The sequence below is a fragment of the Andrographis paniculata genome, unplaced genomic scaffold (assembly GCF_009805555.1).
Source record: "Andrographis paniculata isolate CXL003 unplaced genomic scaffold, ASM980555v1 Contig54END, whole genome shotgun sequence".
Taxonomy (NCBI): Eukaryota; Viridiplantae; Streptophyta; class Magnoliopsida; order Lamiales; family Acanthaceae; genus Andrographis; species Andrographis paniculata.
This window is the reverse complement of record NW_026137589.1, coordinates 2,422,507-2,482,325: the sequence shown is the minus strand read 5'-3', so window position 1 is coordinate 2,482,325 and position 59,819 is coordinate 2,422,507. Positions and strand designations below refer to the sequence as shown.

The following is a 59,819-nucleotide window of genomic DNA, read 5'->3' as shown; positions in this document are numbered from 1 at the left end:
AACAGAGGTGACGTGACAGCTAACTTAGAAACTACATGGTTATGTACAATTATACACGGCCATGTTATTACACGGTCATGTATATTTCAATGTATAATTATACATTGTCATGTTGTTACACGGTCGTGCACATTTCTGTTTTAGTTTAAAATATTATTTTTTTGTTATATATTTTTTAAAAAAAATATTTTGAATTTAAAATAGTTGATATAGTTAAAATGGACAAAATCAATATATAAAAATTTATAAGATATATTTTTTTGAAAAGTTATGTCTAAAATTCTATTATTCTTTTTTAATTTTGCATATATTAATCTATTATTTCAATACAATAATTGGATGTTTGTAAGAGAATTTTTTTTGGTAAATAATAAAATTTTAGAAAAAATCTTTCAAAAGAACATACTCGATAAATATTTATATTTGAACTAAAATTAATGTACATTTTAATTATATTATGATTATTATATTTTTTTTTCATTTTAACTATATCAACGGAGTATTATAAATTCAAAAGATTTATTTTTTTTAAATAAAAAAAATAAAAAAATAAAATTTTAGACCAAAACAGAAAAGGTACACAGCCTTATAGAATTATACATGGTCATGTAATAACATGATCATATATTATACATTGAAATATACATGGTCATGTAACAACATGGTAGTGTATAGTTGTACATGACCGTGTAGTTTCCAGGTCACTGCTACATCACTTCTGTTATGTCCACGTAGCAATCTTCGTTAGTTTTTTAATGGTGGGACCAAAATTGATTGAAAATGTTTATTATGAGACTAAAATTGATTGAAATTGTTTATAATAGAACTATAATTGATGAATTTTTTATATTATGATCAAAATTGATAAATTTTAGTTATATTGAGACCAAAAATTAATTTTTTTCTAATATTAATTATTATATTAAAAACAAAAATACAATACAGGAGTACGGAGAATGTTTTTATATTTTCTCTTTTTGCCATCTCATACCGGTAGTTAAGAATCTATCTTGTTTTTTTCCCTTAGATTGTAGAACTATGCTTAAAATTTCTCTCTGACGATCAATTAATTTATTATTTTAATTATAAAATTATATAATATATATTTTTTAAAAATATATTTTCTATATATTATACTACTTTGTATTTAATAAAAAAATTATATAAATTATTTAATATTTAAGTAAACAATTTATTAAATAAAAATTATATATGAATTTATGCACGTATTTTTATTAAATTCATTTTTCAATAAAAAAATATTAAATTTATTTTAAAAAATTTATATTTTATTTTTTATTACATTCTTAACTTTAAAAAATAAAAAATAAAACTATAATTATAATACTAGATTATACTATTCAATATAATATATACATTAAAAAATGATATAAATAAAAATATTTATTTATTAAAAAGAGCTATACAAATAAAAAAAAAAAAATTGAGTGGATCTCATGTGTAAGATATTAAAATTTTAATTAAATTAATTCATATTTATTAAATATGTTTAAAATAAATAAATTTATTAAAATGGTAAAAATGAATCATCTTTCAAGAGAAAAAAATAAAATAAAATGTTATCTGGACAGGACGGAGAGAGTACTGAAAATAATTACTACTATTTTTTTTTTTTACTATATTTTTTCAAAAATAATTTCTAATTTTGTTTTAGGCATAACTTTTTAGGTAATATTCCATCTGTTTCATTATATATGATCATTTTTTTTTTTTTTGTCTATCCAATAAAAGATGACTTGTTTTTATTTTTAATAAATTTATTCATGTTAAATATACTTATCAATTTGATTAAATTTCTTGTGAGTATAACACATTCAAAATCCTTTTATTTCTATCTTCTTCTTCAATTAAATAAATATTAAAATTATTTATATTTAAAACTTCACATTTTTTATAAAATTAGTTTATGTTAATTATAAATAATTACATGTATTTTTTTAATCTACTTGTATTATAAAAAAATTTATTCACTATAAAATAATATTCATGTTGCATATACTTTGTTGGAATATAATACTTGAAATATTTAAAATACCAACAATAATAAAATAATATAATAATGTATTCTTATTAATAACTAATAATATACATTAACTAAATAACCTTGTACCTAACTAAAAGGTCATCGTATATGGAACATAAGGAGTATAATTTTGGTTTTATTTTTTATTTGTGATGATTTTAATTGTAACTTGTAGAAATAATAATAATAATAAAATGAGTGTAAAGTAAGTTAAATTGCAAAAATTCGGAAACATCTCAAAATAAATAGTAGTTCTTCCGTTATTTAAATTTATATTTATTTAACGGGCACAAGTTATTTTAAAAAATGGTTAAAAATAGAAATTTTTTATAGCAAAGAAAAAATATAAAAATATGATATTTTTCTTGCTAAAAAGAAAACATAATTATTTTTTATGATAAGAAATAGAAATATATTTGAATGACAGAAATAAAGAGTAACAAAGAAATATAGACAATTACAATATGAAAGTAAAAAATATAATAATATTTGGATAAATTTTGAAATATAATAATACATTGCTCAGTTATTTAAGCATAAATGACAAAAAGAAAAGTAACTTATCTACTACAAATATTGAGTTCATAGTTACTGCTGACGTATTGTTGTGATATAAATAGGGTTGATGCAATGTTTTGAATATAAAATTAATTTTAGTATAATATAAAAAATAAGAAATAGGTGTTTAATTTGATATTTTTGAAAAAAAAAATAGAATAAATAATGTATTTAAAATCCAATCCTCAAACATACGCACCCTATAAGAGTAAATAGCTTTATATTATGTCTTTATTTGTAGAATTGGTTTTTGGAGAGGATATTTGGAAGTACAATATCAATTCATATATCCTAGATGATCAAAAGTAAGAAATGATTTATTTAACTTGATTTTGATCAACAATTTTCATTATCTTTGATATTTTTTGGTATTGTGGAATTTTTACTAACTTATTTATTTGAGTTCTTGAATCTTATTCATTGGTGTTTTGAAATAATTGTTTGTTGTTAGATCTTTTGCACTTAGAATTTGATTTTTGTAATTAGTGTGAAGTTTTTTTATAGTTCATTATTGAAGTTATATTTAATTGTATAAATTTGATTGATATAATAAATTTTTCTTTGGGCCAAATGATAGAACTCATTATTTTCAGGCAAAATAGTAAAAATATATGTTTGTGGTTTTTCGAATTCACTGAAAATCCCCTGTCATTCTAAAATTCCAAAAAATCTGATTATAAAATGTTGCACACTCGCTCATCCCCTCTAAATTCTAATAACAAACATTAAATTTTATCATATTTAAAGTTATGTCATTATTTATATTTTTTCTAATTTACTTTACCTCTCATATTTTTTCTTTTCAAACATCCACTCTCATTTTCTTGTTTATTCTCCTTCCAGACATTCACTCTCATTATTATTATTTTTTTTCCTTCTTTTTTCTCAATTCTTCTTCAAGTGAAGAGATTATTTTTTATTTTTTTTTTTCAATTTTTTTCTTCAACGAATCAGATTCTTTCTTTGTTTTTTTTTCCAATTTTTTTTTCTTCATTTTGCTTCCCCAATTCTTCTTCAGGTGAATAGGTTAATTTTTTTTCTTTTTTTCCCCTATTTTCTTCATTCAACTCCTTCTCCAATTCTTCTTCAGACGAACCAGGTTCTTTTTTTTCTTTTTTTCCAATCTCTTTTTTCTTTATTCTTCTTCAATTTTCTTTAGGTGCACCAGTTCTTTTTCTTTTTCTTCTCCTTCCCCTATTCTTCTTCAAGCCCACCATTTCTTTTTTTCTGTTTTTTTTTCTCAATTTTTTTTCTTCCTTATTCTTCCCCAATTCCTCTTCAAACACACCAAGTTCAAGAACCAGCGGTGTGAACCAGATATTTATCACTTTATGTGTTCGAATCAACGAATAAAAGAAGGGGAAGGAGAGAGGAGAGTAGAGAGAATGGGAAGAAGAGAAAGTGCTCGGAGGGTTATTTTAGTAACTTCATAGAGATGTTGATTACTTTCCGGATAAAAATCGCATTTGAAGCGCGTTACATACACTCTCAGTTAAGTCCTAATAGAATGGAGGTTTTACGGATCGTTTCATGGAGTTTTAAAACCAAATGGATTTTTCAGCAAATTCAACAAACTACAAGGGGATTTTATGCTATTTTACCTTATTTTTATCATTTACGTTGAAGGAGTTTACAATATAAAACATTCTCAGTATTCAACTTCATTATTTCCATGGTTCTGTTATTCTTTTTATGAATCTTTTGTTCAATTTGTACAAATAAAGAACTTTTGGTAAAGAAAATTTTCAGGGGACAATCCAATTTTGTGATTTACATATAATCGCACTAGTACATGTTTTGTTTTCTTGGTGTAACCATATGCAAGAGTTCTCATGTAATCTGAAAATTTTCATTTTTATTGTATTAATTTACCTATTTTCATCCTTTGTTATTATTTGGAAAAACAAACAATGTAATTAAAAACTATTTACGTAAATATAACTTTTTGGATAATTGGCTGACAAAAGTATAAATACAATATTCCATCCGTTTCGTAAAATAACACATTTAGGGTCCGACATAGAAATTTAAAAAATAAATATTTTATTAATAAAGTGAGAAAAGTAATAAAAAATATTGAAGATATTTTTAGAAATTTAGTTAAAAAATAAAGAGAGACGGTAATAAAGGACATTTGTTATGAATAAATTTTAAATAAATGGTGTCAGTTATGGTGCTTGTAGGCATTACAAATTAAATGCCTAAATTGAATTAAATATCATATATATTGGAAGAACATAAAATTATGATATAATAAATGTGTGATATTTAATTATGCATATGTGTTAAATTTTGTAGAATAAATATCAGCCATTAACGCAAAAATCTGTTTAAAGAATATATCATACAAATATCACGTTTATAAATAGAGTCATAATAAATTTGACAACAAAATAAATTAATCTCGTCAATAAAGGAAGTATTTAAATTAATATCTTCCAAAAAAGGAAATGATATAAAGATCTCGGCGAGAGAGGAAGACGCATAATCAAATCTTTCAAGAATGAAAAACGACATCCGATGAAAAATGAAAGATTATAAAATCTTCATATTGGCCAATCAGAATGCACCACATGACATCATTAAAAAAGGAAGCCGAGACCACCCATTCCCTATAAATAGAGGTCATAACCAATTCATTTGACACACCTAAGTTACATGTAGGATTTAAGCAAATGGGTAAATCTTTAGACTCTCTCTATATTGTTTTTCATGTTTTCCGTGCCATTTGAAACGTTTTTCGTCGAAAGTCATTTATTTGGACAAATGATCCAATATTGGTTAACGAATTGATGGAGTTAACGTTCTTCGTCGTATGCCCAAGCCGAAGGATCAAAGCTCCAAAAGCCGTTGAAGAATTCGTCAAAGCCAAGAAAGAGCCTCCAAAGTTCATCCCAAAGTTTTAAGACGTTCGTCGCGTTCTTCGTCAAAACCATCAACCTGGCCCTCTTCGATCCAAAAGTCAAATGGACACGCCGCCAAATTGTTACAGAGCACCAAATCCACCTCCTCACAGATCAAAGTCTCGGATCGTCCAAAGAAGATATCAAATTCAAAGCTAATGATCAAATTCGTCTACATGGAGACCAAAGCCCTTCAAAAGTCGACAAAGTCAAATCAAAGCTCAAATCCGCCAACAAACTACATTAAAGATCAAAGCCCTCCAAAATCCGGCAAAGCCAAACCAAAGATCAAAGCCTTGGATCATCCAAAGAAGACATCAAATCCAAAGCCGACGATCAAATCGCCCACACGGAGACCAAAGCTCTCCAAAAGCCAACAAAGACAAACCAAAGATGAAAGTCTCGGATTATCTAAAGAAAACATTAATCTAAAGTCGACGATCAAATCGCCCGCACATAGACCAAAGCCCTCCAAAATCCGGCAAAGCCAAATCGAAGGCCAAATCTCTTCGAATTAAAGAAGCCATTCAAATCCAAGTTGAAAAACAAATCGACCCGTAAAGAGAATCAAATGACCAAACTAGAGAATATGACCCGCTTTAAATCCAAATTAAATATAATTTGTACAAAGTTTATATTTATTAAAAATAACACAATTTTTTGTCTACAATGCTGATTTAAAAAAATCAAGCTCACCTTATTGTGATCTTACAACATCGTTCAAGTTCTTAGAAAATATCGTTCAATTGTTTTGATAGCATCAATCAAAAGTTCAAATAGCACAAGATATATACTTTATAGAGCACAATATATACTTTATAGAATACTTCTTTATAGCATGAGACGTATTTATATAGAACATTAACATATTTTTGTAGAACACTAAACATATTTATGTACAACAACGTATATACTTTTCTAGAACATCGGTTTGAAAAACAAACAGATAGCACATAACTCTTATTTTAAGAGAACGATGCTATCTGCACTAAAGATTGAAGCTTTATGGTATTCATTATGTGTTTTTGGAGAAAATTAGCACAAGGCTGACATTTAAGGCATAATTGCTATACCGAAGCGTATATAAATAGTTGAGTAATAGTTACATGTTCATTTTTTTATTTTGCTAAAATTAGTAATGTAATAAATTTCATGAACATATTTAAAAGAGAAATAGGAATAAATTTAGTAGAGGAAAAATTATTTAGGGCAGTTGCCAAATCAGTACAAAAGATTAAAACAAACAACCTATTTTTCATGTGGCAAAACACATAGCTGTATTATATAAAAATATGAGTTGTAGTTATATATTATATTGTCTTGTATATATATATTTAGTGGGTTGAAATCAATAGTGTATTGTATTGTATACTGTATTATATAGAAGTATGAGTTGTATAGTTATATATTATGTTGTATTGTATATACTTTATTGTATTGTATATACTTCATTTGTCTCTCAAGTAAGTATCTGTTTATTTTTTTCACATAGTTTAAAGTATATTAGTATTATATTGACATGCAATAAGAATAAAGTAAAAGTGATTAAAATAATTTTGTATTGTATGATGTAAAGGTAATGACATTCGTGTAATATATTGTAAGTCGTAAAGGTATTTGTAATGTTAGGTATATAGTACAGTTACTTAAAAAAAATGAATACTTAGTTATCTAGCGGAGCAAAATAGAAAAATAAATAGTTTGTTAAGGGACGAAGTAAATATATATTTAATGGGTTGAAATCAATAATATATTGTGTTGTATATTGTATTATTATGTACCGGGTCAACATGAAACTGAAGCATTATTTAGAAAAGCCTCAGATCATCTGTTGAGCTTAATCCTGACCCTAAATCTTGTATCAATAATTTTAAGATTAAAAATTATAATTAAAATGAATGATTTTGATTGGATTTAACCATAGTTAATTCAAAAGCCTCAGATCATCTGTTGAGCTTAATCCTGACCCTAAATCTTGTATCAATAATTTTAAGATTAAAAATTATAATTAAAATGAATGATTTTGATTGGATTTAACCATAGTTAATTCAGATCAATCTGAATCATTGTTTAGAAAGGTCCCAGATCATATGTTGAGGTGTAATCCTACCCTAAATCTTGTATCAATAATTTTAAAATAAAAAAGTATAATTAAAATGAATAGTTTTGATTGGTTCAGTCAGAGTTAATTCAACATGAGATCAATCTGAATTTAATAACTATCTATTTTATCTATTGCACATACTTTTTTAACTACATATATTTGCACAAATATCATTCAATTACAGTTAAATTCAGAAAGATGAATTTATCATTTAACTCAAAATACATTAATTATTATTAAAATCAGTTATTTTTAAACACGTCAAAAACAAATATAACTGTCGTTTTGAAAGAATGTAAAATTTATAAATAAGAAATTATGAAATACACATAAAAGAAAACAAAAATAAAATTGAGAACTAGACAATATATTTGTCGAGATAATTGACCCAACAAAATTAGACATAATATATATTACGTAATAATCAATTGTAAAATAGGTAACAAGAATATAAAGAAATGCAGATAAAAAAATAAAAAACAATAAAGAAATGATAAAATCAAGAAAGAGGAGATGAGAATTGAGAAGAGAAGGAGAGGAGAAGAGGCGAAGGTAGACGAATACACCCCAAAGCAAAGCAAAACCTAACTGCAGGCAGGCAGGGCAGGCAGCAAACACACACACAGATACATACACACATACAGAGAGAGAGAGAGAGAGCCCATTCCATTTTCTTGCCATATCCCTCCCGTATCGTCCGTCATCTGTCTGTTTCCTTCCCATCGGGGGCGATGAAACACCATCAACAATCCCAGAACGACGTCGCCGTCTCCTCCTCCGACGCCGCCTTCACCTCCCTGGCAGTGCCGCTCGCCTCCCATCGTGCATCGGACAAGCCCCCCTCCATGCCCGTCGAGGATCCGCTGCGCGATGCCTCCCCCTCCCTCGCCTCCACCGCCTCCTCCGACTCCGTCGTCGTCGACCGGAGGACCGATTATTCCGCCGTCTGCAAATGGACTATCGCCAATTTCCCAAGAATCAAATCGCGGGCACTCTGGAGTAAATACTTCGAAGTCGGGGGTTTCGATTGCCGCCTGCTGATTTACCCTAAAGGGGATTCCCAGGCGCTCCCGGGCTATCTCTCTATTTATCTACAGATTATCGACCCGCGAAACACAGCTTCCTCTAAGTGGGATTGCTTCGCAAGTTATCGTCTTGCCATTGATAATCTTTCGGACCCGTCCAAGTGCGTGCACAGGGACAGCTGGCATCGATTCTCCTCCAAGAAGAAGTCCCATGGATGGTGCGATTTCGCCTCTCTCAATTCTCTTCTAGACCCCAGGATTGGCTTCCTCCACTCATCCAATGACTGCATTCTCATCACCGCCGATATATTGATTCTTCACGAGTCCTTTTCCTTCTCGCGCGACAATCACGATTTGCAGTCGAATAATGCGTCTGTGACGGGCGGAGGAGGCGTTATTGGCCCTGTGGTTGGGGACGTCTTGAGTGGGAAGTTCACTTGGAAAGTGCATAATTTCACCTTGTTTAAGGAGATGATAAAAACTCAGAAAATAATGAGCCCTGTTTTCCCAGCTGGGGAGTGTAACTTGCGCATTAGTGTGTACCAGAGTGTCGTCAATGGTGTGGAGTATCTGTCTATGTGTTTGGAGAGCAAGGACACTGAGAAGAACTCACTGACAACGGATAGGAGTTGCTGGTGTTTGTTTAGGATGTCAGTGTTGAATCAGAAGCAGAAACCGGGTAATGGGAACCCCGTGCACCGGGATAGCTATGGCCGCTTTGCGGCAGACAATAAGAGCGGAGACAACACAAGTTTGGGCTGGAATGACTATATGAAAATGTCGGATTTCTTGGGGCCTGAGGCGGGATTCTTGGTGGACGACACTGCTGTTTTCAGCACATCTTTCCATGTTATTAAGGAGCTGAGCAGTTTCTCCAAGAGTGGCACACTTGTAGGTGGAAGAAATGGGGGGAATCAGAGGAAGTCTGATAGTTATATGGGAAAGTTTACATGGAGAATTGAGAATTTTACCAGGTTGAAGGATCTTTTGAAAAAGAGGAAAATTACTGGGCTTTGCATTAAGAGTAGGAGGTTTCAGATTGGAAATCGGGATTGTCGCCTCATTGTTTACCCTAGAGGTACGTCGTAACACTTGTAGGCACAATTGAAGAGGCTTAGATAAGGAAATATGTTAAGGATTTATACTGGCATTTCTTATAGTCCTCTTTGTGAATCATATGTTTCATTAGCCCGATTTCACTATTTTGTTTTCATGTGCTATGCATTCTCTGCTTTTCTGTTAGTGTATTTAAGTGGGTTTCTGTGTTCATTACGTCACGAAAAGCTTTATACTATTTATGTCAAAAGAATAGAGTTGTTGACCCTTTTTAGGAAATGAAATATTAAATGGGATGATACTGTGTCAGTGAAATGTGAAGTTCTGTTGCCAGTTACTTGGAAAATTTTCACTGTATAGAAGATATCTTATTCTCTGATCTCAAGATGAAAAGATTTAGACTTGCATAAAACGTGTGAAATCTACTAAATGTAGTTACAGTTGAATCCCTTATGAAATGTTGAGATAAATATAAGACTTATTGCAATCAAAGTATGTAATTATACATCGTAACCTTACTGATCAATGCGGACTGTAGTTAAGTTGCTTATGCTTATTGTTGTGAGGTTGATCAATTACACCTTTCTATCTTGAGACGGAAAGATTTAGATTTGTATCAAATGTGTGAAAGCTACTAAATCTAACTACAGTTTAACCCTTTATGTAATGTTGAGGTAAGTATAAGGCTTATTTCAATCAAATGATGTAATTACAATGCGGGCAATAGTAAAGCTTCTCATGCTTCTTGTTGTGAGGTTGATCAATTGCACTATCGATTTTTGCTGTTGGCCTAATTATGATTAAATGTTTTAGGAAGAAGCAGTTGGGCATTGTCATTGTTAGACTGTAGTCTGCTATATATGTTGAGGTGCACTTGTCGATTGAGTTGATGTATTTATTATATAAATTAAGGATTTAAATTGTTAAAAGAAGAAATGTATGTTTGTGGATATGATGTGTCTCAGTATAACATATTGCATCATATATTGGAAATGTACATAGGAAATGAACAGGATGAAGAAATGGATGTAGGGATTTTGAATATTAGCTTTAGAATCAATTTCTGGTGAAGGTGCTTTTAAATTAATATGAGATTTGCTCGCGTCCAATTTATGCTTCTGACCTTACAATCACTTATTCATGCTTGCTGGTATCAGGGCAGTCTCAGCCTCCGTGCCACCTATCAGTGTTTCTTGAGGTGACAGACTCTCGAGCAAATGGCAATGATTGGAGTTGTTTTGTGAGCCATCGCTTGGCAGTTTTGAACCAAAGAATGGAAGAAAAATCTGTTACAAAGGAATCTCAAAACCGTTACTCCAAGGCGGCAAAGGATTGGGGTTGGAGAGAGTTTGTGACACTTACTAGCCTTTTTGACCAGGATTCGGGATTTCTTGTTCAGGATACTGTTGTCTTCACTGCTGAGGTTCTTATATTGAAAGAAACATCCATAATTCAGGATTTTAATGACCAAGCATCTAGTTCAGGTGATACATCTTCTCAGTCGGAGGGAGATGAGAAGAAGATTTCATTCACATGGAAAGTGGAGAATTTTTTGTCCTTCAAGGAAATAATGGAGACTAGAAAAATATTTAGCAAGTTCTTTCAAGCTAGTGGATGTGAGCTTCGGATTGGTGGGTGACTCATTAACCGCTTCTATTTTTACATTCTAACTGTTGCAGCAGCTATTTATAACATTGGATGTTTCATTCTAATTTTTTGCTGCTCCCTTTGGTTGTGCAGGAGTATACGAGTCTTTTGATACTATATGTATATATTTGGAGAGTGACCAATCAGTTGGAAGTGACTCCGAGAAAAACTTCTGGGTCAGATACAGGATGGCTATAGTGAATCAAAAAACTCCATCTAAAACAGTTTGGAAGGAGTCTTCCATTTGTACAAAGACATGGAACAATTCTGTTCTCCAATTTATGAAGGTATCTGACATGTTAGAAGCCGATTCAGGATTTATTATGCGTGACACAGTTGTGTTTGCTTGTGAGATCCTGGACTGCTGCCCATGGTTTGAGTTTTCGGACTTGGAGGTTAGTCAGCCAAACTATTTCTCTGGATCTGCTAGTCTTCATAATTGCCTAAGTGTTACCTGTATTGCATATTTGCATTGGACCAGTGGAATTCATTCTTTTTCTAAACAAAGATGTGGTCTTGTTTATTCTGGCTTTACATATGAAGAAAATTTATGTTGCTCAGGTCTCTTTTTGTCTTTGATAGGTTTTGCGTTCTGGCCAACGGAACTTCTGTTGCACCTTTACTCTTATGCCCTTATGTATTATGATAACAATTTAACATGTATTGTTTCTGACCTCAACCAAAATGCTAGTTTCAACGACGAAGTGAAGAACATGGCCGTGCTAATCTCTTTTGTTCCATTCAGAAATGGATATGCCTTCAAATTTCAAAATTCTTGATTCTTGCGGTTGTCAATAGCGTGCTCCAGTCTGCCGCATCCTCTGCTCTGCGATGTTGTATTTATGCAGTAGCGGAAAAAGTTCTATGTTTGTTTTTATATGTAAGACTGTATATTTATACAAGAGTACGGAAAAATGAATGAAGACGAAGAGGAGAAGCAGAGAAGTATCTATACAAGAGTAGTAGGGGGAAGATGAAAACAAGGAAGAAAAGTATTTATCATACTTGGAATCTAATTTAATTTTGATTATCTATTTATCAAAATAATAGTGATTTAATTATTTTTGCTTATGTAACTATCTAGTAACTATGACTATCTATTTTTCTGATATTTTATGGTTTGAATGATAGTTATGAGATTAATTTATAAATTTTTCTTATGCAATTTTATTGTACTTTTACATATATAATAACTTCTATAGTTATATTTTTAATTTTTGAGATGACCATTCTGCTGTAGCATTTTAGAGGTTGACTTTTATTTAATGCTATTCGAGATTGACTACTATGTTCTTGCCCCCTATAACCTGAGTATCTGATTTCTTGATAATGAGTTGATGCATATTAGATTCAGGACTTTTCCTTGCTTACAATCCGATATATATATATACACATATATATTGTGAAGGTTTCACTTATGATTCTGAAATAAGTCTGTACAAGATATTCATTTCAATGTATGACTTTCTATTTTCATTTGGTGTAGAACTATGATTTTGACAGTCACATAATCACCATTCTCTCATTTATGCCCTGATTTAATACGCTTTTATGCAATGTTCCTGTACTAACTTTCTCTTTATTGTTTTTTTGTGGTCAGGTTTTAGCTTCTGAAGATGATCAAGATGCTCTGACAACAGACCCTGATGAACTCATTGATTCCGATGATAGTGAAGGTCTAAGTGGTGATGATGAAGACATATTCAGGAACCTGTTATCCAGGGCAGGGTTTCACCTCACTTATGGAGATAATTCTTCCCAGCCCCAGGTTACATGTAGAGAGAAACTGCTCATGGATGCTGGAGCAATAGCTGGTTTCCTGACTGGACTGCGAGTATATCTTGATGACCCTGCGAAAGTAAAGAGATTGCTGCTTCCAACAAAAATATCTAGCTGCAGTGATGGCAAAAAGACTAATAAGAGTGATGGATCATCTCCTAGTTTGATAAATTTGCTGATGGGAGTCAAAGTTTTGCAAAAAGCAATAATTGATTTACTTTTAGATATAATGGTTGAGTGTTGCCAACCTTCTGAGGGGATTTCAGGTGATGATTCCTCTGATATTAGCTCCAAACCTTCCATAGATGGCAGTGGTGCAGTTAGTCCTCTGGAATCTGATGGAAATAATGGAGCGACCGAACCCGCAGCACTCACGATAGAGGAGAGATTAGACCTAGGAGTGGGAGAATCTGCAAATGTATCAGCTGTACAAAGCTCTGATCTGAATGAGACTTGCATAAATACCAAAGCAGTTCCAGGACAGCCTATTTGTCCACCTGAGACATCTGCTGTTTCACTGGAAAACCCCTCACTTCGGTGCAAGGTATATTTCCATATGATCTAAATTAGTGAAGACTCTTAATCTTGGTTTATGAACTGATTTAGGTAACATTTGATTTAGACTAATTGGCCAGAGCAGTCAGAGGAGCTTCTTGGATTGATTGTGGACTCTTTGAGAGCTCTTGATGGAGCTGTCCCCCAAGGTTGTCCTGAGCCACGAAGGCGACCTCAATCTGCTCAAAAAACTTCCCTCGTATTAGATAAAGCTCCAAAGCATCTTCAACCAGACATAGTTGCACTAGTGCCAAAATTAGTTGAGCTGTCAGAACATCCTATCATTGCTTGTTCCCTTTTAGATCGTCTCTTGAAGGCTGACGCAGAACCTACATTACGCTTGCCGGTAAGAAATAGAAAAATTTGCATCTTGTTGCTTTGTTTGCATACTTGAGTTTGTGCATGTTAGATGACATTTATGTAATATTCAATTGCCTTTTGTTTTCCTAGGTTTTTGGGGCTCTTAGTCAGTTGGAGTGCAGCAGTGAAGTATGGGAGCGTGTTCTTTTTCAGTCATTGGAACTTTTGGAATATTCTAATGATGAACCTCTTGCAGCCACAGTGGATTTCATATTTAAAGCTGCACTAAATTGTCAACATCTTCCAGATGCCGTAAGCTAGAATCAGAGATACTAGTGTGTTATTATTATCTTTCTGATTTCTTTCTCTGCTTGTTTTTCCAAGTCATTGAAGTTTGTTGGCCTCCTGCTGCAGGTACGGGCAGTGCGAACCAGATTAAAGAAATTGGGTACGGATGTCTCTCCATGTGTCTTAGATTATCTAAGTCGGACTGTAAATAATTGTGCTGATATTGCTGAATCTATTCTTCGGGATATTGATAGCGATTATATTGTTGATAATTTCTCGCCAAACCATTGCGGGCTTTTTGTATTTGGTGAAAGCGGATCGACAACTCAAAGATTACAATCCGGTGAAGATGAAACTTCTCATGATAGTTCTCAGTTTTCCGATATCTATATTTTAATCGAAATGTTAGCCATACCTTGTCTAATGGTTGAAGCTGCCCAAACTTTTGAGAGAGCTATAGCTCGTGGGGCTTTTTTTCCTCAGTCTGTAGCAGTGACCTTGGAAAGATGTCTTTCTGGACAATTGAATTTGACTTCACAGTATGTTGCTGAGAATCTTCATCAGCCCGATATAGTTGTCGAAGGAGAATCTGTTGAACAAGTGAGAGCACATCAAGATTATTTCACTTTGGTACTTAGTCTTGCTGAGACATTGGCTCTTTCAAGAGATTCTCGGGTCAAAGGATTTGTGAAGGCCCTTTATGGTATGTTGTTCAAACAGTTTGCGGATGAGTCTCATAGATTAAGAATGTTAAAGCGACTTGTTGATCATGCTTCAACTACTGATGCGAATCGCGACATAGACTTGGAAATTTTAGCTACCTTAGCGTGCCAGGATCAGGAAACAGTAAAACCAGTTCTTAGAATGATGAGGGAGGCTGCTGATATTGCAAATGTTGATCGAGCCGAACTTTGGCATCAGTTATGTGCCTATGAAGATGATATTGCTCGCATTCGTGAAGAGAAAAAGGCTGAAGTTTCCTGTATATCTAAAGAAAAAGCTGCTTTATCTCGGAGGCTTAGTGAATCTGAGGCAACTAATAGCCGTCTCAAGGTAATGGTTTTCCTCTATAAGTGATTTACAAAGATCACTATTATGAGAATTTGTTAGATTATTCCCTAGATTCATATCTTGATATAATTAGTATTACATTTTGTGAGAAATATCGTTTGTTTGTTTTGGGTTTGGATTTTGAATAGTAAAAATTTTGAATTAAAAATAGTTGTATAATGTTATACAAATAGGTGTTGATGTGATTTTTTAATGTAAAATTAATTTTTAGTATAATATAAAAAAAAAGTACTTGATTTGATATGATGTTTTTTTGAGGAAAAAAATATAGTGAATAGTAAAAATCTTCAAAAAAATCCTCCAAACAGTGTGTTTACATGTGAGATTTTGAGGTTGATTTTACTATTCCAAAAATATTTTCCTCCAAAAACATCAAATCAAGACATATATTTATCTTTTATTATATTACAGAAAAAAATTAATTTTACATTTAAAACATCACATCAATACATATTTATATCACATCAAACAATTATTTTATTTCAAAATTTTACTATTCAAAATTAAAACTCAAAACCAAAACTTTACGACTAAACACACCCTTAGGATAAATACAAATCCAAAACTTTACAATTAAACACGTACTAGGATAAACACAAATAATAACAACTAATTTAGTATGTATGGTTGAATAATAACCACCAAATCTAAATAATATTAATTAAAATATATATGAGGATTACCAGGGTTGGATAATTAGATTTTGTTTGTTAAATAGATTCTTTTTTTGTACCTATATATATGTGTATTATCTAGTTTGCTTTTGTGTGGAAAATGATATATATTTTTTCTAAACTTTTACATAATTTATGATGCTTTTGTTACATGGCTTGCCAGTCTGAAATGAAGGCAGAGATGGATCGGTTTGCTCGGGAAAGAAAAGAACTTACAGAGCAGATGCAAGAAATCGAGAATCAACTTGAGTGGGTGCGTTCTGAAAGGGATGATGAAATTACAAAGCTTATTGCTGAGAAGAAAACTCTTCAGGATCGTCTACATGACGCAGAAGCACAGCTCTCTCAGTTGAAATCTCGAAAACGTGATGAATTGAAGGTTCGATCATTTATCAACAGCCAGGGTGTTAATTATAATGACTATATGAAAAGATTGACTGATTTGTGAATAAGGAGATTTAAAAACAAATTGGCTGCAACATTGCATCTCCTTCCTTTAGTATCAGATCTGATTATTGCATTTGTGAATATTTCAGAGAGTATTGAAGGAGAAAAATGTTCTAACCGAGAGGCTAAAGAGTGCCGAAGCAGCACGCAAAAGGTTTGATGAAGAGTTGAAAAGATTTGCAACAGAAAATGTGAGCCGAGAGGAGTTAAGAAAATCACTAGAGGACGAAGTCCGGCGGCTGACGCAAACAGTAGGAGAAACAGAAGGAGAGAAACGCGAGAAGGAGGAACAGATTGCTCGATGTGAGGCATATATTGATGGAATGGAATCCAGACTGCAGACGTGCGAGGTACTACTTTATCCTTAATCCCACTTTTGATGAAAAATAGCAGATTTCTTCAGTTCCTGAATGTTGAATATGATTTAGCCGATGAAACAACTAATCTTTGACTAGATTTTGATCTATATCTTTGTAATTTCTGTTGCAGCAATACATATGTCATCTGGAGGGTCAACTCCAGGACGAAATGACGCGGCATGCTCCACTATATGGCGCTGGCTTGGAAGCTTTATCGATGAAGGAGCTGGAGACCATAGCCCGAATCCACGAGGAAGGGCTGAGGCAAGTGCACGCCATCCAACAACGTAAAGGAAGCCCGGTTGGGAGCCCTCTGGTAGGTTCCCACACTCATGGTGCGTATCCTTCTCCCAGCCCCCCTCCTCCCGTGGCTGTTGGATTACCTTCGTCTCTGGTTCCAAATGGTGTCGGGATCCATAGTAATGGGAATGTGAACGTGAATTTGAATAGCGGTGGTAGTGTTAGCCCTTGGTTTAATCACTAGAACTGATAATAGTAACAATAATCTTCTGTCGGGCGACTAGTGGTGGCTGTGCCGCGGCCGGGCTGGGCTAGGCTGAGATATATGCTGCTGCAGTGATATAGTGTTTTTTCTTGCCATTTTGTTGGAACTGTTGGAATGCCTCAAGGTTGATTCATAAGATGTTATTATGATTGGTAGCTTTTCTAATGGCATATTTGAAAGAGTTCATTTAGTTGCAAGGCTATTTTCACTTCAACTTTTAGGCATCAAGTGCAATGGACTATCGATTGATTGTCGAAATCTTTAGTCTTGGTTATACATTATAGTAATATTTACAATAACATATCAATTTGATAGAATGGAATTCATAAGGGTTAGGGGGCTCATGACCCTGTATAAGTGTGCTATATGAATATATTTTATGTGCTTACATAGATTATTAACGCGTGATGTTAGTTTATTTGTTGCATTTGTATTGTATTATTACGAACTATATATTGCTAACTTATAGTATATGTATATATATATATATATATATGTTGTTTGTATTTAGCACCGTAACAACAATCAATGTAAACAGATGTTGGATGGTACTCTAGCTTGGGAATAGAAGATATGATTTTTGCAATTTTCATTTATACTATTATGATAATTGTGCTATTTTCTTTACATACTTGAATTTCCATGTACATTCAACCCTTGTTGTTAATAGCTCCAAAACTCCAATTCACTTGTTAAGGGAACGGTTAGGGTGCTGAATTGAAAAAATTAGTTCAAATCAGCACCCGTAATATATACAAATATCACATCGTCTTATTATACACAACATATGTTGCGTATAATAAAAATAGTGTTATTGGTTCATAATTATAAGTGTAATGTATAACAATATGTAGTGTGATGAAATCAATTAGTATTTATGTTGTATAAGACTATAGCATGTGCTGATAGCTCATGTGTTGTTTTCATATTGCTGGTTCATAATTACAAGTGCGTTGTATAACAATACGTGGTGTGCTGGAAGTTCATGTGCTGTATTTGTATTATATAAATACATACGATGTGCTGTCGGCAGTAATACCTTGTATTGTCTAACAACACACGTGTGTTGTGGTGTGCTGTCAACACGGTGCTGAGCGTGGGTATTTTGATTTAGTGAAACTTAGGCAACAAAAAACAAGCTACCTTCGTATCGTAAATATAATTGAGTTGGCCAAGATCAATCACAAAATTAACATTAACTTAAAATGCAAATCTCAAAACTAACAAAGAATATAAAACTTGGAGCAAAAACAATGCCTGCATGCTTTATTAGATTGAACCGGAAAATTGGGTGCATATATCATTTAGCTATTGTAATTTTGCTCCTGGTAGCGGATCACAAGTACAGGACGAACCGGAGAATTGGTCATAGCCTATAAATTATCATTTTGAATATTCAATTTACTTTTAAATATGTTAAATAAAAGATTATTCACATATACCGCAAAGGTAATCTACTGCGGATTACCTAGCGAACCGACATGCACTACCGGATTGACCCGGATGCTAGCCCTTACCGACTTTGGGATGGCTAGCCTAATTTTCAATTTTGAGTTTTGGTTTGATTTCGAGACTTGTTACTTTTTCTTTTTTTTTCTTATTATAAGAAAACTTGTAACTGTTACTTTTCGAATACGTTCTGGGTAAATTTATTGTCGAACTTAATAATCTGCAAATTAAGTCCGACAATCACACTAGATGAATTATGTGTGAGAAAAAGACCTGGAGTCGTCGGAGATTTATACGTATTGTATAGCTTGGTATGCCCTAGTACATTGATCGTAGAGTTCTAACATCTTCACAGTCGAATGACAGGCATTGGTTAGAAATATATATATTTTTTGTTAAACGAGGTATATAGAATTATGTATGTAATATATAAAAAATTTTGTTATGAAATTATAGAATATAATATATTATATATATTGAAAAAATGATAGAGAAAAAACCTACATTTATATATATATATATATATAGTATTTGTTTTAAAAAAATCAAATTCAAAATCCAATAAACATTCAAATTACAATAATAAGGGCATCCACATCGGGGTTTCTCCTGGGGTTAGAAACCCCCACGTCATTTACCCTAAACCCTATTCAAATTGCTGCATTTAATATTGCCGCATGTCCCAATTAAATTGGGATACGTGGCAAAAAAAAATTTAATATATTTTTCTATTAATTTTTTATGTAGTTTATTTAAATTATATATTAATATTTTTTATATTACATAAATTTTTATTTTTTTATAAAATAATATTAATATTGAATATATATATTTTTATTTAAATATAATTAATTTATTATAATAAATATTGACATATTTTTATTTAATAAAATTTTTAATTAAATATAATCAATTAATAATAAATATTTTTAAAAATTAAAATATGAACATAATAATAATAATCATATTAATAAATATTTGTTATAACATATAAATTAAATTATTAAATAAATATTAAGAAATATGTATATTAGATAAATTTATTATTTTTTAAATTATTTTAAAAATTAATAATTTAATAATATAGAAAAAAAAATGAAAATTTGTGTAAATGGGTTTCTTTTATGTGGATATAAAATGATATGAATTTTTACGATAACGTGGCAAAGAGAATATGACGTGGAGGAGAAGAGAGTGATGGAATAAACTCACTGTGGTTTCATTGATGCGGATGGCCTAATAACACATACCGCAACATTGGCATGAAATAGCCATCAAATTACACGTGGCGTTAAACGATGAAGGACACGTCACCATTTGACCGGTAATACCGTTTGCAAGCTGCTGTTCTTCCATCACTGCTGCCATTTCTGGATCGCTTCTTCTTTTTCGATCTTTTCTGCTATTTCTGGAATTCGTTCAATTCCCAACCACCACCGCCGCCGCCACCACCACCACCACCGTCGATCGCCATGGGATTATTTCTCGGCTGCTTTCTTGGTTTTGCCATCGGATTCGGGCTGATGATCGGATTCGTACGTTATCAGAACACCAGATCCAAAACTCGAATCGATTTGGTATTTTCATCGAATTATTCTTCATCATTGCCTTAGATTCATGGTTTAAAGCCTCTGTTTTTTTTTTTTTTGTCTTTTTCGTCGAATCGATTGTGTCGTAGGCTGCCGCGATAGCGGCGCTCGCGAGGATGACGGTCCAAGATTCGCGCAAACTTCTGCCGGAAAAATATTACCCGTCGTGGGTCGTGTTTTCAGAGAGACAAAAGTTGAGCTGCATTTCCTCTGCATTATTATTTTCGGCCTTAAACTTGTGATGTATATCTCTAATACGAACTTTCGACATTTTTTTCAGTTGAATTGGCTTAATAACCACCTTCAAAAAATATGGCCTTATGTCGACCAGGTTCGTCGCCTTTTCTTTTCATAGCCGTTACATTCGTAAAGCTTTCGCGTAAAATCCACGCCTAGTTTCTTCGTTTTCTGATGTGTTGCGCGCCTTCATTCGTAGGCAGCGTCGGAGATTATAAGAAACTCGGTCGAGCCAATACTCGAGCAATACAGACCGGCTATCCTGGCTTCTCTCAAGTTCTCCGCTTTAACATTAGGAACCGTCGCGCCGCAATTCACAGGTGAGTATTCGACTGCGACTTCTTGAAAATGTATAGGTAATTAACATCATCGCGCGGCGCGATTTTTCGACGCAGGAGTTTGCATTGTCGAAGGAGACGGACAATCTAAAGAGATAGTAATGGAACTTGACTTGCAATGGGATGGAAATCCAAACATTGTTTTGGACATCAAGACTAGAGTTGGAGTGGCATTGCCAGTACAGGTACAAATCCGTCGAAAATTCGTTCGACTAGTCGAATCGAGCTATCGAATAATCGATCGATCGACTGAGGTTTGCGTCTGCGCGATCGTAGGTGAAAGACATCGGGTTCACCGGCGTATTCAGGCTGATGTTCAAGCCATTGGTCAGCGAGTTCCCGTGTTTTGGCGCGATCTGCTACTCGTTGCGCGAAAAAGTTAGTACACTAAATGTATGATCTTCTGTCTGTGTATATGTTGTATTACAATGTGTTATCGATGCAGAGAAAACTCGACTTCACCTTCAAAGTGATCGGCGGCGACATAAAAGCGATCCCGGGGATATCCGACGCCCTCGAGGTAGGTGATCGAAATCGAACGAAATGCAATGCCGTGCGTCGTTTAACCTCCGTCGGCGTGTATAGGATACGATACGGGACGCTATCGAGGACTCCATCACGTGGCCGGTTCGAAAAATCGTACCAATAATACCCGGGGATTATAGGTGAGCTAAAACCTCATCGTCGCGCTTTGTCGAAATGATCGATGTTCTTGGAGAATCATGTTTACGTTGTTGTCGACAGCTACCTCGAGGTAAAGACCGTCGGGATGCTCGATGTGAAGCTCATCGAAGCGAAGGAGCTCGAAAACAAGGACATAATCGGGAAATCCGATCCCTTCGCGAAGTTATACGTTCGACCGTTGCGCGATAGAACGAGGACGAGTAAAGTGATTGTAAGAACATAACTACTTCTCTAGATGTGTCGATTTATCGTGTCGTTATAATGTTTTGACAATGTTCACTCAGATCGTTTTGCTTATTGTTATAATGATTAGAACAACGAGAGCCACCCGATATGGAACGAGCACTTCGAGTTCGAAGTCGAGGACTGCACGACTCAGCACTTGACGGTTAAGGTTTACGACGACGAGGGGATTCAAGCAGCCGAGCTTATTGGGTGCTGCCAAGTGGCGCTGAGCTCGCTCGAGCCGGGGAAGGTGAAGGACATGTGGATGAACCTAGTGAAGGATCTCGACGTACAACGGGGCAAGAAAAACATCGGCCGGGTGACAAAAACTTATCGAACTAAACGCGAAAGCTCGGTGATTCGATAGAACTAAAAGTTTGTTACCTTTGCAATGTAGGTTCATTTGGAGCTTCTATATCGACCATTGAGCGCCGATACCGTGTTCACGAGCTCGTTCGACCCAGACTTCCGATTGACGTCGCTCGAGAAGGCCCTTAAACAAGGGGCATCGTCGTCGGAGAAGGCGCATAGGCGAGGATCATCGTCGACGGCGTTGGAAAAACAAGGAACATCGACAACAATGGCGTCTGACGATGGAGTTGAGGCGCACCGTCCACAAAAGTCCGGACCGAATAATCATACAAAGAAGGAAATTATTCATCGGGGTGTTCTTTCGGTGACGGTGGTCTCCGCGGAGGACCTTCCGGCGACGGATTTTATGGGGAAGTCGGATCCTTTCGTGGTACTCACCATGAGAAAGTCGCAAATCAAGTACAAGACGAGAGTAAGCCTATACAAGACATTCACGATTTTCCTGTAAAGAATGACCTAATAGTATAGAACTTAACTTAAAACTATAGGGTCATCGACTTAAACCCTGACGTTTTATAGAAAAAAAATGAAATAGACCAGGAAATAATAGATTTAGCGGATATCATTTATCTTTTGCATACTTGCAGGTTTTGACGGACACATTGAACCCGATATGGAACCAAACATTCGACTTTGTCGTGGAGGACGGGCTGCGGGAGCTCCTCCTCATGGAGGTGTACGATCACGACACATTTGGCAAGGTAACGGTAGCAAAATACTCTTTCTGTTCCATTTGATTTGTCCACTTTTTGTCATTTTAATCTTAAATCTATAATTATTTTTGTTAAATTAATGTACTTTTTAATTATTTATTTTTATACAGTACCTAAAATTTCGTTCTTAAGCTAAATGAAACAAATTAACTAGGACTGAGGGTATAGTAGATTGATTCGAGATTTTTTTTTTTTGGGGAATTCTTGACCAACTCGAATGATCGATTGAGCAGGACTATATGGGGAGATGCGTGTTGACGCTAACTCGGGCTATACTCGAAGGCGAATACTCCGATTGCATTCATATCGACGGAACGGAAGCCGGGAAGCTCAATATCCATGTCAAGTGGACTTCCCAAACTATTATCAAGGAGTAATGTGTTCTATTTGAACGAGCTAAGTCGTTTTTTTGTATACGATTATGTAGACTTTGTTTTGGAAAATTTTGGTAATAGTAGCTTGTGCGATGTTATGTAAGAAGGAATGTGTATTTAAGATGATGTTAGGGTGTGTTTGTTTCGGATTCCTCTCCAAATATACTATTTATTTTATTTTTTCCTCTAAAAAAATATTAAATCAAACACCTATTTTTCATTTTTTATATTATACTAAAAAATCAATTTTACATTCAAAATTTTACATCAACACCTATTTATATCACATCGTATAACTATTCAAATTTCAAATTTTTACTATTCAAATTCCAATTCAAAATTCAAACATCAGACAAACACACCCACTCAAGTGAAAATTATACGTTTGGCAACGTATTTATAAGTATAGAGATATACGAGATCTTATGGGCAGGCTAGTTTGTTTACGAAGGAGGTATGAATAGTGTTTATTTTAAAATATATATATATATATATGAAAATGTAATTTTTATTAATTAGCAAATTTATAAATTGTGTTTTTTTTTTTCAGTCAATTTTATGCTTACTTTTTTTTTTTTTGTAAATTTTATGTTTATTTTTTTATTTTTTGTAAATTACAGAGAAAAAAAAAGTGGGTAAAAATTGATGGACTAATGGAATAATAAATTTATTTTAAGATATTATAATAATTAATTTAATTAAAATTAAATTTACATTAAAGTAGTTAGAATTCATGTAAGAGCAACATTTACAATATATTCACTCTGCACTGTTTTAAATAATAATATTTAATTTATTTTTTTACAAAACATTATATCAAAATATTATATAAATAAAACTTTAAATCAACACTTCGTTTCAAATCAAAACCAAACATAGCAAACATCACATTCATTTCTTTAGGAGTATATTTTTAAAATACAATTTATAAAATCATAAAAAAACTCCCTCCGTTCCGGATATCATGTCTGTTTTCCTGTAGATACAAGAATTTAAAAAGAGTATAATTAGTAAAAAAACGAACGGAAATGGAAATATGGATATAATAAGTGGGACGAAGGCAGTACAAAATAATAAAACATCTATATCCTATTTTAAAAAATAGGCTAAAAATAAAAATGTGTTTACTTGTGCAATTTTGTTTTGATTTTACTATTCCAACAATGATTTCCCTTAAAAAATATCAAATTAAATACCTAATTTTTATTTATTATATTAAATTAAAATTTAATTTTACATTCAAAACATCGTATCAATACATATTTATATAACATCAAACAACTATTTGAATATAAAATTTTAATATTCAAAACTAAAACTAAAAATCAAAATCAAAATCTCACAAATAAACAGATCCAATGAGAGAGAATTTGTTATACTTGCTCAGTCCCTAAACAATCTATCAAATTTTTTCACTATGGTCCGTCTTAACATTACAAATATCCTTCCAATTTACAATATATTACACAAATGTCAGTACCTTTATATCAAACAATACTAAGAGGGTTAATTTAGTTTTTTTTTTATCTTTATTTTTACTTTATCCTAATATAATACTAATATTTCTAAAACTTGATGCAAAAAACAAATGAATATATAGATATGAGATGGAGTGAGTATAAAATACTACATCCGTCCGACTTTAAGGGTCTGATTTACTTTTTGCGTATTAATATTTGAATATTAATTATTATATGAAAACGTAATACAAATTAAGAGAAAATGACAAAAGTACTTCTACTAGTGTCTTATAATTTTAATAATATTTTTGTAAAAAAATTATAAAAATATTATTTATGTTAAATATAATGACGTAGAAGGTAAATGAGACCGAGAAAGAATAGTTAATTTATGTAACATTCTTATTAATTTTTTATTATTTTATGTAAAATAGCTAGTTGTGAAGTTACAACCAAGCAGCATGTCACGTGTCTGATAAAAATAAAAAAACGTATCACATGTGTGATGTGTCACATTAGCTCACACGCGTTTTAAGGGTAAGAGAATATCACATGAATAATAAAATTAAGATCAAACTGTTTTTTTAGTCTCGTAATTCGATCCCTTATCATTTTAGTCCTATAATTGGAGCATGTCGCAAACTAGTCTCGTAAGTGAAAAATTTTCGTTGTTCTAGTCATCCGGCGCTAGAGACGCCCGCGTGGCTCGCCGGAAGTGACGTGTCCGCCAGGTGTCCCGCCAGGTCAGCGACACCTGGCGGCCCCGTGGATTTATTTATTTTTTCATTTATTTTTAATATTTTTTAATTTTTTTAATTGGATCAAATAAAAAAATGAAATAAAATTAAAAATAAATAAAAAATAAATTATAAAAAAATTTAAAAAAATGAAAAAAAAAAATCCACGTGTCCGCCAAGTGTCGCTGACCTGGCGGACACGTCACCTTCGGTGAGCCACGCGGGCGTCTCTGGCGACGGAGGACTAAAACAACGAAAATTTTTCACTTATGGAACTAGTTTGCTACATGCTCCAATTACAGGACTAAAATGATAAGGGGTCGAATTACTAGACTAAAAAAACAGTTTACCCTACAATTATCGGTGGATAAAATATTTTATTATTGTATAAGTTTAATGCATAATCAAGAAATGAATAATAACATAATTCTGAAAGACGAACAGAATATTAAATTTTATTTTATACAAAATTATTTTTATATTGTATATATTTTTATTAAGAGATTTTCATATATTTTTTAGACATGATTCTCAATATATATATTTTATCCTTTCACAAAAATTAATATTCAATCTAAAATATTCCTTTTTTATAGTACTAATATAATTTTCTATATTATAAAAAAAAAAAAATTCTTTAATGTAAAATACTGTACAAACAAACTCACAATTTTAAAAGTATTTTATCTTATATTTTGATTTTCTTTTAACTATGTATATTTCTTTTATTCATTAAAAACTTTAATAAATATTATAAGATTATCAATAATATTATTCATATAAAAAAATAAAAAATTACTCACTATCTCATATCTATGTATTCGTTTATTTTTTGCAAAATAGTTTTAGAAATATTAATAGTATATTAGAACGCAGTAGAAATAAAGATAAAAGGACTAAAACTAATGATATAAATGTATTATATTCGTTTATTATATTAATATTATATTCGTTTATTATTGTATGATATAAATGTAATGACATTTGTGTAATATATTGTAAATTAAAAGGGTATTTGTAATGTTAAATAGATAGTACAATTACTAAAATAGATACTTTATTATGAGACAGACAAAAATAAAAAAATGAATAAATTGTTAAAGGAAAAAAAAAAAAAAAAGAAGGTATATTATAACATATTGTCATTAATTCATTAAATTTCACTATTTAAAATACTACTCCCTCCGTCCCAGATACCATGTTCATGTTGCCGTTTCTGTCAGTCTCATATACCATGTGACTTTTTTTTTTGGAAAATGATTACACACTTTAATCTCATTTTAAATTTTTAAATTTTATTTTTTAAATTTTAATTACACTAATTAGTTATCTTAATTTTAATTTATAATGATTTATATTATAGAATAATTATTTTCGCTAATACATTCTTAATTATCTACTAATTGTATCTGGTACGGAAGTAGTATAACACTAATAAAAAATGTTGATTTTTTCGGGTCAGCTTGAATATTATTTATTTACATCAATATCATTTCAATTTAAATATAATGAAAACAAAAATATATATTATTTAAATACTATTAACTATTATTTAAATATTATTTCATTTGTCAGTTATAATTGTGCTAGGTTTTCTTTAGTTGTATACAATTAATTTACATAAAATAATTTTATTATCTTTATTTTAATATATTATTTTAAATTTGTTATTTTTTTTATTTATAGCATTATTATTGTTTTTATTAATTCATTAATAATTTTTTTATATTATCACTATTTTATTTTGTTTACTTATTTTATTTTTATATTAAAATACTCCCTCGTTCTCACTTTTTACAGCAAAAAAAACCTTTTACCAACCAACAATATAATATTAATATTCTTTACATCCTTGTCCAACCCAATTAAAACTACATCAATGGGACGGAGGGAGCAATAAAAATTGGACTGAGAAAGTATTTATTACTCTCTCCACGTGTTCCACTTAAAATATTTATATATTTATTTTTATCGGTCTTACCTAATTTATTGTTTTAATGTATAATTATATATTTTAATTTAATTTATAATTTTAAATTTTTAATTAAATTATTAAATGATTTTTATTAATATATTTTTTAATTATATTCGACTGACGTAGAGAATAGTATTTTAAAAGATGAAACAATCTTACAATCAAACTAAATTTATCATTAACATTGGGGCAGTTGAGAAGGCAATTGATGCTGACGGACTCCCACTTCTTGGCAGGCAAAGTCGAGTGGAGCCGCTGTTAATGGCGTCCGACAAATAAATCCAAATATGGAACGAAACGGAAGAATATTCATTTGTTTTTATATCACAAGTAATAAATTCAGCCGACTCACCCACCGACGACGAGCAAAATGAACTTCAAAGCAATCCCCGCCCTTCATTTCCACGCCTTGCGATATCGCGGTGCTGTAACATTCGCCATTTCTTCCCCCCAACCCCGCGGTAATTTTCCGAATCTCCATTTTCACTGCCGACTTTTATTAGGTACTGTTCTAACCATATTTTAATAGATTGCTTCATTGATTTCATTCCACATCAGAATTGAGAGCGCTTATCGTTGACGCCTACTGACTGATTATCCTTTTTTTTAAAAAAAATAAAAATTAATTGTTTTGCTTCTGGCCAAATCTGAAGGTGTTGGTGAAGCAAGATCTGTATCTTCAGAAAGCTCGTCAGATCTTGTTCGTTGGTCTCCTTGTGAGTCGAATTCGTTGGGTTTTGGAATTTGGGAATTTTTTTGAATCTGGAAATGGGGTGGAGATACAAAGCCGGTCTGCTGTTGATTGCTGCTGTGGTTATTATTTGGGTCACCTCTGCAGAGGTTACTCAGGTCAGTTATTTCTTCTCATTCTGGTTTTAGAATTCAAATTACGTTAGAGGTTATGTAGGAAACATTATGGGCAAATTTCTTGTTGGCAATTAATGTTGGGGAGTTCATTTATTGGTGCCAAATGGGTTTGGGAATCTGCTTATTTGAATCATGAATTGAATCTTGTTCATTTTATGCGGGAGGAAAGTTGTATCATGAATTGAATCTTGTTTTCTTCATAACAATCTACACATTAAATTTGTGTGCTTTTGTAAATTCACTGTTGGTAACTGGTAAGATACTAGGGCAATCACTAGCTTCTTTAAGAAGTTCTTTGTTTTTATATATAAATGGAGATTTGATTCATAAATGTGGTGTAATTTGTGTGACCTATTTTCTGCCATATTTGGGGGCTATTACTTAGAAGATATGCATAAAAAGATGCTACTAAATGAGTTAATTTTAGCATTGGCAAGAACCTAATATTGCAATTATTACATGTTTGATTCGAAGTAACATATGAACAAACTTGGCAGAGACATACAACCACGGGGCATCATGTACAAGCCATGGGTTGTGTATATTTTAGCCTCAAGGTAGATTATGCACTTGTGGCGTTGGCCAACAAAATGTTTTATGGAATGGTCAACATTATTACGGCAGAAGTGTCACATTTATGAACTCACTGTATTCGGCTGTGTTCAAAAATCCCTTGTTTGCTGAGAAATCATTGAATAAGGATGAGATTGACTTGTGCTAGATTATCTAAAAGGCACAATGCATATTTATATAGAATCGAATACATAGGAGCTATTCTTGGAAAATTAAATGCACGGTACGTATATTCTAGGAAGTTATATATATATATATATATATGGTCGATCATATCGTATCAAATATAATCTAAATAAGGAAACTTAATATACGTTAATCACATGCAATCTTGTGTGGCATTTGGGTCTGCTACAAACTTTTGTTTTGAATTGGTTGAGGTCACTTTGAGGATAGTGGTTTTCTAGATGGGGCATGATGCGATCAAATAAGGTGAAAAAATGATAAATTAATGAAGATTCATTTGCAAGCTCGAAGTGCATGTGGTGATAATTGAAATTGAGGATGAAGGACAAAACTTGAGCTGGCTGTGGCCAAGTTAAACACAAATCAAATTTCAGTTTAGGGCTAAGAAATAGATGATCCTAGCCTTTTGTCAACACAAGGAATGTCAACTTAAGAAAGATGGTTCATTGAGGAGAAGCCATCATTTTCATGGCACAATGTATTTTTTGAAAAAAAAAAAAAAAAAAAAAAAAACAGGAATAAAGACACGCTATATGTAGGTCTAGGTGTAATGTGTTTTCATTAAAGATTAAATGCACTCTATTATGTGGCATTCAATTACACTTAAGCACAGTTGAGAAGCATTCTAAGGGATTTCTTGCATGTGCTAAAGTTCTATGTATTCAGGCGTTTGGCATCCACTTTTTTGGTTTTTAATTAATTTATAATTTAATAAATATTCTTGATTGTTTTGATCAAGTTTTCAATTTTATTATTATTTGCATTAATACTCCCAAGTTTGAATGGTTTCTATATATATAACAGAACTTCCCTTCTTTCTTTTTTTTTTTTTAATTTTTTGTTTTTTGTGTTATCGAAAGATTGTGGAGTCTCTATTAATTTTTAGGCGTTTTGTCATAAAATTGCCATCCTATTAATAATTCGATGTTTGTTACCTTTGTTGGGTGTGAGTTTGATTTAGGATTCTCTGAATATGTAATAATACAATTGAGCAAGCATGTCTCTATATCCTTCTACTTTCTTGTTACACAAGATTCATCAGATTTGGTATAAGAGATTTCCTCATGACTTCAACAATTAAAAGTGACTACTAGATTAGTTTTGAGTTTTGATTAATTTACATCATAGATCATTACAGTGCCTTAGACACGATGACCATGAGGTATTGAGAATGAGAAGTGGGGTGGCAAGTGGCAAGTGGCAACATTAGCTAATGAGATCCGACAAAAAATAGCCTATAATTATGTAAGATGGAAGCAATAATTCATATGAGATTATGGCATAAATAATCTACTGAGAGAGTGATTGTGGGTTAGATAAGCAATCCAAGGCCAAGGATTGATTTGAAAATTTGACACTGTCAATCAGAAAATGGGATATAAAGTTATAAACTATATTCTCATCATTGAAATGTTAACTATGAGTCTCAAGTTGCAATTACTATTATATCAAGGGGGTGGTTTGTTGTCTGGAGGTTTATTTGGAATAGCATTACTATTCAATTGACATGACAACACTGACAAGAAATGTGTAGATTTATCATAGCACACTTTCCAAATTTACACCATCTTAATGGCACAATTTTGCACCGGGTGATTGATGCGCAGTGTCAAAGCTTGAAGCCTGGCCCCTTTCCTAACTAGACTGGATGGAGCATCCTCATGCCGACATGAGAATTCAAATTGGATATAGCAAAGCTTAATACTAAATTATTTTATTAGGTCTATCAGGCTGGATTGATTTACTTATTTAGCGGACATTTTTCTTAGTTGGGATAGATTTCGGTATTGAGTCTAGTGTGTTATTAGGTTTGGAATCCTATATATTACATACTTTTCCTCACCAAGGAGGACATTCCAAACATCCTAGCGATGAGGATGAGTTTTGTCCTTGTACATGGATGATCTGAAGGGTTCAAATCAGTTTATCCCTTGTGGTTTATATGTTGTTCTAACAACCTAGTCCTTTGTCTGAATATGAAAGCATTGAAACATTATGAGGGGCGATCTAGTGGTGTGAGGGGTGAACTCCCCTCGATAGTGGTTCAACAATGTTTGTGAACTCTTAATCCTTCAATCCCTTGGAGTGGTATCCTAATTCGTCTTAATCATGTTAAATCTTTTATGGGCAGGTTTAAAGACAAATTTCTTTGGGTTAAATATCTGTCATACATTCTGGTTTTGGTTTTATTCGTTCTTCTTTTATGAGAATATTTTTTACTTATATATGGAAGAGATTCGGCTATAAAATAAATTCAAATGTTCATTTGGCAAAACTCATCTATCCTTGTATCCCAGTTTAAAGTATTAATCCCAGAATCACCGAATGAGGAAACACTGAACTTTTATGTAATTGGGTCAACTTTTTGCTGATGTTAGGCCCTCTAACGTTATATGGTGTTTTAGCAAGAAGATACACATCCACTTATATTTTAATTTGGCTCTGTAAACAGGATATTTTCACAGATTATAAGCAGCCGTTTGCTGTCACATATTTGGGAGCTTCTTTAATGGTTATTTATATCCCCGTTGCATTTGTAAAAGATTGGATATGCAGCATCCTAAGAAGAAGACGATCTAACAAAAAGGGTCGATGTGTAAGTAATGGTGCATGTTCTGGACTTGATTCTCATTTAAAGTATGCTGGCGAGCAGAATTTATTTGAGATTGAAATTCAAGGATCCCTAAACAGAAAAGACAGTGAGCTGGAACTTAAGGAATGCGAAGCAGATCCTTTAGTTTCCAAACAAGGAGATAATGCTACAATTATGAGACCTGCAAAACAGATAACAACTAAAGAAATTGCAACTTACGGATTTTACATAGCCCCTCTTTGGTTTGTCACAGAGGTAATTCCAATCCCTTTCTCTTCGATGCCTATGATATGTTCATGAGGTTTTTTAAAATTGATTGCTAATGGTTTTTATGCATCAGTTTTACTTATTTCAATCTTTAGATGACCTGATCTTACTGTACCTGTAAATTATATAATTTTTGCAGTACTTATCAAATGCTGCTCTTGCACGTACAAGTGTTGCAAGTACTACAGTTCTATCTTCTACCTCAGGATTGTTTACGCTCTTTATCGGTGCATATTTGGGACAAGATTCATTAAATACCGCAAAGGTAGTGGCTGTATTTGTCAGCATAGCTGGTGTTGTCATGACGACACTGGGGAAAACTTGGGCACCCGATGAGTCACAACTGGATACTTCCTCGTAAGTGTTTTCCTCGTATTTTATGGACCTCAAACACAACGGCATAAAAGCATTCTTGAAAAGCTGTAGTTTAAAGAGTTCAACCCAATCTTTCAATTTCATGTGTATTCCCTCAGTTTGCACTCTGTAATTGTATATTTCAGGGGATTTGACTCATGGTTCAACTTTTTGTTTCTGTTAAAGAAGTAGCAAACGCTCTCTTGTCGGGGATCTTTTTGGGCTTTTGTCGGCTATGAGCTATGGCTTATTTACAGGTGACGGGCTCTCTCTTCCTAGACAGATAATGGTGAAATCACTCACTCACGAGCATTTATTAAATGCCGCCTTTCTATTTGATTGTGCAGTTCTTCTTAAGAAGTTTTCGGGCGAAGAAGGTGAGAGGGTCGACGTGCAGAAGCTCTTTGGTTATATCGGATTATTTACGCTCGTGGCACTTTGGTGGCTTGGTAAGAGGTTAATGCGATATTGTGAAGTTGAATATTAAAACATGTATTTCTTACGTCCCAATTCAGAGTACCATTTTACCATTTTCATTTGTTCTATTCAAAGTATCATTTTTCTATTTTAGAAAAAGTAATCGTACAATAACACCAAAATACCATTTTAACTTTTACTTGCATTACCAACGCACCATTATACATATAATTATTTTACACACATCCATTGACTAATAAAATATTATTTTTTAATTTACTATAAAATTCCAAATGACTCTCTTTGGATTGGGCCTGAGGGAGTATGAATTACTTCAAATCTTGTCTTGATGTGGTATCTTCTGTCTGAATCCTTACACATATGTGACTATAATCCAGTGTGGCCACTGACGGCTTTGGGCATAGAACCCAAGTTTACAGTTCCTCATTCAGCTAAGGTGGACGAAGTTGTGATAGCTAATGGGCTCGTCGGCAGTGTTCTTTCCGATTACTTCTGGTACGTAAAAATGCTACCTTTCTTTCATCTCCTTCCCGGCAGGCAATGACATGTAATATCTCGTCGGGTTCAGGGCGCTGTGCGTTGTCTGGACAACACCACTGGTTGCTACCTTGGGCATGTCTCTGACAATCCCTGTGGCCATGGTAGCGGATATGTTGATTCACGGGCGACGGTACTCGGCCATCTATATTCTGGGCTCTGTTCAGGTGAATTGGATTCCATTTTTGTCGGAGAAAAGGGAATGTGTAGTGAATATACTAAGCTTAAGTGCTGATGAATGGTGCAGGTATTTGGAGGATTTGTCATAGCCAATTTGTCAGATTGGTTTTCAAAATCTTTGGGACTATAGCAGGATTGGTTCTTCCTTCAAACTTTATTTAAGATCAGCAGCAGGAGGTGTGATTCTTGATTTGATTTTTGTTGTTTGTTGGATCGAGTGTTGTTGTTGTTACGAAGATCCATCCATTCTTCAAGGCTTGGTTTTCTTTTGTGCTTACGATTCCTTTTTCTTTTTGTCTGAAATGTTCTGAATCAGCTTCGTACAGTTCTTCAACCGAATGTCAAATAGTTCGAATATAGGGTTTTTTTTTTTTTTTTTTTTTATGGTTTTTGAAAAAATTTTGGTTTGTATTTAGTATTAAAATGACATATGATGTGATATTTTGTCAGGATTTTTTTTTTCTTCGTAAACTCATAGTCCAAATAGTAGAAAATCCAATAAATATTCCTCAATCTTATCCCGAATCAAAATTTGAAGATAGCTCATATCCTTCCAGATGTAGCATCGACATTCAAATGTGAAAGTATGATACATTTGGCTTCCTTTTCTTTTCTTTTTTTTTTTTCATAGCTCGTCGATGTGATCTCAGTGTAGGTCTTAGATATACTATGTTGATCACATAATATGTAGTGTTGATAGTCTCGGCCTATAAGTACTTCGCAACATCTTTGGCTTGCATCATTGATCGAGCCATTTCTTGAAGTATTCAATTCTTACTTTCCACGACTCTATTTTTTCGTGGGGTCTTTGGGGTTGAATACTCGTGAAGTATTCCAAGATCAACATAGAAACCATCAAGTTTCTGATTATTGGTACAAATTTGATTCACCTTTGATCTCTTTTTATTCATCAATCTTTTGCATAACTTTTTAAAGGTATCAAATGTATCACATTTCTACTTCATAAAATCAATCAATGTATCTTGAAAAGTCATCAATGCAAACAAGTATGTATTTTTTACCTCTAAGAGATACAAACTCCTTACAAGTGTTGTTGCTCTGATATTTCGACTACGGGTGAGAGATACATTTCTGCTTTCCTCGAGCACAATCACCACAAACAAAGTTGGGCAACTTCGAAAACTTTGGTAATCTGATAATTTCTTGATTGTTCAACTTTATCAAGTTCTGTTGGTTGATATGACCAAGTCTTGTATGCCATAGAAAAGCTCTATCATTTTTAATGCAATATCCATGTATTTGTCAAGTAAGTAGCAGTTGTTTCTTGATAGTCATCACACACTATTTCTTGTTCTTGTACACCTCACAAGCATTCTTAGTAAACTTCACTTGCAGCTTATCATCACATAACTGACTTATACTAGTGAGATTAGTGCTTACGCCTTCAACAAAATATACCTTCGACAACTTCGGTATACTTTTGGCTTCAAGAGAATCATAACCCACAATTTTTCCTTTGGCTCTGTTTTCCAAATATCACTTCTCCACATTTGTCAATTACATAATCCTTCAATAGATGCTTCTGATTCGTCATATAGCGTGAACATCCACTATCGAAATACCATCGGGATGAATTGATTGTTTCTTGACTAGATAGGATGACATTGTACATCATCTTATGTTGATTTTTCTTAGGTCTGCATTCCATTATGAAATTCACTCTTTGTTTCAACTCATCTTAAGGCCAGTGGACCTTCTTTTCAGACATCAAATCCCTAGCCAGCTTGAAACAGTGTGATTCAACATGACCAAATCGAAAATAGTACTTGCAGTTACTCTTCTATTGTGACGACAGATTGACACGTTTGTTCCTTCTGCCATTTCGATTTTGTCTTTCATTTCTGTTTTCTTTGGGACCTTCAGTGTTCTTTTCGTTTGAGGGTTTATTTGGAATATTCACATTAGTAAGCAATCCGCATTTTACAAAGGTAGTTGGTTTCACATTAATGGATCTTTGATAGCTTTCCAATCGATAAAACTTCATCGAGTTTGTTTTTTTCTTTCTTGAGTCTATCATTCTCTTCTCTCAGATCATCACACTTCATTTTCAGCTGTTTGACTTCTCTTTGAAGTTTTTCACTGATTTCGAACATTTTTTGATTCACTTCATCAGCTTTTTCAACTCGAGCTTCCAAACGGTAGACTGTGTTGATCAAATCTTTTTTTTTTTTTTACATAAATTTTCTGTTCTGCTACAACTTCCTCATAAGCTTCTATCAGCTCATAAATGTCCATCTCAACAGTGCCGTTACAATATTCTTCAGGAACACTTTATTTTCATTTGCTAGATACTTCTTCATTAGCAACGAAGGCCACCACACTTTCATTATCACTTCTATCTTCAAATTATTGATTGTCTTTTTCATCACTCCAACTAGCTTGAAATGCATGCTTTCCTTTTTCTCGAACATTGCACATTTAACTTTCACATGACCTACTCCACCACATGCAAAACATTTCGAATCACTTGAAATTTTCTGGCCTATAAACAGTGTTGAACTTGTTTTTGTAGATTTTATCACAAACTCCCTTTCCTTTGCTGTAACCACCACTTAAGAGTAAAGACTTTGATTTCGAACTTTTTGTTTACACTTCTCAGCATATTTCAAACCAGTCTTTGTTCATCATATTCCAAGTCAAGAACATATGCTTGATTCACCACATCCTTGAATCGAGTGTAGAACGGAGATATGGTTTCATCATTTGTCATTTTCAAAGCATCGAACATACTTTCCACCATTTGGCGTTTTGTTTTCTTAACTTCAGTAGTCCCTTCGAATGCATTTTCCAAGGCTCTCAATGCATCCTTTGCTTTCTTACAATTTGAGATGACATGAAACTGAACTTCATTGTCTGAAGCAAATATGACATTTACGACTTTAGCATTTCTACTCGAAATAATTTTCTTTTCAGGTGTCAACTCATTTCTCGGATTCAGAACGATAGTTGGGGAGTTTCTCTAGGCATCACTTTGGTTGGAGGGGTCCAGCCAAGCTCTAAAACTTCTCAAATTTCATCACCAAACGTTGACAGGTAAGTCTCCATCATGTTCTTCCAGTAGTTGTAGTTGTTCTCATCGAAAACTAGTGGATGAATGGACGAGGTTATTTCACGACTCATCTTGAACCATTGATAGATCTATCTACTCGGGGTATTGAGCATGCTGCTCTTATACCAAATGTTGAAAATCGGGTGGCCGATCGAACAAGAGGTCCAACGCCTCCGAGTAACTTGCATAGATGAACTGTGAAACGTTCGACGTAAACATAGCTTTACAATGTAGTTGTCTCGCGGTTATAACAGTAATGTGTGTTCGTACACAGATCGATGGTTGAATAAGAGCAGAAAGAAAAACAAAAGACCAAGTTTGTTTACCCAGTTCGATTTTCCAACCTACGTCTGAAAGATTCCAATCTAGGAGTCTTAACTAAACCAAACAGTTGGTTTACACCGTATAAGACACAAATCCGAACTATCCAATCTATTTTCTACCCAAGCTCCATTTAGTTTATACAAACTCTCATGGACTGACTGTTATTACACCGTAACAACTTCACCAGACCAACGGCCAAGCTAAAAACAAGGTTGCATACCAGATGATTATCTTCTTCGGCTTCGACTTCAATAATCCTTCTTCTCGTTTTCAAACCTCTATTAAAACAACTCTCAACAGTCTATCAGGTGGAGAAAAAACATGATTTGAAGTGTTGTGTATCTCCCCAAAGAAAAACAACACACAAAATACATGCACTGTTCACATGAGACAAAGTTGATTGTGTGTCAACTATGGGGGCAATGTACCAAGGCAATAAATGTCATGCAATACAATAGGACATTATATATAACCTCTCTTGCGGTTCCTCTGTCTAGCACACATACATTTATTTTGTTCTATCGAGTGTACACACTGAATACATTCGAAACTACTAGCTTGGTCAACTTTCTGTCATTGCAGATTTTCAGAAATAGTGTAAAAAATATAAACAAAAAGTGTTAAAATCATCTTTTGGCTTTTTGTATAAGCCAACAAAAATGTTAAAATCTATCTTTTGGTGTAATTATAAGTGATAATACTATTTTTTTTTTAAAAAAAATAAATTTAAATGATTCCTAACAAATTATTATGTAATTATTTACAAATATAATTTGTTTTTTGTGTGTATTTTGTTGAAACTTTTCAAAATATTTTTACTATTTATCAATTTTTTTATTTTTTAAATATCAATTTTTTCTCTTTATATTATAGTAAAAAATAAATTTATACACATAAAATCAAAATGTATTATATTAAATCAAAATCAAAATCTATCATAGAAATATTAGTCCAATTATCCGTACATTAAATCAAATAATTATTTAAATTAAAAAACTTATTATTTAAAATTTAAACCCAAAATTTTCAACTAAGTGTTATTATTTCGTAAATACTTTGTTTAAAATATTTAAATTTAAATTATTTCTTTTCTTAAAAATAAAAATTTAAGCTCGCCTTGGTCACGTCTAAGTCCGATTTTTTGTATAATACTTACTCGGATTTCAAATCATACTTATTTTGTGAGTTCCAATTAAATGTAATTAAAAAATAAGTAAAATAATTATAAGTAAATTGTTTGTGGATTTTTGTTTTTTTTTTTCATAAAAATATTAGATAAAATATTTATTTATTTTATATTATACTTCTTGGTCTAAATTAGTAAATTATTAATAATAATTTATGATATTATTTTATTATTTTTGTATATTAATAGTATTGTTGGTATTTTAAATATTTTTAGAATTATGTGCAATATAAAAATAATTTTTTGAATAATAAAATTTCATATAATACAAATAAATAAATATTTTTTATTTATAATTAATTTAAAATTAATTTTATAAAAAAATGAGACATTTTAGATATACATAAAAATATTTGTTTAATGAAGAGTGATATATAAATAAAAGGGTTTTGAATGAATTAGAAATTAAAAATTTAATTTAATTAATTTATATTTGTAAAATATATTTAAAATGAATAAATTTATTAACAATAGAAAAAACTTCCTCTATGAAACGGACAAAAAAATAAAAAAAGAAAAAGAAAAATGAGTATCTGTATCCATAGCGGAACGAAATGAATACTAAAATTTAGTTTTTTTTTTTTTTTTTTTTTTTTTTATATTTGTTTAAAATATTATGCCAAAATCAATTGATATTATACTCATTCCGTCTTAATTTTAAAAAGTCTTTTTGGAGCATTAAAAACTAATAATATTTTATTGGTCATGTAAGACATTTTGATATTTTTTTAACTTTATGTATAAAAATTTGTATGTGTAATAATAACATGTTCGTAATTTAAATAAAAGTTAAATATATTTTGGTATTATTGTATGATTATTTTTCTTAAAAATAGAAAGTTGATAATTTTAAATGTGATAGACGAAAATGGTAAAAAAAATATTTTGATTTATGACGGAAGGAGTATAAAACAATTATTTCAATTTAAAATTATATTATTCAAAATTTATATTAAAATTCAAACCTACACCCAAAACACACTATCCCAATAAATCATTTTCGATGTGCTTCTTCATCAGTATTAAAAATTTCCGTACCATAAAAAATTACCATGAATTTTTTGCTTTGATTTTTAAATATTAATTATTATATTAATATGTAATACAAAATAAAAAGAAATAAAAAAATATATCTATTAGTTTTATAAATACAAATATAATAATATTTTTGGAATAAAGTATATATAAATATAAAAATATTTTTAATATAAAATATAATAGCACAAAATATACATAATATCCTTATAAGATAGAGGTACTATATACATATGTTCGTACAAAATATCATATTTTATTATTTTTATGTGACTAATAATAGTGGTAATTAAATATATGTAATATGAATATAGAGTGTATTTGTTTGAAGAATTTGTGTGTATTTATACTTTTTACACAATTTTTTTTTTCTCATAAAATATCAAATTAAGCAGTTATTTTTTATTTTTTATATTATACTAAAAATTACTTTCACATTAAAAAATTTATTAATACATATTTATATCACATCGTACAACTATTTAAATTCAAATATGTTACTATTTAAATCCACATAAAAAATAAAATTTTATTATAATACCCTATCGGGGTCATGCTGATTTTTTCAGGAGTTGAGGACTTCATCGGTAAACAACACCCTCATTTCTATATATAATCTAGTTTTAATAACATTAATAATTTAATATAAAATATTATAATTATGACGGACATAAAAAAATATTTTAAAAGTAAAAATACAAAATAATTGTACTTTAAATAAATTAATTTAAATTAGTTAATTTAATTTTTATTATTATTTTTTTAGTGTCTATATTTTAAAAAAACAAAGTTTTGAATTGAACCACTATTAATTAAATAAAAATTCTAAAAAATATTAAATCAATATTTATTTTTTATTTTTTATATTATACTAAAAATTAATTTTACATTCACAACATCACATCACACTTATTTGTATCACATCATACACCTATTCAAATTTAAAATTTTTATTATTTAAATTCCAACTTCAAATCAAAATCCAAGACAAACACACCCTATATTAATTTAAAAAAGTAGATCAACAAAATTATTTAAAAATTATTCTCCATTAGAAAAAAATAAAAAAAAGAGAAAGTTGTAAAAGAAAAGATAGTATAGATTGTATCGACGCCGGTTCTCGTCTGCGTCTCTCCAGCAATTCCATGGCTTCGTATCATCCCATCTTTCTTCCTCTATTCATACTGCTTTCTGCTTCCGTACTTGGGATCTCTAACGGGTTCATCCCCCTCCCCTTCTTCTTCCTCTTTTTACTTTTGAAAATTAGATTTGAGTTCTATATCACTATTTAATTCGGAATTGTTTTAGGGTTTCTTTTGATTCCGTTGAATTGGCTATCATTGGTTGTTAATTTCATTCCATTTTATTTGTTTTCCAGGAGTGTGGAGGGCTATAGTATAAACGGTAAAGTTAGATTTCCAGGTATGTACTCTCTTACTGCTATTCGATCGCATCTTTACATGGAGGGTTTTGGGTAGGGTAGTTTATGAATTCTTCAAATTTCTTGTAATTCAAGCAGATCTTACATAAGAAGACGTCTTGAGTAAATAATCTGCAGGCAGTATAAATTTTAAATGTTCAGTTTGGCAGCTTAGAGTAGCAATTTTTGTTTGCCCAATGCCCAATTGATGTATTCATTCACTTTTTGATGATTACTTGCGTTGTCTTTGACTTTCGCTCAATTTGGCCTTCAAACTTAAAATTTTACGCTGAATTATTTCGAATCTGTTCTAACTTGAAATTATCCAAATGAAAGCGAAATACTGAAAATTTCTTACTTCTTTATGTTCAATTAAACCCTATATAATCTTTCTGATCTGATGTCCTTTTGAAATTTTCTGGAAACCTTGGTCTGGTTGGATGATCGGCTGATTAAGAGTATTCCTGTAAAATTATAGAATCTTTTGTAACGTTTGCTGGAGTTAACTGCTTAGCCTCCTTGTGAAATGCCAAATGTTTAACAAATACCTGTGGACAGAATGAAAATCCACCAAATAATCTCCATTCTCCACTTAAAAAAGGCAATTTATTTTTCCACAAGGGTTCTATGTGATTATTTGAAAAATGTTTTTAGAGTTTTGACAAACATGAGCACCTGTAAGTGTGCTTGTTTGTGTTTTGGATATTTTGAATTGGAAATTTCTTGATGGAAATTAGGTTTTGGTTATGATGATTTTTTGAATGGAAAGTAGCTTTTGGATATGCAGATTTGAAGGGAAAAATAGATATTGGATATGGCATTTTTTTAGGGGAAAATTAATTGCTGTAAATGCATAGTGCGAAAACAAGATTGAAAGCACAAACTAAAACACTTTGTTTTTCCACTAGAAAGTTTCTAGAACATTTTGAATCTAAGAGGGGACCCAATTTTACAATTTCCCCTATTATTTAATTACATTGAATTAACTCCTTTCTTTTCTTTGGTATCGGTTTAATCTCTTTTCCTCAAGGCGTCAGTCCGGCAGGAATTGGTCTCCCCGCAAAGATATCCAATGTCAAAGTGATACTTAACGGAGGCCAACAAGTTACCTTCCTGAGGCCAGATGGCTATTTTTCATTGTATCCTACCATTTTCATATATGCCTGAATTACTTCGAGGATCTAATATTTCACACATTTTATTGAGAGTTATGATTTGATTTTATTTTACCTAAAAAATTGCATCAAATGTTTTCTACCCTTTTAGAATGAAGAATATAGTTATGTCTACCAATTAACTCCCATCTCTAAAATATGCTAATAGTATTATAAATGGACTGTCTGCTGTTCTTTAACCTTGTTTGTAGCCATAATGTACCAGCAGGAACGCATCTTATTGAAGTGGCAGCCATAGGCTTTTTCTTTTCTCCGGTGAGCATCTAGTATTTTCTTCTTTTTCTCATTGTTCAATCTCCTGGATGTGTTGAATGTGATGCCAGAAAGAATTTCTTTGGGTTCAGGTCCGGGTTGATGTGAGTGCCAGAAATCCTGGTAAGGTCCAGGCTGCTCTTACAGAGAATAGGAGGGTATTGAGCGAGCTGGTGTTGGAGCCTTTGAGAGAGGAACAGTATTATGAGGTTAGTTTGGTTGCAAGCATGAAATTCTCGATGTACTTATTTGCTTTTGGCGATCACTCATTCTATGAGCTTTTCTCTTATCATAAATTGCAGATAAGAGAACCCTTCTCTGTAATGTCCATCGTGAAAAGTCCAATGGGGCTGATGATTGGGTTCATGGTGATTGTGATGTTTTTGATGCCAAAACTAGTGGGTAAGTTGTCTCCTTTGCCTTGCCTCTATTCGCCCTTTACTTTTCAATTCTTGATTGTTTGTTTTTTGGATAATTGGTACACTTGGACACCATTTGCAAAAGCTTCTGTTGTGCTTGATGGTAACTAGAAGTTAAAACCAAAAAATCTTATGCTATTGAAGTTTTTATCAATTATCACAATCATAAAAATATTAATTGTGGGAGTTGGAAAATGACAATTCCAATATGAATTCTGAAAAGCATTTTAAACCTTGAAAAATAAAGTTGATAAAATAAGGATGTTGAAGGAATCTCTTTGTGAATATTCAGGAAAAATATTATTTTATAGTGACTAAATTATGAATATAAAACCTATTTTGAGTTTAAGATTTTTTATTTGAATTTTGGTTTAAATAGTATTTTAATGTAATATTTTGTGACTGAAAATAATACTTTCCGTAAGAAGAGTATTATTTGCTTTTTACACTTAGATTTTTAATAATAGTATTATATTTGTTTATAGTAAAAAAGACAAATACTTCTATTAGTATTGTGTAATATAAAAGTAGTGATATTTGTATTAATATATTGTAAGTTGTAAGTGTATTTATTATGTTAAGTAAGTAATATAATTATTAAATTCGAAAACGTCACTCTTGTTTTGGGACGGACATAAATTGAAAATGGTATTTTTCTTATGGGATGGAGAGAGTATATTTTTATTGAAAACTGATTATATTGAATAGAGGTGGTTTTAATTTGAATTCAAAACCAAACACACCCCTTACTTCAAAATAGAATCAAGAAGCTGTTGGCCTCAAACTGTGATTAGAGTTAAGTGAGTGATTTGAATATCATCATTAGCATTTACCGTGTGATGGGGGTATATGTTGGACGCTGAGTGAACTTGTTAATGAATCAACTGTAACTCGGCACTTGGCATTTGTTCTCGTGATTCTTAATTATTGTTTAAACTGCTTTACAACAACTTGGTTATTCTTGTGCTCCAGATCCCGAAGAATTGAAACGGGCTCAAGAGGAAATGGGAAACCAAGGTGTGCCGTCCCTCGCCAATTTTCTAGCTGGAGCACAGAGGACAAATTAAATATATTTGGTCCAAGGAAAGAGATGCTGAAGATCAATTTGTTATGTTGAGATTTTGTGTTTCTCCTGCAAGAAATGTTAACAGCAATTGGATTATTCGATTCCCTTCCTGCAGGTTTCCTTTAGCACAAGTTTCTCTGTATCTCATCTTCCACAGTTGATTTTGTTAACCAACTTACATATTGGATACTTCATTTATATGATTAAGAAAGGCTAGTCCAGAGTTGATTCACTCAGACTGAATTTGTTTTGTTTCTATTTAGCCCCCGTGGTAGATGAAAAGGATAATGTATTTTACAAGGACTATGTTTTAGTTGTTATATTATACTGTCTGGATACGATGCCTAAATTGTGAATGAGTTCCCGAGCAAGGTTTATTTCATCAATGTTCATTTGTTATCAGTAGCTAAATCTTCCTGACTGGAAGACCACTTTACAAGTGATCTAAATTGCTATACCTCCATTGTTGTCTCGAATATTACATTACGAGCTGTGAAATCTTTGAACAGCTTATATTTTTCACCAGAAAATATGTGGTCAACTATATCGAATGATAAATGTACTGAATAGCTTGCTATGGTAAACTGTTTTACTATCGACCATGGACTATGATCACTTAGAACAATGATATACAGCATGAATGTATGGCTGTCTGTGGTCAAGCTTTACGAACAAGCCGGGACATGAACATACGGCATCTGCACGAACACTATGGAGAGAGGCGCGACGCGTATTGGTTCCAAAGGATTCACCTTTGCAGGTTCCAGTGTAGGTATGATCCCTGATGAATTTACGGATAATATTTTCCCATTCAAAAGCACCGTCTGGCTATGCAGATCGCCATCCTTGGCTGTCAAATGGTACTCTTGTCTCGTAATTTCGTCTTTCTGTATGTTGTCTTGCTCTATTTTGTTAGTGATTCTTGTCTTCAGGTTTTGTTGTTGTGCAGTGTGTCCGGGCGTGGACGATGTCTTGTTTCCAATGGCATCTGGGATCGAGACAGAAACTTGAACTGCAGTGCTGTTGTCCAGGTTTATCAGTAGCAATGTGATTCCAGCCTGCGACATTTTTCAGGTTCAGATCATTGTTAGAAGGTGAAAATTCATTTGGTCGATGTGGTAAGGCTTTACTCACCGAATTCCTTGAACAATGAGAGTATGCGCGAATCTTTTTTGTCCCATCAAAGCTTGTCGACAGGACGGCTCTTCCCATCAGGCGGTGCCAGAGGAGCGCGCTGTAGAAGTCGGGATTCGGGTGAAAGCTGGTGATGTTGAGCAAGCCGTAGTTCCCACCGATGAGGGACTGTCTGCAGTATGTTTTCGTGTCGAAAGAAGAAGACATCCCCAGCTGATCCAGGTACCTTTTCATTTGTTAAGACGAATATGATTTTTATGAGCGGACAAAGGAAATGTGAAAGCGATGAACATTTCCGGATGAGGAAAATGGTGTGTACCAAAAGCTAAAGACGAATGCATTTGTGACGAGATTGCGGCCGCTGTTGTATGCCCCTCCAGCCTCGCCTACCCATGCGACGGCTGAAGAATTCGGCGTGCTGTTCACGATGTTCTGAAGATCGCGGAATGGCGGCACCATGTTGTCGAGCCAGGACGGATCCAATATCCTTTCCACCAAATGTTCTTCCACTCCTGTTAGAATCAATCAAGCATTGAATGGTGAGACTTGATTATCGATTTCTTTTTATTACATATTGATTAAGAATGATATATATATGACCTGGACCCAAGTTGTAGATATGGTGTGTGACAGCTTGAAGAGATGAGGATGCGCCGGCGACAAACTTGGCAAACCAGGTATGATCGAAGAAGCCGCCGGGGCCTATGACTAGCGGCTTGTGGTCGGATTTGTTGTATGCGTCGTCGACTGTTTTCTTGAGATTGATTATATCTGAAGCGTATTGGCCTGCATCAACCCGCGCGCCGACTCCATTCCCGCTGAGCTCGTTCCCTGTCGACATCCATGGATTGTTACAAAGTTGTCTGTGAATCATTGCCCTCATTTGAAAGAGCCTGTTGTGGGGAATTGGGATGATGGAGTGCATTGCTTACCCAGCTCCCAGCCGTAGATAGGGTAGCCATTGCCGACGGTGTACCTTATGAAGGATGCGGCATTGCCGGAATTCCATGCTCCGGTGCAGCTTCCGTCGGCTCTAATGGTTCTTCCCGTTAAAGCATTCAGTCCGAATATGATCTTGGCTCTGCATTCAGTGCCCACCACCACCATCAAAATCAGTCACAAGTCACAAGTACAACCTCTCTCTCTCTCTCTCTCTCTATATATATATATATGTATGTATTGATTGAAATGGATTGATTTGAGAGGTAGGTACCCACCCGGTGGCGTTGAAGAATGTATTCAACTCATCCCAGCGGGACAAGGGGAGGCAGCCTTCGTTGTAACCGAAGAGCTGGGAGGTGTTCTTGACGAAATCAGGGCAAGGTTTGGGGTCGTCCTTGGTTTGGTATCTCAGCTTGTCCTGCAATGTCCCTCCCAATCGAATCTTCAATGGAGAAAAGGCTGATGCAGACAGACAGACAAATAGATCTCAGTTGGCATTTGGAAGTACAAATGGAAAGAAATAAATACAGAGAGACAGACCTACCTTTGACTGCGTTGATTAAAATCTTGTTGCTCAGATCCTACGCAAAGAAAGAAGCAAAAGCACCAGTCAGTTAAATTGGAGAAAAATAGGAAGCAATGCAATGCAAAGGAAAATGGAGAGTACGAGTTGGAGAAGAGAAGCAGTGTCCCAGCTACAAGTGCCATAGTCGCATTTGGTGGAAGGCCACCAGTCGAGGGTGGCACACACGAAGTTGCTGTTTGTCTTCCCTATGGGGATGCTTCCATTAATGCCCACTGTTCCATTCACTGCTACTGCTACTGCTACTGCTGAGTAGAGGTAGAGGTAGAAGAAGGACAGGGACAGGGACAGGGCTGGGAAGGAAGCCGCCGCCATGGACAGACACTATCAGCAGCAGCAGCAGCAATCACAAGATTAATGGTATGTAATAACAGGTAGGCATGGAGGTGTGTGCCTATTCACTATCTATCTATCCATTTATATATATATATATCAGTATTATTATTATGAAGATAAATGGTAAGCAGTATCTGAAAGGGGAAGGGGAGGGGTGGGTCACTTTCTTGAGAAGGATTAAAAGGAATCCTTTTGCATACCAGGATAACGCTATCTGAGCTGTCCTTGATTAAGACTTTCTCTCTCTCTCACACACACACACGCATGTCTATATATGTATCTAATTTCCATTCCCAAGAAAAGAAGAAGGTGAAAGTAGGGGGGGTTGGGAGAAATGGGATATGGTTATATATATATATATATATATTTGTGAACATGATTAGTTTTACTAGGTTTGCATTATCATTACTACTATTATTATTATTATGAGTGCATGATTGAGGGAAACAGCTCAGCTGATTCTATCTATATATCTATCTATCTATCTCTCTCTATATATATATTTTCTTGCACGGCGGATCACCTGTGTGCAGTTGGTGACTGAATCTTTTGACTGACTGACTGACTGACTTAGTAGCCGTTGTTAATAATTTAAGCAAAGAGGAGAGGGTGAGGTGAGGTGAGGTGAGGTGGTGGGAATTAAATTCATTGTTTTGTAGAGTAGAAGCTAAGGGAGGGTGAAACCAACTGATTTGTGGGTAGACACACACTCACTCACTCCCACATACATATATCTATGACACTATAGCATGTGTTGTTAGTTCGTAATGCGCTCTGTTTGTAATAATACTGTTCCATACGTTGTATTTATATTATATTAATCTATAGTGCGTGTGATGTTTGTAGTAATATTATATACTGATGGGAACGGTAGTTGCCCTCATGTCATCTATGTATATCTATCTATCTAGACAGGTAGTTCTACTTGTGCAAGGGTGGTTGCAAGTTGTGACCTAGTCAGTGAATCAAGTTGCAACCTTTTTCAGACATTGCCTCCCTGCTCATCCAAGAAAAGCCCATTCCATTTGGACTAGGACAGTTATTCACTGAATTAAATACATATACATAACAACAGCAGCATATGTCAACACATGAGACAAGTGGTCTCCTCTCCTCTCCTCACAGGTAAATGCTATATCACTGACGCCATAGAAAAAGCCTCATAGGAACAAGACAACAACAGCAACTGTCGTAATAATAAATAAAATTAACAGTAAAATCATGTCACTATCCATCTCTTTGGCAGATTTCCATAGAACCAACTAACTGATTTATATTATATTGTGCTATATTAATACCAAATCATTCATCTGATTGTTTGTGAGTGAGAAATCTTATCACTTGCTTCTTGCTTGCATTGTGTGCATAAACTAACTAGCTAACTAACTTGAGCTTGTAAGCAAGCAAAACTCTGTTAACATACCCATTATTGGAATTTTTGATCCTAATGGTTAATAGTTTTTTTGGTTTTTTTTTTTTTTTTTTTTTTTTTTAATAAATTATATTAAATATTTATTTATTTTTTAATATAAAATATTACTGTATATTAAATGAAGAAGTGGTCCTAGATAATAGTAAGTAAATAGAAGCAATGGGCCGCCATGTCTTTTAGAGACAATAAGATGAAGGCTGTTATGCTATGTTCGTTGAATGTCTTGGAGTAAAATGTACTCCTTCCCACTCAAATATTGTGCAATATTTTTCGACATGAAAATTTAGATAGATAAATAGAATAATTTGAGAATTAAGTGATATAATGTGAAGTATCAATTAAATATATTTAATTATTTTTATTTTAAAAATATTGCAGAATATTTGGAACGGAGAGAGTATTTTATTTAATAACATTTTGAAACTACAAAATAATATTTTTGATGTAATAGATCTTTTTTTTAAAATAAAATTGTTTTTGATTAATAATGCAAAAAATAAAATTTAATATAAGTAACCAAAGACTTTGGTACTATTTATACAAAAAAACTTGGAAGTTTTAGGATTTTGAAATTTTTTAAAAATAATAAAAATTTAAATATTAATGTAAACAGAGGATGTGTTTCCTTTGTGTTTTTTATGAATATATTTTTATATTAGATATAGAAAATTGTATCAATAATCTAAAATATAATATTTCTGTTTTAGGAATTTTGATAATTTTTTTTTGAAATAATAGAATATATATTATACTGTATATTTTGTATATAATTATGTGTGTATATTATATATTTTTTAATATTTGTATTTGTAGAAAGTTATTGCAGGAACAAACCTAGAGTTTTCCAAAAAAAGAAGAGTTTTCAATATAATGATTAAAATAAAAAATAAATATTTGATATGATATTTTTAAAAAAATTATAATATCAAACTTTTCATGTAAATAGAGTCTTTATTATTATTATCTTAATTTAGATGATATAGTTTCAGTACTATTATTATTTTTAAATATCATTTTGCTCTTAGATTTTTTTTTAAAATAATTTTTAAATTATATTTATAAAGATAAAGATAAAAATTAGGTATAAATGATGGAAAAGTATAATTACTAAAACTGTAAAAGGGCCGCCTATGACCAGGCCCAGGCCCAGGTCCAGGCCCAGGTCCAGGCCCAGACCTATTATAGTATTTTTATGTGGGCTATATATTATCCATTTGCCAAGAAATAATTCAGCCCACATGAGCCCATTTTAAGTATTATTTAGTGAAAATAACTATCCCTAGCAAACAGTGACGGAACCAGCTTTGCGGCTGGGGGGCAAAATTGTTATGTTTATTTGTTTCATTTTTTTATTGTTTATTTTTAATTTCAATTTATTTCGAGTCTATTTTTTATTTAAACGGTTGTTTCCGTGTGTACAAAAAATAATATAAGAACTTTCTCGTCGATTCATTTATACCAACTTGATGTCATCTTTAACTTTTTCAGTTTTTATTAACACTATAATATGGTTATGAAGAAGAAAAAAAATGAACGGAAACAATATTTAAGATAAAATATTTTATTTTTTTATATAATATATTTATAAATAAAAATATTATATATTATTATAAATTAAAATAATAATAATATAGAGGTTTATGTAGAGTATTAATCCCAAATTGGAGGGACAAATTTGATTACTAAATAAAAAATTAGAAAAAATTACATTTAAAAAAAAATTTGAAAAGGGCTTGGAGGGTCAGTTGGCCCCTGAAGCCCCAATGTAGATCGTCACTGCTAGCAAATATGGTAGATAGAACACCTTCGATTAATATTATCACTTCTAATGAAATTTTATGGTATGAATGTAGAAATTTATTATTAATGTTATTGATTATTGTATTGAATTTTTATTTCAAAAATTTACTATAAGGACGGTAGGACTCGAGACTAAAACTATGATATAATGTTAGATGATGTAAATGACTGTCTAATTTAATAGAGGTGTTGGTGGACTTCTGTTTGTAAGTAAATAAATAAATGATGTACATTTTTAATAATTTAAATTTTTAGGTGAGTCGATCATTTATATAATCTAACAAGGTTGGTATAAAAGGTTAACTCATGGATATACAATACTAAAAAATGTATTAAATATAAGAAAAAAAACATAGTTATAATAACATGATGAAATTTAGGTTTTATTCACTTTATGTATATTTTTTAACCATTTAAACATTCGATTTTCACTCAAATATTATATTAAATACCTATTTTTATACATAATATCTGTTCTATAGCAATTGATACACTTTCCATTTTCGCATATCTCGTAACAATGGACGCATTTCTATTTTAGATAAAATTTACTAAATCAAAACATAACAAATATAAATCAACTTAGTTAACTACATAATGTATAATATCATACTTCATGTAGGATTCACTTAAAACCACTTTATTTCTATTTCTTTTCTAAAAAAATAAATATTTTTTTTATCTATATTTAAAACTCCACCGTTTTATAATATTAATTTATATTAATTATAGATAAATAAAAGTATTTTTTTTATTTAATTGTATTATAAAAATTTTTATTATTTACAAAATAATATCCATATGCATATTCTTTTATCGAGATATAATTTCTAAAATATTTAAATACATATTCTAATTTTTTAAGTATATATATTAAGTTTATTTTAAAATTATCAATATTATTAATTATATAAAAAATAATAAAATAATACTCGGTGTTCCCTAACAAAAATGATCAATCACTTTAGGACGGAAGGAGTATCATATTCGACAACTAGTTCACTTAAAAAAAATCTCTTAAAAAATAATTAAGAAAAAAACACGAAAGAAATACTCCATCCGTCCCAATGCAATAGTCATGTTTACCATTTTTGTCCGTCCTAAAACAATAGTCTCATTTCTATAAATAATCATATCACTATAAAATTATTCTTACTTTTTCATTATTATTACACAATTGCTACTACTTTTTACACTAATACACTCACAAGGGCAAAAATATCTTTTACATGTACTTTTTACCTACTACCAATATAATATCAATACTCCTTAAATCCCGTGCCAAACACAACCCAGACTATAGTTATTGGACGGAAGGAGTAATAAATATCAAAACATATACTACTTAATAGTTACCTGAATGATGAGAAGACGACTTGTAGAAATTTGATACAAAAGAATAACCTACTTCATGGATATAAATATAAATATAAATATAAATATAACTATATATATATATATATATATATGTGCAATAATAATATTATTTTGAATTCAATTCCTACATTTAAGAAAAAAAATCTACTTTTATATGTGATTTTAATTGACAACTATTCTCAATCATCATTTTGGGTATAAATCATAATTCAATTGGAAGCCATAATAAATATGCTCTTATTCTATAATTAATACACAATCACATGATATATAGATATTTATATATTAGGGATTCCGCGGCAAAAAGGAAAAATCAGCAACGTTGTAAATTTAAATTACTACAAGAAAAAATTATTTTTGTAACAATTTTTTTTTTTTTTTGTCTCTAAATCTACTTTTTCGTTACTAATGACATTAGAGACGGAATTAGGAATGGAATTACGTTAGCTACGTGAACTTTAGGGGACGAAATTCCGTTACAAATAGATTATTTTTTTGTAGTGAATACTATTTTCCTTCGACTTATTATTACTCCCTCCGTCCCATATACCATGTCCATGTTGCCGTTTCTGTCTATCCCACTTACCATGTCACTTTTTTTTTTTGGAAAACGATTACACACTTTAATCTCATTTTAAACTTTTTAATTTTTTAAAAAATTTTTAATTAAACTAATTAGTTATGTTAATCTTAATTTATAATTATTTATATTATAGGATAATTATTTTCACTAATACATTCTTAATTATCTACTAATTACACTCCTCCTAAAATACCGTATCTACAGTGTAGCAGACACGGTACGTGAGACGGAGGTAGTATTATTTTTTGTCTGTTAATATTTGAATATTAATTATTATATAAAAATATAATACAAATGAAGGGAAAAAGACAAAAATACTTCTATTAGTATTTTACATAAATGAGACCCTTAAACCTGAATGAAGAAAATATTATTTAATAGTTTAATAAGTCCATTCATATACGAGTAAAGCTGTTAAACGAATCGAGCCGTTTGTGAACTCGACTTGGTTCGGCTCGGTTAAAGCTCGTTCACGAACGTTAACGAGCCGAACAGAACAACATAAACAGACTCGTTTGGTTAACGAACGAGCACGAGTTTTGTTTGCGAATGTTTGCAAACGATTCGTTTAAATAATATATTTATTATAAATATTATATATACATATATAATTATAATTTATAAATAAAAAAAATATTAATTTAAAATATATAAATAAAATAATTTCAAATTCTCCTTATAATTTATATATAAATTTAAAAAAATAAGACAAACGAGCTCGAACGAGCTTAATCGAGCCTAAACGAGCCGAACACGAACACGAGTTCAAACAACAAAATTTTTAACGAGTCGAGCTTCAACACTACGAACGAGCTCGAAAGCTTAACGAACGAACACGAGCCTTGTTCGCGAATGTTAACGAACACTTAAAATTTGTCTCGGCTCGATTTGGCTCGACTCGGATCGTATATATAGAGATGTTATTTTATTAAGAGGAAGATATTGCTATTTTCAAGTAATAAAAGGTCACAATATCAATTTTTTTGTTTGGGTATTCAATTGATAATTGTAATTATACAACACCAAATATATTTATGTATAAAAGGCTGATAAAAAGACACCTAATATACATTCTAATCTATAAATTAAAATACATTTTTACCTTTATATTATTATTATTATTCATTTATTTTTGTTGACATTAGCCAAAATTATTTGCTCAAAGGGAAAGGGGAAATGTGTGAAATTTTTTTGGAAAAGATTTGTACTTTTGGACTTCTGAATTAAAAATATGTAATTGGGTTAAGAGCTAGAATATGCCTTGCTATCCATCGAACAATTTGTTGAAATATTTTAAATATTTAATTTTAAATTTAATAGATTTATATTTATTTTCTTTTAAATTTTTTACTAGTAATATAATTTATAGATAACACTAAATTTAAAGATAAATCTACTAAAATATCTCAACACAATTAAAAGCCCACTCCAAATAAAAATACACAACCTTTCTAATACTCTATAAATTCTTTTATCAACGTACACTACAAAAAAAATAGTATATTTGTAACAGAATTCCGTTCTTAAAGTTCACGTAGCTAACGTAATTTCATCTCAAATTCCGTCTCTAATATCATTAGTAACGGAAAAAGTTGATTTAACAATGAAAAAATCTTGTTACAAAATTGATATTTTTTTGTAGTGGTAACTTGAAGTCCTTTTGAATTGATTTTTTAAAAAATATATAAATAAAGAATAGAAATAGAAATAGAAATAGAAATCAAAAGTAAAGAGATTTAATTTAAAATTTGAATGATCTTTTCATAAAAAAATATTTTTTTTAAAGGTTTGTGTATATTTTATATTTTTGACGCAATTTTTTATACCACACACCAAAAATTATTTTATTCAAATTGGTACTTTTTACAAATTGTTCTTTATATTTTTTATTGTTTACAAATTGTTTTTTTTTTCAAAAGCACCTTCACATGTGTTTCACAACAAATAATTTTTGGAGCTTAAAATTATTTCTACTTTTGATAGAAATAAATATAAACAAAAATAAATATTTTTTAAAAAAGAAAAAAAATTAATTATCTTATTAGTTAGTTCAAATGGACCTAAATTTTACTAATAATAATTATAATAATACCAATAACAACGACAATATCATATGTTTTTTTCTAAAAAAAACAAATTTTCTATCTTTTTATTATCTATTTCAATATTTATTTTAATATAATTATATATATATTTTTTTAAAACTATAATATCAAGCTACTAATTTAAAAGAAATCACAAATTTAATATATTTATACTTCCCCCGTCTCGTACATTTGTTCTTTTTTCTCCCTCCATAACATATGACTTATTTATATATTTATAATTAATTAATTCATCTTAAAATATTTAATAAATATAAATCAATTTAATTAAATTTGGACAATGACCTTATCTATATCCATATTATATACTTCCTCCATTCGGCTATAAGGTTTTCATTTATCTTTTGCGTCATTGTATTTAATACTAAAAATATTTTTCTATTTGCACAAAAGTTATTATAATGCTATTATAAGACACTAATAGAATTTTTTTTTTCATTTTCCCTTAATTTGTACTACAATTTCATATAATAATTAATATTCAAACATCAATACTCAAAAAGTAAATGAGATCCTTAGAGCCGGATGAATGTAGTATATTTTATTGAGGTATAATGCTAAAAATATTTAAACATATATTCTAATTTTTTTAATTATATATATTAATTTATATTTTTTAAAGATCAATAATACAATTCATATAAAAATATTTTACTATTTGGAATTTCCGTTTCTTTTACCCAAAACATTCCAAATTTTACTACTTAGATTCTGCATTTTTCGAAAAAAATACAAATTTTTTTATCACAAAATATCTCATCATATATTATTTTAATATCAAACTTTAATAAAAAAAACTTTAAAATCAAATCAATATAAACACACAATATACACTATCTAAATAACCGTGTTCTTAACCAAAAAAATCATTTTATCCTCGACGGAAGGAGTATTATTTAGTTAATAAGTTACCAAATAACAAATATTAAAGACACCAATAACCACTTACCAAAAAATAATAAAGATAGTAAATCAATAATTAAATTTATAATTAACTTACCAATTATTAATTTTATAATAACTTGCTAAAATATATCGTTATTTTTATTTAGTAGGTGAGATAATTTGACCGCAATAAATCTATGCATTTGGTAAAATTATGATTTATTTTCCTATTAAAGGATAATAATTTTAGGCAAAATTAAAAAATTATTTAAATAAGATATGCAGTATATATACATATAAATTAGGAATGTCTTTAGATATTTGAAATTTATTTACACGTAATTCAACTTATTATTTTTATATTGTATTCAATATTTATTTTAAATAATATATTCAAAAAATATTATAAGTAATTGTTTCTAATTATAATATATAATGAAAATATACATAGTATTAATTTTATTTTGTTTAATTTCTTAGAACATTGTAATATATTATTAGTTCGACAAATAAAACAAATTATATATTTTAACAGATGAGTTAATTATATTATTCTCCAACAAATTTGTACATAAACAGACAAATTTACAACATCATGGAAATTAAAATGACAAATTTACATTTTTATCGACGTATTAACTGTATTATTAAACGACAACGACAAATGTCTACTTTTTATTGACAAATTAATTGTACTATTAAATGAAAATTTTATACTTCCGATCGACAAATTAATTGAATTATTAAAGGAAAAATTTATACTTTAAATTGACAAATTAATTAGATTTTTTAACATAAATTTGCATTTTAAAGGACAAATTAAATACATTATTATATGAACAATTATATTTTAACCAACAAATATATATTATTGTACTAAAAATTATTTCAGTAAAAATATCTGTCAAGATATTTTAGATATTTAGTTTTAAATTTGAGATTTAATTATTTAGGTAAGTTAAATTTGAGTTTATGGAGTTTGAAATAAAATCAATTTGTAATATAAACTTACCAAATCTGAAATAAACCGATCAAAACTAATCTAAAGAAATACTAAAACTAATATCTAAAATACTTCAATAATATTAAATTCAAAACTTTGGGTTTATTCATCTAATATTTTTTGTGGTACGATTTTCTATAAATATTATACTACCTTCGTCCACCACCAATCTATCTAATTGCATTTGGCGTCATTATTTTTAACATTAAAAATATCCTTATATTTGTATAATTTTTTGTACAAATTTTATTTCATTAGTATTATAAGACACCAATAAAAGTATTTTTGTCATTTTTCCTTAATTTGTACTATATTTTGATATAATAATTAATATTTAAAGATTAACATGAAAAAAAAAATATATGGATAGAACAGTAGACTGAGGTAGTATAAAATTCAATATATGCTCGTTTTAACACAATATATAATCAATACAATTTATTCACCAGTAAAAAAATTTATAATTTAATACTAAACATGATTTTGTATATTATTGACATGATTCTTCATAATTAAATAAAATATATTCTCTAAAATTTTAATTATTTTGCTGTAACTTTTTTTTTTTAAAAAAATATATATATTTAATAGTATGAAAATTCAAACAAACAACCTCAACAAACAGATAATTCCTTCCACACCAATTTCAAGTTATACGCAGGATGGCCCCTCGTCATCATGATATAAGTTACAGAACTTTTCTGATAAGTAAACCTACTTATCATCATTTTCACCAACCCCTCCGAGATTGTGTTTCTGACCTCTTTAAATACGCCCCCTTCTTCCCACTCAGCCACCACGAAGAATTTGCAAACAAATTACCCTTTGAATTAAGGACTCACTCACGCAGACAGAGGAAGAAGACACCACGCCCCCCCCCCCCCCCCCAAGCGTAAGGTAGGGTAGGGAATTCAGGCAATCGGCCTCTTGATTTTGGGTTTTCGATTGTGGCTCGCCAAAGATTTGATCGAAACCCAATTTTTTTTTTCCTTTTTTGAATCGATTATTCTGTAGTCGTGAATGATGGTCTAATGCTGCTTGTTTTGTTGTTTTGTGGTTTTGATGGTTTCTGTAGAGTGAGAAATGGCTGGACTGGATTTAACCAGAGATCTTGTGTTTTTAATCATCCAATTTTGCAGAGAAGAGAATCTGCCAATGACTGCTCACATGTATGCTCGATTCCCTTTTTTTTTGTCTGATCAAATTGTTTTCAATGTTTTTGATGGAGTTTACATAACTTTGTGCCTTCCATTAACAGGCTCGAACAAGAAACTGGTTATTTCTTCGACTTAGACTATTTCGAAGAACTGATTTTGCAAGGGAAGTGGGACGAGACAGAAAGATATCTATCGGGCTTCACCTCATTCGATGACAACGACTATTCGAAAAAGCTTTATTTTGAGATCAGGAAGTGCAAGTATCTCGAAGCCCTTGATAGGTAAGATCCATAGATTGATCTTTAATTACGTTGACAAAGATACTTTGCAATGGCTAATTTATTCACTCTTTGTTCAAATATGTGTTGTAGGCGTGACCACAATGTTGCTTTAGACATTCTTCAAAAAGATCTCAAAGTTTTCACGGCCACCAACAAGGAGATTTACGAAACATTGGCTCAGCTTGTTGTGCTTGAAAATTTTAGGTATGTGTCGATTCTTGAATTTGATTGATAGCAATAGCATTTTTTTTTTATTGTAACAATAACAATTTTTTGATTCATTGCTTTGTGTATTAACAGAGAGCACGCATCGTTCGTGTGCTTTGGGGAGTGGTCGTATGTCCGAAAACTTCTGGTTAAAGCTCTAAGGCCTATCATCAAGGGGAATCCTCTATTAAAGGGGATAATGAGTTTTCCGCAATTTGATCAGTCAAGGTTGAAGAGAGTAGTCAATCAGAGGTACTTAGGTTTCGATTCAATCTAAATTTTTTTAAGTTTGTTTTATTTTTATATATATATATATTTTTTTTAATTTGAGATTTATGGCTGATATTTATCAATCTCGATGCGCTTGGTGCAGTTTAAATTGGCAGCACTTGTTATGCACTGATCCTCACCCCGAGCCGCGCATGGACAGCCTCTGTACTGATCACATTTGTCTATGGCTCGGTAATGTGAACATCTAGTTTGCTTTTGTAACCGTTATATATATATTCCTCGTACCTTTGATTGAATTTCATCGAGCTTTATGGTGAAATCATTTATTGCATCTTCAGCCAATCGACATTTATGATCACCTGGAGGGCATGAAGTAAAAGATTTCAAAGCCTATTAATGAGGTAACAATGAGGTGCTAAGCTGTACATTTGTTGGTTATATTCCAAGTTCTCTCTGATTAATAAGATTATATTTTGTACTTTCCGAATAACATCAATTATTAATCACGCAGATGGCATTGCTGTCCGCGGTACTTCAACATCTTCTCTAAAAAGATGCATTAAAAGGAAGCTTCTATATTGATTCAGTTGAACTTTCTTGATATCTACCTCTTATGCGTCCTCTGTAAGGACTGATAGTCGCAGGCACACGGCTTCCTGCCCGGCTCTACCAGTCAGGCCGTCGAGTGCATAGAGTTTCTGAAGAGCAGATTCTGGTGTGTTACACACAGCAGTGGCGTTACTTGGCGTGTTTACTTTTGCTTTCTCTCGGGTATGCCCGGCGTGTTTTGTCTATTTGCATGACACATGTGAGTATGCGAACAGATTTTTGGCGTGTTAGCTCGTTGGATTGATTTCCCGGGTCCGTCCAGCGCTCTGTGAATATGTTATTCGAGTATTAATATATCCATTGATCTTTCCGAGATTTTTTTTTTAGAAATAGCATAGTTGTCAATAGCGCGTGTTTACGCAATAGCGGTGTAGAGGTCTATAGCGGCACTATGCTATGTTAAGCTATATCGCTATTGTAGCTTATTGGATTATTTTTGAACGTGTAAACAATTGAAATCTAACTTTAACTTATAAAATGTATTTTTTTATTATAATATAGAAAAAAAATATTTTATCTTAAATCTTAACTAAATTTTTAGATTCATTCCCAGAAAAGAAACAAATTAGAAAGCCAAAAGTTGCAAGATTTGGTTCATATCAAGTATAACCAAAATTTGGTAGATTATTATGGTAGCAATGATGTGAATGGTCCTATTATTTTGAATGATTCCCTATTATTTTGAATGATTCTAACGAGTGGTTAATTAAAGAAGTCGATAATTGCGGATGATAAGTTAGTATTCGACAATGATAATTTGACTAGGGGAATTGTTGTTGATGCTAATAGGTCTGCTATCTACACTGAGGGGACGTTTGGTACAGATAAATAAGTGTAGAAATGAGAGTAGGGAATTGAATTTGAGAGGAATGGAATTGACCAGAGAATGATAATTAATTCTCCTATTCGGTAAAATAGAGAATTCAGTTGAGAAATGTAAAAAATTTATAGATATATGAATGAATCAAATAAGAATAAATAATTAATTGGATAAAAAAAAGTTTTAAGGAATGAGAATTCATGAAAAATATTTTTGGTGATTTCTTTTTTTAAAAAATTATAAAGTATATATGATATTTTTTAAAATTATATTTTAGTACAATTTCTTTTAAATCGTAAAAATTAAATACTTTAACAATAAATTTAATGTAATTTAATTTTTGTAAAATTGAAATAATATAATTTTAAAAATTATAAAAATTAAATAGTACAAAAAAGATTTAAAAAAAATAAAAAAAAGTATATACCGGAATATTATTTCACTCAATTTCTCTTTCGTATGAGAGAGAAATGAAAATAGAGAAATGAAAATGATTTATTTAACACACCCTTAGATACAAACATCAATACATATATGAGAAAGAAAGATATAGCTACTTCTAGCTCTAAAAGAGAAATAATATTATATAAGGTGACGAACATACAATTGACATTTTATTGATTGGAGTGATAATTATGAGATTAATTTATAAGTTTTTCTTATTTATTTTTGTTATAATTTTGCGGGAAAAAATTATTTTTGGGCCCAATATAACAAAACTTTATCAATTTTGGTCCAAATATAACCAAAACTCATCGTTATTTTGTCTCAATATAATCAAAATTCATCATTCTTTGTTCCAATATAATTTTTTTTTATCAATTTTAGTCCCAATTTAACCAAAACTCATCTTTTTTGTCCCAATATAATCAAACCTTAGTTTTTTTGGTCTCACCGTTAATAAACCGATGGAAAATGCTGATG

At 31.5% G+C, this 59,819-nt stretch overlaps 5 protein-coding genes across 9 annotated transcripts; 4 read left to right on the top strand and 1 right to left on the bottom strand.

Moving 5' to 3' along the window:
- Positions 1 to 8,122: 8,122 nt before the first annotated feature.
- LOC127255534 (uncharacterized) lies at positions 8,123 to 17,529 on the top strand. Of its 2 annotated transcripts, none has more exons than XM_051281108.1 (10): positions 8,123 to 9,712; positions 10,848 to 11,321; positions 11,431 to 11,732; positions 12,938 to 13,660; positions 13,757 to 14,017; positions 14,122 to 14,283; positions 14,386 to 15,312; positions 16,168 to 16,383; positions 16,541 to 16,801; positions 16,941 to 17,529. In XM_051281108.1, the coding sequence occupies exons 1-10, from the start codon at positions 8,341 to 8,343 to the stop codon at positions 17,292 to 17,294; spliced, it is 5,052 nt and encodes a 1,683-aa protein (XP_051137065.1). In that variant the 5' UTR covers positions 8,123 to 8,340; the 3' UTR covers positions 17,295 to 17,529. The 2 variants fall into 2 exon arrangements, with proteins under 2 accessions (XP_051137065.1, XP_051137064.1); XM_051281107.1 differs by having other exon boundaries at positions 13,739 to 14,017.
- Positions 17,530 to 20,218: 2,689 nt separating this feature from the next.
- LOC127255806 (synaptotagmin-5-like) lies at positions 20,219 to 23,415 on the top strand. Of its 2 annotated transcripts, XM_051281547.1 has the most exons (13): positions 20,219 to 20,341; positions 20,443 to 20,545; positions 20,632 to 20,684; positions 20,790 to 20,910; positions 20,986 to 21,113; positions 21,205 to 21,306; positions 21,374 to 21,448; positions 21,514 to 21,593; positions 21,673 to 21,823; positions 21,926 to 22,156; positions 22,235 to 22,621; positions 22,797 to 22,910; positions 23,156 to 23,415. In XM_051281547.1, exons 1-13 carry the CDS (start codon positions 20,237 to 20,239, stop codon positions 23,297 to 23,299), a joined length of 1,794 nt encoding a protein of 597 aa, XP_051137504.1. In that variant the 5' UTR covers positions 20,219 to 20,236; the 3' UTR covers positions 23,300 to 23,415. The 2 variants fall into 2 exon arrangements, with proteins under 2 accessions (XP_051137504.1, XP_051137503.1); XM_051281546.1 differs by lacking the exon at positions 20,219 to 20,341 and having other exon boundaries at positions 20,537 to 20,684; positions 20,794 to 20,910.
- A 4,340-nt stretch (positions 23,416 to 27,755) lies between these two features.
- Positions 27,756 to 33,820, top strand: LOC127255981 (uncharacterized vacuolar membrane protein YML018C). 3 transcript variants are annotated; one of them, XM_051281795.1, is made up of 9 exons: positions 27,756 to 27,971; positions 28,122 to 28,317; positions 31,547 to 31,942; positions 32,094 to 32,311; positions 32,498 to 32,565; positions 32,656 to 32,757; positions 33,124 to 33,241; positions 33,315 to 33,450; positions 33,531 to 33,820. In XM_051281795.1, the coding sequence occupies exons 2-9, from the start codon at positions 28,237 to 28,239 to the stop codon at positions 33,591 to 33,593; spliced, it is 1,182 nt and encodes a 393-aa protein (XP_051137752.1). In that variant the 5' UTR covers positions 27,756 to 27,971; positions 28,122 to 28,236; the 3' UTR covers positions 33,594 to 33,820. The 3 variants fall into 3 exon arrangements, with proteins under 3 accessions (XP_051137752.1, XP_051137751.1, XP_051137750.1); XM_051281794.1 differs by having other exon boundaries at positions 27,758 to 27,929; positions 32,495 to 32,565; XM_051281793.1 differs by having other exon boundaries at positions 27,758 to 27,971; positions 32,495 to 32,565.
- Positions 33,821 to 40,133: 6,313 nt separating this feature from the next.
- Positions 40,134 to 43,751, top strand: LOC127255579 (ER membrane protein complex subunit 7 homolog). Its single transcript, XM_051281175.1, has 7 exons — positions 40,134 to 40,297; positions 40,457 to 40,500; positions 41,529 to 41,637; positions 41,865 to 41,928; positions 42,018 to 42,134; positions 42,228 to 42,327; positions 43,317 to 43,751. Exons 1-7 carry the CDS (start codon positions 40,224 to 40,226, stop codon positions 43,409 to 43,411), a joined length of 603 nt encoding a protein of 200 aa, XP_051137132.1. The 5' UTR covers positions 40,134 to 40,223; the 3' UTR covers positions 43,412 to 43,751.
- Positions 43,752 to 43,920: 169 nt separating this feature from the next.
- On the bottom strand, positions 43,921 to 46,555 carry LOC127255577 (heparanase-like protein 3). Its single transcript, XM_051281174.1, has 8 exons — positions 46,154 to 46,555; positions 46,031 to 46,067; positions 45,762 to 45,945; positions 45,477 to 45,625; positions 45,145 to 45,375; positions 44,864 to 45,056; positions 44,545 to 44,770; positions 43,921 to 44,468 (listed from the first exon to the last, which is right to left on the bottom strand). The coding sequence occupies exons 1-8, from the start codon at positions 46,382 to 46,384 to the stop codon at positions 44,076 to 44,078; spliced, it is 1,644 nt and encodes a 547-aa protein (XP_051137131.1). The 5' UTR covers positions 46,385 to 46,555; the 3' UTR covers positions 43,921 to 44,075.
- Positions 46,556 to 59,819: the final 13,264 nt, after the last annotated feature.

What these genes read in the sequence shown, in the direction of transcription:
- LOC127255534 (XM_051281107.1), top strand. Translation starts at nt 8,341, where the DNA reads ATGAAACACCATCAACAATCCCAGAACGACGTCGCCGTCTCCTCCTCC. An exon ending in AACCTACATTACGCTTGCCG is followed by an intron (nt 14,018 to 14,121) that starts GTAAGAAATAGA and finishes TTGTTTTCCTAG; the next exon opens with GTTTTTGGGGCTCTTAGTCA. An exon ending in CAACTAATAGCCGTCTCAAG is followed by an intron (nt 15,313 to 16,167) that starts GTAATGGTTTTC and finishes ATGGCTTGCCAG; the next exon opens with TCTGAAATGAAGGCAGAGAT.
- LOC127255806 (XM_051281547.1), top strand. Translation starts at nt 20,237, where the DNA reads ATGGGATTATTTCTCGGCTGCTTTCTTGGTTTTGCCATCGGATTCGGG. An exon ending in TATGGCCTTATGTCGACCAG is followed by an intron (nt 20,685 to 20,789) that starts GTTCGTCGCCTT and finishes CTTCATTCGTAG; the next exon opens with GCAGCGTCGGAGATTATAAG. An exon ending in AAATCAAGTACAAGACGAGA is followed by an intron (nt 22,622 to 22,796) that starts GTAAGCCTATAC and finishes GCATACTTGCAG; the next exon opens with GTTTTGACGGACACATTGAA.
- LOC127255981 (XM_051281794.1), top strand. Translation starts at nt 28,237, where the DNA reads ATGGGGTGGAGATACAAAGCCGGTCTGCTGTTGATTGCTGCTGTGGTT. An exon ending in CTCTTTGGTTTGTCACAGAG is followed by an intron (nt 31,943 to 32,093) that starts GTAATTCCAATC and finishes TAATTTTTGCAG; the next exon opens with TACTTATCAAATGCTGCTCT. An exon ending in CGTGGCACTTTGGTGGCTTG is followed by an intron (nt 32,758 to 33,123) that starts GTAAGAGGTTAA and finishes ACTATAATCCAG; the next exon opens with TGTGGCCACTGACGGCTTTG.
- LOC127255579 (XM_051281175.1), top strand. Translation starts at nt 40,224, where the DNA reads ATGGCTTCGTATCATCCCATCTTTCTTCCTCTATTCATACTGCTTTCT. An exon ending in GTACTTGGGATCTCTAACGG is followed by an intron (nt 40,298 to 40,456) that starts GTTCATCCCCCT and finishes TTTGTTTTCCAG; the next exon opens with GAGTGTGGAGGGCTATAGTA. An exon ending in CGGTAAAGTTAGATTTCCAG is followed by an intron (nt 40,501 to 41,528) that starts GTATGTACTCTC and finishes CTTTTCCTCAAG; the next exon opens with GCGTCAGTCCGGCAGGAATT.
- LOC127255577 (XM_051281174.1), bottom strand. Translation starts at nt 46,384, where the DNA reads ATGGCGGCGGCTTCCTTCCCAGCCCTGTCCCTGTCCCTGTCCTTCTTC. An exon ending in TTTAATCAACGCAGTCAAAG is followed by an intron (nt 45,946 to 46,030) that starts GTAGGTCTGTCT and finishes TGTCTGCATCAG; the next exon opens with CCTTTTCTCCATTGAAGATT. An exon ending in GCATTCGTCTTTAGCTTTTG is followed by an intron (nt 44,771 to 44,863) that starts GTACACACCATT and finishes ACAAATGAAAAG; the next exon opens with GTACCTGGATCAGCTGGGGA.